This window comes from Ammospiza nelsoni, chromosome 2 (assembly GCF_027579445.1).
Source record: "Ammospiza nelsoni isolate bAmmNel1 chromosome 2, bAmmNel1.pri, whole genome shotgun sequence".
Lineage (NCBI taxonomy): Eukaryota > Metazoa > Chordata > Aves > Passeriformes > Passerellidae > Ammospiza > Ammospiza nelsoni.
The window spans coordinates 10,480,694-10,552,782 of NC_080634.1; positions in this window are offsets into that span (position 1 = coordinate 10,480,694).

Genomic DNA, 72,089 nt, shown 5'->3' on the forward strand with positions numbered 1-72,089 from the left:
AGGAAGAGCATCCTTCAAGTGTCTCCCAAACTAAGACTCTGCAGCTGAACACAGAGCAAAATGTTTACATTGGGAATGCTAGGAAGCACCCTGTGGATTACAGAATTGATGACTGAGCACCTCAAGACCTGTCATTCACTAAGCTGAGTAAGAGAAGAGTTTGGATTTGCTTTTTGTTTCCTCCAACCCACTGCATCTCTTGGTTTCTGGTCTCCCTGACTCTACAGTGCTCAGAAGAAAGTCGAGAAACCACAAAGGTGGAAGCCCTGTGTCACAACAGCTCTACAAGTTCCATCAACTTCCTCACTTCTTCCCTGTAGCAAAGACAAAATGAAGTACAATTGCTTTTCAATCTTTGAACAGAGTTGTTTAGTGTAGGATGAAAGAAAAATAAATGGTAAGCCAGACACTAGCCCAGTTAAGCTTTGCAAGAAGCAAGTATAAAACTAACTGAAATCACTGGGCTATAGATATTTTAAGTCAGTGGAGAAGAAAATGTAATACATAAACCACAGGGTTTGTAATTTATTAGAGAGAGCTCACCACTTCCAAGTGAGGTCTATATATAGAAATTTTTATTGGCCACAGTACATTTTACTTGCAGTCAACATTTTAATTGTTATGATGTTTAATATTTAGCCTGATGCAATAAGCTCAGTTTGGGGGATTTTTTTGAAAGCTTCTTTACAGATTTTAGCTGGAATACATTTTATGGATGCAATTGTAAGTAAAAGACTAATATTTTTCAGGGTGAGTCCATTTTTAATGCAATTTTATCTACTGCCTTGCACACACACACACTGACAAAGCTTTATGTATAAATGATGTGATCCTTCATCACCACCATTACAGTGAGTGACTGATGCAGTTTTAGCTGGGCAGAGATGTGGGAGGTTTGATGTAGAGCTATTGTTTCGTGCTCCTTCTTGTCTCTACCTCCACACTCCTGGCCAAGCTATTCTGGTTTCTCCTACAAAAGGAGAAATAGGTTTAGTGGAAGGATCACTGTCACAGACATCTTTTATGAAAAATCCTTTCCTTAGGATTTTTCCTCCTGAGAAGCCGAGAGGCCTCAGATACGAAATGTAAACATTGATTATCTGCTGCTGTGGAATGCAACAGGGGGATCTGTGATTGGTCTCATGTGGATGTTTCTAATTAATGGCCAATCACAGCTGGCTCGGACAGAGAGTTCAAGCCACAAGCCTTTGTTATCATTCCTTCTTTTTCTTTTCTTAGCTGGTCTTCTGAGAAAATCCTTTCTTCTATTCTTTTAATATATTTTTAATATGATATGTACCATAAAATAATAAATCAAGCCTTTTGAAACATGGAGTCAGATCCTCATCTCTTCCCTCATCCTAAGACCCCTGTGATCATGGGCACAGATCACAGACAAGGAAGGATCTATCTACATCTAAGGGAGAGAAGAGGGCCTGATGCAGAGCTGTGGAACAAGATATTGCCCTATGCAACATGGAAAAGCTATTGCCAGCACAGCCATCTGGCAGGCTCGAAAAAAATTCATACTCTGCCTCTTCCAAGTCCTCCCCAGTTGCAAATGGAGGTGCCTATGACTACCAGAGGCATAATGCAAGGACCAAAGCTCTGTGCATATCACCACTGAGAAATTAATTTATCTGTACCTCCTCAGGCTACCAGGATGCCCACTGGGAGGTTGTACATTTTCACTTCTTATGGAAAAGGTAACTGTAGTTCCGGGACTTTGACCTCAAAGTGATTTCTGTAGGTAATTCTTCTGCCCTCAGGTTTTCTTTAGAGACAGAGATTCATCTATGTAAAAGTTGAATTATAGGATAAAATCTATTTTCCAAAAAAAAAAAAAAAAAAAAAGAGAAAGAAGAAGAAAAGAGTAGAAAATTACCATTTTCTTCCAGATGATCTAAAGGCACTAATTTAAAAACCAACGTTCTCCCACCAGAAAATCTCTTCTGAAAAGGCACCGAGTCAAACTGCAAATGGCAGTTCTGAGCTGCTGAGGCCCTGACACATCTGCTACAGAGATCTCCCCACACAAACCCAGATCTCCACAGAATTTGCTGAAGCACATATTCAAATCTAGCTCAGCACTGCAGGCAGCTGAGCTTATTTGGGAACCCAGTTTGGGAGAGGCTGGCTGCTCATTCTGCAGCTCCTGCAGGGATGAACCAGTGTGTCTGCTCGTTTGCAGGGGGCAGCAAAGCAGGGGGATGAGATAACCAGAGATAACCAGGGCTGCTGCCCAGCCAGAATCCTCCCAAACACAGCTTTGGGGTCCTGTTCAAACACAAGTGGAAGGAAGAATACTAAAATGCTCAACACTTTTGTAAAGCCACATTTCACTTCACTTTCTCAACTTATAGTCAACATTTTCCAAAGACCTCTGAACAGAGCTGGATTCAAATTTCTATAATTAGGCATTGAATAACTCCCATGTACAATATAACCAACAGACCAAACTATCCCAACATACCAAAATTGAAGGTTTTTACTGGGTCCTCCCAATTGTGTGGAGATTTCCAATATACCATCAAAATAATCTAATTACTTCATTTTCTATAGCCACAATTTTTTTAAAGAAAACCTCTTTAAATTTGAATTGTACAGGTGTGATCAGTAAAAAGAACAGAAACTTCAAGATCCAATTTCCCATTGCTGTTTGAGGATAATACTTTTTCCTACCTAGTGGCATTCCATCTGCTCATCTAAATGTGCATTTCCACAATTAGTAAAACACAACAAAGTCTATGACACGCAACCAAAACATGCATCAGACTTCAAAACTGTCCCCCCCTCCATTTCTAATCAGGATGGTGAAGTAATTATGTGTATTTGTCAGCATTTCCTTATTAATGTATTAATTTCTGGCCTTCCTGAGTTAACACCCTCTCCACATGAAAGACAAAGGGAAGTTCTGAGTGCTGATTGTGACCCCAGTAAAATCCGTTCAAGGACATTAAAACAGACTTGGTCCAAATTCAAGCCTTCAAAAGCTGTGTCTTTCCACAGTGTCTGAAGAGAAGTTGGGGCATAATTTTATTTAGAAGAGTTTAGTCTTCCAGTCACATCATTTCTGTCACTATTAGATCCCCGACTATAACAGCATTAAATAGCTTGTTACCATGTTGTTTCCTTTCAATGCTTTGAAAAAATAAAGTCTGTCACCACGTATTCCTTCACTCCAAAAATCTATAGCATTAAAAGTAAAAACAAAAGCCTGATAAACACAGCACAGTAAAACAGAATCTTAAGATCATGAATAGTAAGTGACATTAGTAGTTCTACCTTAAAAAAAATGGCAATTTTATTGCTGAGAAATACTGTGCAGTCTTCTAAACTCGTCACTTTTAAGTTTTGAAACATTACAAAGGAATTAAACTGGATTAAGTTAAATCAATATTCTCCTAATAAGAATTCTTTGTAGTTCTAAATTTCTAAGCTTTACATATTTCAGTTAAATGTTAAATGGATATTTGACATTTTGCCAGAGAAAGTTTCATTAAATCACTAGTAGGAAAATCTTGATTATCTCATATTACCTCAGTGCAATGATATAATGTGTCTGGTGCTTTTAAAGATGAGACAGACAAATGGCAGAAAAATTTTCATCACATCAAAAATAAACTGCAGATATTTACAACTCCTTTAAAATGAAATTTCTCAAACACAGCTTACTTGTTTCTACTTTATTTTGCTTCATCAGCAAATCATTACCATATTTTTTCTTTTTGTTTTGCATTGAATTTTTGACCCAGCTCAGTATTGCTCTAATCATATTGCCAGTGAACTTTGAAGGGCAGCATAAAGACCTCTTTCCAAAAGCCCAATTTAAATTATTGTGGACACCTCATTCTGTCACCTGAAGCTTCTCCTCCTTTTTGCTGTAAGAAATACAGGACACAGCACTGGAAACCATCCTGTGCTCTGAGCTCCAGCAGCTCCATGAACACAGAAGTGTTGCTACCAAGAAGACAAGGAACAAAATTCCTGCCTTGGCAATGCCAAGGGAAGCTGGAGCAGCTGAGGACAGCAAAGACTGAAGTGGGTACCCCTCCAGTATGACCACACGACAAACATTCTGCCTCCCTGTCCCAGCTCAAAAAAACATCACAACCACTGACAGCATGAAAGAGTTTTTGTGAGGAAAAATACAGTGAGGATGTACAAAAATTTAGATAAACCTCCTGCAGTTTCTCTGTGCATATATAAATATTAGTAGCTTCTCGTATACCACACTGCATGTTCCTTCTGAAAGGATAAAAAATGACTGCATTTTTCTGGATTTTTGTAATAGACAGATAACAGCTATGTATTCCTCTGGAGGAAGTTGAGAAATAAAGGCTGATAAAATATCAGAAAACATTTGATGACGGTCACTGCATGAAAATTAATATTACACAGATTTGTAGATATTAAAAGAAAAATAACTGCAAATTTTATAAATTGGTTTCCATGGAAAGAACATCATTCTTAGTTTCATTAACCTATGAGCAGGACATAATGAATATCCCACATTCCATTAGAAATTATCTATATTTTTAAATACAAATCTCAGTCAGGAATAATTGGGCTACAGAAATGTGCTACAACAGTTGTTTTTTTTTTTTTTTAATTGTGTTTGACAAGACATTTGGAATAATGATTGAGACAAAGAAAAAATCTTGGGTTTTTTTGGTTTGGGTTTATTTTTGGTTGGGTTTTTTGTTGGGTTTTGGGTTGGTTTTTGGGTTTTTGTGTTTTTTAAAAATTTTTTTCCTGTGGTTTGGTTGTCTTAAACATAAAACATAAAACTCTGGAGAGAACATCAAGTGAACTATGAAATCAACTGCTCAGGAGTAAGTCAATGGAGTTGGTACAAACATGGTCTGTGTGCTCTGACAGGAAACTCAACCAATTCAGGTTTGCTTTCATTCTGGTCTTTAGGGATCCTGTGTGGCATTTCCCGACAGAAAGCATTTTTCAAAATTAGTCAGAAATTCTTCAGCAAGCTGAAACGCCTTCACAAGCCAGAGAGGTCCATTTCCAGTCTGCAGCAAAACATTCCTGACTGTATACTCATGGCACCACTAACGGCCACTTTGCTAACCAAGAACTGTGTCAAATTCTGCTAATGGACATGGACTCTAATGATATCCCAAAAAGATATAATATTGCTGCTGTTTTCAAACATCTACATCACTTTATAGTGTCATATGCACTTAGGAATAATGAAAGCTGGAGAATACCTCAGCTTTTAAGAACAGGAGGATTGAAGGTTTACAGGCCCAGTGACTCAAAAACATAGATAAGCTTTATTTTCAAGAAATTTACCATTGAATTTTCACTATGAAGGACTTTTTAGACTATTAACTGAAGCACCATGATAATGTTGTGATAAACACCTCACAAAGAACCACTAATAATAACGTCAGAACACAGTTATTTTTGGTATTTCTAACATTTTTTATGCTTTTGAATCAAGAATGCTGTAAGAAAATTCAGAGTAAAAAATTCTAAAAATATCAGCAAGGTTTTAATGGTTCTTATGCTCAGTTAATTTATATGCAGGAATGTTTTTTATACTTTTAATGAGAAAAAGAGAGCGAGACTCAAATCAATGATTCAGATCATCAATGTATAATAGCTAAGAAATGTATTTTCAACCTTATTAATACACATAAACCAATCACTCTTCCAAACAATAAGATTTGTACAGGTGTCTAAACAGGGTTACTAATAAGCCAGTCAAGATTATTATTCACCCTTGCTGTGCAAAAAAAATGAGCTTGCAAGCACAGAGCTGCAGAAAAATTGACACAACACAAAACCTGAGATCCTCGGGAGACTGTTATCCAAATAATCTTACTCTGGAGAAAGCCTGTGCAATAATGTAGCTTGGAGGGGTAACATCAATTTTCTAACAAGTAATTAGGATTTGCATTATTAATGCAACCGATATTCTTGCAAATTATGTCTAAATACATGCAGATTTTAAAAAAAAAAAAAAAGGAAAACCCACAACATTTAATGACAAGTGCTGTCATTTTTAAGTTTTTCTAATAAAACTATAGATAACAGCAATGCTGAGCTCACCATCTTGGTAAATTTTAATCATTAGTAATTATAAATTGAATGCAGCTGCTGAAGGTTGTGTAGAACTGGGGCGATTAATTTCCACCCCGTGCTCAATACAATGTATTTCTCAGATGAAGCACAATCTAGTCCATTAAAAACCAAAGTGTGCTGAAATCACTTCTGGAACATCATCTGCCTCACCATGTTATCAGTCTAAACAAATTAGGAACGGTTCACGTCACTCCCAGTCAATAGTGGATGAAAGCAGAGTTTACCCACCTTCCACTCAGTCTGGCATTTCCCCACTCTGACCTACTTCAGCTAGGTACCAAATTGCTGAGTTAAAAAAAAAAAAATACAAGCTCTGAGATCTACCAGTAGTAGTGAAAGAGACCCAAACATGGGAAAATTTAACCTTGTTTTCGGTGAAATGAAAGCATGGTTGGAAAATTATGTTCCCCTCCCATCCCCCAGTTTATTGCATCTCTCACTAATTTTACAAAGGATGTGCATGGACACAAACATGGGGAGCAGTGGGGTTGGGGTTACCACCCATTGGAAATTGAAATGAAAGCAGCTTAAATCACTGGAATTTTAACAAAGTGTATCATATGCTCTGTCCCTCAAAACTGAGTGAAAGTGAGCAAAGAAAGGCAAGGTTGTAGATAATTATTCCAGCATGCAAGGGATTTTAAAATTTATCTAATCTTATTCAATTGATAGAATAAACTCCCTGGAATGCCTGCTCAGAGAACATAGAAATCATACAGCTTTTTGCTTGTCTAAAGACCAGTTTAACTGGTTGCTGAGCTTGAGAGAAGAATCCCAAGGCAAATGGCCTTGAATCTTCACATCTACACGGTGGCTGAGCATGCACAGATGTGTGTGGCTAATTAGCTTGTTTCTGTGGTAATCAGATGGAATATGGTGGTCCATCTTAGCCATTTTCTAGACCACTGACCATCCTCCCCCCAGACAGACAAGCTCTCCCCTGAGGTGCAAGGATCCTAAGTAAGCAGGTGGCCTTTCCAGGCTGCAGCCACTCTGTGCAATCAAGTATTTGCTATAAACTACAAGAAGTACCACAAAAACTCAAGTGTCACCAGGCATCCTTTAGACAAAGAACAATTTGAAGCATAGGGGACTATTTCTTTCAACCTTTAAACCCATGCAAAATGAGAGTAGATTTTACATCCTCTTTCTTAGTCTCCTGATACAGTCTAAGTACATCAATTTTAATACAAATATATGGGACAGAGATGAAAGAAGAGGAGATTAATGACCAGGCTTTCCTCTGAAAAAAATGCTCTAACATTTCTATTTGTACATGTCTTCAGAGCCTTCAAATCAGAAAGTGCCTTGACTTAAAAATAATTTATTACTTTGGTAAACAAGATTAATTTAAAGAAAAGGAAAGAGATATTGGGTTATATTTTATCTATAGTAATATAAAATGAAGAAGCAAAAGCCACTACACTGGATATAAGGCACAGATAGTATAAAACATCACATTAATAAAAAGTATCTTAATAAATGAGTAAGTGTTGCCTGTGATACAATCTTTCTGCAGTAACATTATTATCCATTTCTAAGCACAGGAATACTCCATTTTATCATTGTTGGAAGAAAATGTCATTGAAAGCTACACTATTTGATACATGCCCAGTTAATCGTTGTGTTTGCTAGTTGAATGAAACTTGGGAAAAAAGACAATGGAAATTACATGATTGAAAAAACAAACTTTTGATCCCCACCTCTTTATCTCAAACCTAGTAAGAATTCACATCTTTTATCATAGAAGTTTTATCAGGTCTCATTTTTGTTCCTTTCTACAGAGGACAGCAAAACTTCCTTCATGCTAACACAATCAAGTCCCTAAGGATCATGATCCCTAACGTGGAAATTCCAGCTTTGGCTATTGTCCAGCACTGAACAAAGTCATTGTGGCCACAAGCAAATTAATTATCCATAGTAACACCCAAGTGGAATTAACTGACTTCACTGCACCCATTTTGAAGGAGCAAAGACCCTCTCAGTTGGATAGTGACAAATGGTTTATACAAAGAAATTATGTTTTAGTATATGAAATGTCATTTTAGATGTGATGGAATAATATGCTTCATGTTACAATGGCAAAAAAAAAAAGGCTGAGAAGTTTTTGTGTTTGCATAGGCCTTTCTCTGATGAGAAATAAATGTAGCAAGTGAAGAAAAATTCTGACTGGCAATAAGTGGTTAGTAATCAGTTTGAGAGAGAAGCATCCTTAGCACTGTTATTAACTTCTATTTCTGCCATATCATGGGCACAGGTGTAGGTACCATGTTAGCCTGGCAATATATCAGCAATATCATGAGGTAAAACAGAGAAGAAACTCCATTCCAGGTCCTCTCAGTGTGGAGATACACAGACATCACACACTTTACATTCAAAACTTGGAATACATCTCTGGCTTCCCACAAAATTAACATCCACCATCCTTCACTAAATTCTCTTCGGAAAGGCACTGAATTTGTATAAACTAATCCCACATTCATCAGAAAAGTTGCACATTCTGAGCACCATTGTGCAACACATCTACATACAGCAACTTACTTCAAATACTTGTGTTTGTGTTACAGAACCTCATACACTACTGTTATTACTTTCAGAAGGAGTGTCAAGCATTTTTTTCAGTAGTCTGAAGACTTTTATCTAATGAGGGCACCACTGAAGGAATAGTTTCACCTTAGGCAGACTGAGTTCTGTCATGAACAAATGTAGTGCATTATAAAAAAGATGTTTTCCCTGGCCACATCACAATGACAGTCACATCACACCCATTAGAAACCTAAGCACAAAGTCATTACATAAATGCTGTCTCTCTGAAAAGATCACACAATTTTGAAAGCTCTCCAGCCCTCCAACAACCTCCCAAACTGCAGCAGACCATACCAGAGTAAGAAATAAAAAACCTGACTGTCCTCTTTTCATCTCTCTTATGGCTCCTTCCTTCTGTTCCCATCCCCACCAAGCTGAGCCTGAGAAACCCAAGAATACTGCAGAGGTTCCTTTCACTGCTGGGCTAAAAGAGCACCACTGAGGTCTTCAAATACTATTCTCCACCCTACAGGCAAAATTAAAAATAAACACACCCCACTCATCTTCATACGAGAACAAGGTAAAAATCCAAGGTGGATTTAGTTGGCTAAACACAGGGAAATAGAGAGCACGATTTGGAATCACACACTCATTTTATTCTCTGTATATTCTTTGTACAAGCACTCCCTCTTGGACCTTTCAGCTCTGGTCCCACAGAAAAGTTTGCAAAGCCATAACTCTGCCAGACACTGTGAATTCAAGAGGGTGCATTGCAATTTTTGTCACAACCTACTCTCAACAAATTCCAGAATACCTCAGGGAAAAACAATTACCCTTTTTTGTTGTTGTTGTTGTTGTGGTTTACTTGCTTTGCACGTATTCTGCAGCTAACAGTCTTCTCTGTTCTGCATCTTGCAACTTTCCTTTAAGATCTTCCAAGTGATTGATGCAATCTATTTATAATTGGAACAATTTTCCCCAGTCTTTTAGAAACTTGCTCATGTTACAAAGGTGAAAAAAACCCCTAGTCAGAAATCTGGTCAGCATGGGTTTTTTTTCAATATTTGTGAGATTTAAATAAATTTCTTGCTTTTAGGCAAAAATATAAAATTTATGCTTGGTGCCTTGGACTGAAGAATAAATATTGATCTGCTGAATGGAGTGCATGTATCTTTAATTCCAGTGTCTGCACACCCTCAACTACTTTATTATGATTGAACGAAACTCTTACATTTAGAGATTTCTTCTTCATCAATTATATATCACACACTTTATATTTGCTTGCCTTTTCAGAACTTTCAGTCTGGAAGCATGTTCTGCCATCATGATGCTCCCTGAGGATTTGCACATGTGGTTTTCCTTGGGCTGAGCAGGGTCTAACTCACTCCCTGTAAACCAGGGAGCAGATACCAATTTCCTGAGTAGCAAACAAAGTACTGTGCAGTGATCAGGTAGCTTTTTTCCAGAAAGCAAAACAAGAAGGCACCTGCTGAACTGGGGGTGGGGTGCTTTTTTTGCTCTTTTATGTTTTATTAACCTTATATGTTATTTTTCCTGACTTCAACAGTCTTGACTGGGAAAACAGAAAACATTTTCTACTTTGAATAAATTCCTCTTGAATGCATCTGAATGCATGCACTAAACAGAGAAAGCATGTATGTGGATTTATGAAAAATCCATTTTAACCACTTTAGGACAAATCAGTGGTGCTCTGTGTGTACTGGTACTCATCTGCCATTCAGCCTTGACTGGCTGATCACTCATTTGAATCTGCCCGGTCTACTGTGGTCAATACCACCATGAAATGTAAGTTTAAATCCCTCTCTCTTCTGGGAACAGCCCAAAGGAAAAAAAAATCCTTCAAGCTCTGAAAAATAATTTTCTCCATTCACAATTGATACAGACTACATGAAACATAGTTTAGTGATAAGTTATTTTCATTTATGACACCTCTGTTTTAGCAAAATTACTACACTGGAACATTGGTTTCTTGGTATTTTCTTTCTGGAATCATTAGTTTAGTAAATGTAGCTAACTCACATTATAACAAATGTACTCAGCTAATTCCTACACTTTCTTTCCTCCAACAATTTCAAACAATTTCCTCCTTAGATTTCAATCACTGTGAGTTTCCAGAGTCAACATACTGACAAATGACCAAAACATCATTAACTCAGCAAATGCCTGGACTCACAAACAAAAGAGTGAAAAAAAAAGTGAAAAATTTTTTTTTTTTTACATCAGAATTTCAATTTAAATACCAATTAGTAAACATGTAGTAGTAATTTACATGTAGTGATTTGTATTTTAAATTATATAGTTAGGGGGTGTGAGATTTCACAAAAGCAGAAAAAAACTATTATGCCATCAGTGTTTCTATATATGGTTTTCATAGAAGTGATGTCTAAACACAATAAATTGTAGAGCAGAATGGGGTGTGCACTACAGCACAGACAAACATGGCTTCACAGAGCAACTTTTCCATCACTAAAATATTTTCTTTGCCAAAAGTGAAGAAAGAAGTGGTGCCTGTCTACTAAACTAAATATCAAAAAGCTAAGAAAGTTTTCACAAAACATCAGCAATTAACCCAACATCAATAACCGATAATTGGTTGGTGTGTTTAAAATTAAAGGTGAATGACCAAGACGAAAAGGCCTTGAATAAAAGTGATCCTCAAAATTATCTTTTCAATATTTCTTACATTAGGCATTGAAGCTTAGTCTACTTCAAGAGCAAAATTCTAATTTTTTCTGTGTTCTGATAAGGGAAAAGAATTTTCTGTTTCAATGAGGATTAGATAAGTTTATACATAGGTTTGGTGCAGGATTCAGCACTCTGTTGCCTTTGACACGAACTCTATTTTTCTCCCAGTAGGAAAGATGTGGCAGTTCCCATTGCATGGCCCCAACAGCAGGTCCAAAAAAGCTTGGACTTGGCCATGGGCATGAACTATCTGAAATTTGTTGTGTCCACTGGCCACCTCTTGTTCTCTGGGGTTTAATAAAATGCAGGGAACAGCCCTTCAGTACCTGCATCAGAGGCTCCTCCAGTGCAAGGGAGTGTCCAGGGCTACTTAAAACAGCCCTGCTCAGGTCAATAAAACAACTTAGTTATTAAAAGTAATGGTCTTCAAGGGTGTGGCACGCTTTCTGCTGTGGCTGTGCACACAAAGGAGGGGTAGACTCAAGGGAATTACTTGTGGTGATTAATCCAAGCTGAACCCACGTTTCAGAGGTTGGATGTTGAGGAGGAGGGGGCAGTTCTCGTTTCTTTATTGCATTAGTGAGAGAAAGAAAATGGATCCAGCATGGATCTGGGAGACTGCACAGAGAATTCCCACATAGCTTTGGCCAAATCACCTAAGGGCTAATTACAGAATTAAGTAATCTTTTCTATTGTTGGCAGAAGAGAGTCCTGTCAAAATTGGATCTTCAGTGCTGTGTCCCTTAAATCCTCACCTATAAAACCGCATTTAGTGTACATCTGTATCAATAAATTGTGTATATTAGGAGAAGTGTGTTGACAGATGAACATCATTCATGTTAAGACTTCTATGTACACGCATTTGGGGGGTTTTTACCCAGAGTAACTCTAATCTCCTAGAAGTCTCGAAAAGATCACCTGCGCAATTTCAGCTACCTAAATTTAGGTGGGTTTTTGTATTTTTCACCATGAGAAGTGAGCTGGCACTTCAGACTGAAAAATCACTTTCAAATGCAGTAAATAGGTGCAAGTCCTCAGGTGCTCAGGAATGTAATCAACTCACATATCCCTGAACAAGGATTTAAGTGCTTAACTTCAAGCACGCCAAAATCTAAAATGCTCACCTAAAACTTGAAAGGAAATAAAATCAAAATAACACAGGGCTTGATAAAGACATACATATGTAGAAACCACTCATATCTCACCTAGAAGACTCATTTACTGATCAAAGCAGAGCTCCAAACAGAAACACTGGTTGAGCACAGGTATTTTAAGGTCGCACCTGATCTGTTCTGCGCTAGTGCTTTGCTTTAACTTCCCTGGGTACAGAACAGCCAAATAACTGATAGGAGGAAATCAGCCAGATGATAAGCCTCTAAAATTTAAATCAGTAGTAGACTTTTCTCCTGGGAACAGTAGTTTGAACTGAGGTAAAAGATAATATCTTGTAGTTTAAAAGCTAAAAAGAAAATAAACTGAGATTTCAAGTTATATGATGCTGTACTACACTGATAAGCCTTCAGGAATTAGCACAAATCAAATACATGCAGAAATGTTATTCAACTCCCCATGGAGCTATTAATGTAGGATTACTGGAGATAGACAGGAACACTTCTTATCCATCTTTCATGCAAAATGCCAAAATAAATATGACTAAACTTCTTACACAAACAGAGTTTTTTTCCATGTGATTCTTCAGAGAGTAATAATGACCAAGCCTCCCCAAGAACTTTTCCCAGTTGAAACAACCAATAAGTCTTTTAAGGAGCATTAAGCAATAATCTGCACTACGGAAAGAATCAATGAATATGGACTAAGGTAGAATAATTTAGGTTGAGAACTTTTGATGTAATGCATACATTACAGATTTATAAATAGTCATATCTTTGTCCCCTAAAATCTTCCACATTCATGGCTAAGAAAGAATGAACATCTCTGCTGGTTTTGAAAGTAATGATGAGATTTTTTATTTTTTTGTGAAAAATCAGGATTTTCCCCCAAATCCTAATTTCATTGAATCATAAATCTTGGGGAACATTTTCATATTTATATCACTTTCCATTAAAAATTTAGCTTTTTAAAATAAAACCGGAGCTCTTTAAATTGTTATAGATGAACAAAACATTAAAGAAACAAAACCTTTATATAATTATTTTTCTTATGCATCTTTTCTGCTATAAACATTTTGAGTTATCCTTTTCTTTTTTTTGAGTGATTTTTACTGTAGGTTTCATTGGATATAACTCTCATCAGCATTAGATACTACTGACTTCAAGACCCAAGTCTACTTCTATATTTTTAAATTATCAGCAGAACTGAAATTAGCTTTTTATCTGGAATGGAATATTAAAGCAAAACTATTCCTGAAGCATTAAAAATTAAAATACAGTAATTACAAGATAGTTTAATTTTCACATTCAGTTTTCTGTTGTAAATGCAAATGTTGGTCAAAGATTTTTTTGTTTTGTTTGGAACAGTCATAAATTCCACGTGCCTAATGTGTACTGTCACATCTAACATTTCATTCATTTGATTTTATTACCAAATAAATGCCTTCTTTTTGAAATTTTCACAAGTTTGCAGTAGAAAGCCTTCTGATACTCCAGGAACTTTTAATATGTAACTCATTTGCAAAACGCAGCCCTGAAAGACCAAAGAGAAGGATGCTTATCCTAAGGTGCACCAAGGACCATTGTCTAGAACAAACATTGCAGCCCACTGCTCACAAAGGGCCAAACAATGGTGGCTGTGTGAATCCCAAAAATCAGCTCTGTGCTATTCCCAAGCATGGGGACTCAACTACCTTGAACTGAAGCTTCTATGACAGTTTGCATGAAAAATTAAGAAAAATTCCTCAACAGAGTAAACCAATACTTTTTTTATAGTTGGGACTCTCAATTCCTTTAAATAAATAAAGCAGGCATATTCAACTATCCATAGGAGAAATTTACTTTATATCTCTCTCTGCTATATGTTCTTTCCATCTTCCATGAATGATCTTGGTTCTTTTGCTCATTCGTGTGATATCACTTATGCCAGGCTCATTGTTCTACCTCTGCTGCATGTCTAGCTGTAATATAAATAAAAGCAAAAGCAGCTTTGAAATAAAATCTACTCAATTCAGAGGTGGAGGCTTGCAGAAACTCATCAGCTGGCAGATCCTTAAACATGCATGGTCAACTAAAAATACCAGGGGTGAATCAGTACATTTTGACATCTCCAGGAAGGTGTGCACATACAAATTCTCACTTGAAGATGATATATGAGTAAATTACAGACACGCTGAGTTGCATAATTTAAATTTGGACAGATGTTTGTGCATCCTAGTGGGATTCTTTGCTAACAATAAACATAGATCCTAACCTAAATCCCTCTAACGTAATAGAAACATTTCACTTTGCTGATCTGTTCCTTGCTGCAGTCAATGGGAACAAAATTCAGTGTAAAAATAAAAAAGAACTTCAAAAAATTATTTCAAGAAAAGCAAGAGAATGAGAAGAGAGGGGATTACAAAAACAAAATTAACTTCTTCTCTGACAAATTATTTCCTTTAGTTCATTATCCCTCTTAGGCTGTGCCAAATTTCCCCAGATAGCGTTCAATAGTCATTTGATACATTTGATGCTTAATGTTCTCCTCATGTCTTCAGCACTCCAGCTTTGAAAGCCATACTTGTCAGAAATAAACTTAATTGTTACAGCACCAGTATTAATAGTAAGAGGGAAAAATGCTTCAAGGAAGGAAACTTCTGCACTTGAAACCACTCGTGAGGCTGTTTGATTAACAGGAAGTTCCTGAGGATTGCTGTGAAGATTCCCTGATTCCCTTCCCCACAGTTCTTACCCATTTCAAGGATAAATGCATAGCAACGTGCCTTAAAGATTTTTGTCCTTTATAAACAAGCATTTTTGAGAATGTTTTATGATAACTATTTGTTTGCTGACTTGCCAGAAATGGAAAGAGCAACCTGGCATTCCGAACTGCATGGTTTACATAACGTCCAAAACTCCATTTCAGATTGCTCTGCCCACTGAGTTATCCATTCTGTGCCATACAATGCACATGTGCTACACCAAAGGAACCTCTGGAAATCCCCCTGGACAGCTCACAAAAAACTTCTGCAGTAAACTCCCAATCTGAAAACTTATGCAGACATAAAAAGCACTCCAAATGCCCCTATAATACTTTTTATTCAAGAGTGAATTTCTTTATTTGAAGTGCTGCACCAATAAGAATTTTAGGAAATACAACTGCTCTGATGGCAGAGGTAGTAGAGTTGCATTTAAAGTAAATTTAAATTACTGCACAAACAGTTCTATTTCTCCTCTTCTTTTTTTCCAGATAATACATTATTTCCAATCATCCAAATATGAAAACATTGTTCTTGAGATAATTTAAATCTCATCGCCTAAACTTCCTTTTTTTTTTTGTAGTCTTGCCTGCATTGAGGATTTATGTACTCACAGAGATAACCGATCACCTTTCTTATTGTTGCATGCATTTAGATGCTAGACTAAAACATCCAAAAGAAAGATAAAGAAAAGGAAAAAAAATAGAAAGAACAAATTCAAATCTGATAGGATTTGGAACAGCTTATGCTACTATAATTTTCAGAACAGTCATAAAATGTTCTATTTCCAAACTGCAAAAAACACTTCCAAAGTTAGAACAAGATTTTGCCTGGAGTCACACAGTCTTTTCCATAGAGCTGAGGTCCTGCAAGGTCTCCAACACAAAATAATAAATAAATAGAATTCAGAACTGGAAATGAGATTCCCAGGTGAGGGCTGGTCCATACCTGAGGGAGGGTGAAGCTGGGACAGCTGCACCCTCCTCTGCTGCCCTGTCCCTACCACAGTCCCACAGCACTTATAAAAGTGTCCTCAGTGCTCACACTTTCTCTGAGCCAGCCTACACCAGCACTGGCAGCTTTTCAGTAAAATAAGCCCACACAAAGTAAGCAGATAGAAAACCAGTTTTAGGATTAGCTTTTAGCATCAGATAATGCTTGGGATGGCTTCACCTGCCGCTGTCCTGAAATAATACCTGCACTGTATGTCAGCAGTTTCATCTAAGGATAGCAGGAAAAACAAATGGTGTTCACAAACTGTGAAATGAACAAAGATGAACAAACCTGTCAGAGCACAGCTACTATGTACCCATCATACTCAACACGTTAAAGAATAATAAAGTGCACTGATAAGAAAGAGTATACAGAATATTTCAAAATCCAAGCTCATAAGTTTCCTTCTTTTATATATTTCCTTTATCATGACTTATTTTCTAAGTCCTTTTATTTAACCTCCTTTATCAGGACAGTTTCTAAGTCTATATTGTGGATTTCTTTAATGTTACCACCTTAGATTCCTCCAGAAATTTAATTCTAAATTTTGAATTCGAAATGCAAAGGTAAGGGTTGGATGTTTCAATTTATCCCAATTCCAGAAATTAAGGAACACACCATTTGATAGTTTTCCAAGAGAAATACAATTTTTCAATACAATACAATGAGAGAAATCTCACTTTTTTTTAAGCTATAAATTTTATCAAATTTGTCTGTCTCACTCCATATTTTACAAATGTCTACATGCATCTGTATTGCTGCAGTTAATATAAATACACCTCTAATCAAATACATGGTGCTCTTATGGCACACAGCTCAACAAAACTGCAAATAAAAAGAGAACTTCTAATATTCCAGGGGAAAAAATCCACAATGTTTCCAAGGAGCAGAAAGGCCTGCAATTTACCAGTGATTGCCTCCTACATAAATGCTGAAATGTATAGGGTTGGGAGGTAGTATTTGGCACCACTATAACACTCAAGGAAGATTAGACACAGATGAATCCCAAAAGATGAAGAATCAAAACGTGAATGTCAGAAACTTGCAGACTTCCCATATGTATTTCACAACTTTTTTAACAGATGGAAACCAGCTATAAACGGTTACGGCAGAAGGGGGAGGCATTTTGCATTTCCATGCAGAAAAATGAAATGGAAATATATCAAACCACATGATTTCATTTTGCTGCTGCCATACTTTGCATATTTCCCATTTTCATAAACAAGACACTGCAAACATGTATTTGTTTTTGATGTTTGGAAAGGGATAGGATAGAATTTTCAATTTTGGAGTGAATTGTTTTTTAAATAGTTGTACACTCATTCTTTTCTTGTAGAAGAAAATAAGTCTGGTCTGTTACTGCTGAACTGCACAAGATTATTTTCAGTATCACAGAGTTGTACATTACCCAAAGTCACAAAAATCTAATTAGAAAAAGAACTGAGGAAAAAGATCACTGTCATGAAATAATATTTGTACGTAAAATAACAGGGGATTAACAACTGCTTTTCTTTCAAATTTTAACCAAATGTTTCGGTGAGAAATTTGACATTTTGGGAGGCAAGATTCAAATATTAGATTTTGCTACTGTTTATGTAGTATAGTTTTTTTAATTTATATCACCAGCGTATCACAGGCAGAGATTCAGTATAAATATTTTATTTAAATACTCTTCCTAGAATAGTAAGCATAATAGTTTATGGGCTAATGAATAGCCCATAGGCTCCATTAAAATAAAAAGAAAAATATGAGAAGTTATAATCAACATTTAAACCACTTAATTTAAGCCAATTAATTTTATTGCTTAAGACGAAAAAAATAAACATTAAAAAGCTACTCCAAAGCTACACTCTTGGGGACTACCTAGAAGGCTGATGCATGTGGTACATTGTCACAGACATCTTTTTATGAAAATCCTTTTCTTGGGACCTTTTCTTCCTGAGAAGCTGTGAGGCCTCAGGGACAAAATGTAAACAATGGTTATCTGCTGGTGAGGAATGCAACAGGTGCATCTGGGATTGGTCTCCTGTGGATGTTTGGAATTAATGGCCAATCACAGCCCAGCTGGCGCTCTCTGTCCCAGCCACAAACCTTTGTTATTCATTCCTTTCTATTCTTAGCTTAGCTAACCTTCTGATGAAACCTTTTCTTCTATTCTTTTACTATAGTTTTAATGTAATATATCATAAAATAATCAATCAAGCCTTCTGAAATATGGAGTCAAATCTTCGTCTCTTCCCTCATCTAAGAACCCCTGTGAACACCGTCACAGTACATGGCTTGGGGAGGCTTCTTCCTCCTCCTCAGCCTCTCCCTCATCACTGTCTCAGCACAAGGAGCAGATGTCACAAGGATATTTCCCCTCGGAGGAGTACAGACAACGTACTCTTCTCAGTAATCTTATTTTTCTTCTTGTCTTGTGAGGACCTGAGCAGAGAGGAGAGGCAGTGCTGCTCCCCTGCTGCATGGTGTGGTGCCTCACAAAGGCAGAGGTCCTTGTGAGTTCCCACCTGATACACGTGTCATGCAAAGCCAAAAAAACAGTGAGAACTCCAGAGGAACCATGGATGTGATACAATTAGTGCTGCCTGTAGAGATTTAATTTGTTTACCTCAGTATCACCTCACCTCACAGGCCTGCAGCAGGAACCCCCAGTTTCCTGGCTATTCCAGTGCTTTGCTCTTCTCATAATCTGTCATTCATTAGCTGAACCATTCCCTGCAGAGGATGCTCTTGGGTACAGAGTGATGGGTCTCACTGGAGCTTGTATCACAGCATGTCAGCAAAAGGGAGTGCCAGATTCTCCAGAAAACTCTGCTTGGTGCTTGGCAAACATGCATCCTAGAAATCCTGACACTCCTCTAATAAAATCTTTTCCTTTTATATATGATAATGTCAAAGTCATTGTCAATGGAGGCAAGTGATCACAGAAGGCTCTGCTTTCTAACCATGTTCGTAATAATATTTTTCTGAACAGAAGAGGGAGGAAGAAAGGATGATCTCTGTGCCTTGGGTTTGTGAGCAGACCTCACACTGCAAATGCAACCAAAGCCATGCACAGTGTAGGAAAATAGAGCTTTTTATTATTATATATGTACAACACTGAATTTCAACTCAGTTCCTGAATGTTTTGTTTTGAAATTTAAATGTAGTTCAGAAACTAGTGTTCTTTTGCTTGCTATTCCCATGATTCTCCCCAACATTCCAATTAATGTTTGTGTACCTTTATGTGCACCCATATCCAGATGTACACCTAGATATGAAGGAAAAAAGGGAACAATAGTGTGTGGGGCTGCCCATCAGACAAATCAATAAGGCAGGAGGTTTTAAAAATAGTTCCCACAAAGGAAACGAGAAGTAAAAGAGAAATTTATTGTTCTTGAGCTTGGGCTGGTGGCTACACATACATGAAGATAACTTCTCATTGAGGGGACTCCAGGAGATGCCCTGCAGTAGGGAGATAACCTGAGGTTGGTGGCTGGACCTGAACTAGGGGATGGAGGTATCCAAGTTGACTGGGGCTGATGGAGACCAAGGATGAGAAGTAGAACAAAGAGGAAATTTTGTTTGCAAAACTAAAGTAATAACTCAGACTTTGTCAAAACCCAGAAGTAAATTTTGCAATTTGTTATTATGCAGGTTATTTTTCTTAAGTTTTAAAATTAAGCTTTCGTGATCAGCAGGTACTAAAAAAACCTGCCAGCATTAAAAAAGGACATTATTAGGCACTCACAACCAAAGCACTTGAAATAAATCTATACACTGTAATAACCCATTTTAAAGTATAACAACTTAATCTTTTGTTTGTAGCTTCATACAATCTAAAAGTGGACAGAAGTTGAAAGCAAACAGACTATGAGAACAGAAAAAACCCTGACCCAGTAATTACATCTACAATAAATAGCAAATAAGGGCAGACAGAAACACTTTTGAAAGAATGGAATCAGGAAGAAGACAACTTTTTATCTATTGTCATGAATAATGATTGCAGTCTCCATGCCTCCATAAAAATAATTTATTAGTGTCAGATGGCTGTATCTCATTTCATTCCTGATTTACAAACAGACTGGTATCTGTGTGCAGATCGGAGAGGAAGAAGAGGATCAAGTCATAGTTTCTTTGGCTTTTAGAGAAAACCAAAAGAAAGAAAAGTTCTGAGAGGCTTGATCTTGTCAGTGAGTCTATAATTAACACTTCCCCAAATATGAGATCAGCATGCATTTTCATCTCTTTGCAGAACATGTAAACCACTTTATACAAAGCAGATTGGGTGATTCCATTATTTTCATCATGTCCTTAAAATAACACCTTTGCTTTTCAGTGCATTTCCCCTCTCTTCATCTTACAGCAGCTGTGTACAGCCAATAATGCATGACACAGTTGAAAAGCTGGGGGTGGATTGTTGAGTTTTTTTGAACATCTAAATTCTTGTTTTTCTGACAAGCCTGCTAATCCCAAGTGCTGTTTTTAGATACCAAAATTATATGTTAAAGAACAGATTCAGGATTTCCTTTTCAAACCCCCGTAAAGAGAAGATTGCACACAAAAAGAGAAAGAAAGAGGGGGGAAAAAGAAGGTAATTTTCATACTGCTTAGTGTTACTTTGTGCATCCATGCATTTTAAGTATGAGAGAAATTTTCAGGGTTTCTGGCAATAACACCATGTGCTGGTTTTTCTCCTGTCACCTGCACCTTGAACACAGTGGCAGGCAGGGTTAGCCAGTGGCCACGGAAAGCCACCAGCCTGGTCAGTGCAAAACACCACCAGGCTCAGAGAACTTCAGCCATTCTGGGACCAGAAAAATTGTCACCTAGATGAAGGGAGGTGTGTGTTATCTGCATCCTCCTACACACAAAATTCCATCAACATCAAGAGAATCTCTCTGTTATCAGTGCTGGAATCTTCACACAAAAAGTCAGGATGACAGCGGATTAGGAAGTATGAGCAGGTGCAATAAAGAATTACAAGGCACTATGCCAATTTATCTTTCCACTCATGATTTTCCTCTATTCCAAACTTTTATGCAAGCAGCAACACAAGGAAAATAAAACGGATTGTTTTCACCTGAAATAAAAGGTAATAAGAGTAAAGGAAGTAAGAGTATTAAAAAGTTTTTAAAAATCCATGCTAGAAATCCTTATTACATTGTTTTTGGGCACAATGAACTCCTGACTGAATATGTGAATAAGCAAACTGACAGCCACAAAATACTGCAGAAACAAAACTTTAAATGAGATTTATCCTGTCTTTTCCTTTCTGAGAATGCTGTGATTTTGCTCTTGAGCTTCCTCAAATTCCATGTCCAAACCTGCCAATTCTCACCCTGAGCCTCATGCTCAACTGGAATATTCGGATGGATTTCAAATAACTTAATTATCTGCCCATACTAATAAGCATAGTTTTTTTTTTTTATAATTGCAGTAGAGCTTTATTTCACCTAGGCTTAGATATCAGAGGTAGACAGGCATTTTGGGTTGCTGTTCATCTACCTGTTTTGTCAAATGTGTTAAAAATGCCTACTGCTTCCTACTGACTGGAAAAGGGACTCCAGGGTAAAGAGTTTAGGGTGTTGACATCTATGCTGGAGGTACTCAAGGTAGGAAGGCTAAATCTGACCTTACATGGCAAAAGTTTGGTTTGTAAATTTGTGTTAACAAATAAAGAGGATGGATTGCAGTATGAAACAGGTTAGGTGATGAGCCTTTAACTAAGAGCAAAAGTGTTTTTCTCCATTAGAGAAGAAAGAATGAGATGATTCATTTTATTAACATTTCTAGATTGCATTCAGAAACTGTAATCTTTTGAATAAATATGAACTCAAACCTATTCTTTTATTTCACCAGGATATTTACCTAAGGTATTTGACACTACGCATATCAGAAAACAGTGCAGCTGAAAAACATCAGGTATTCATGTCCTGAGCAACTATCATGAAACGTAGGAGCAAGCACAAGAATTCATAAGTTTGTGATCAATAAGATTCTCCAGATCTTGGTGTATCATTTCTTTGTAGATAAAACTGATTTTCTTCAACTTTTTACCCTCAGACTGTGCTATACCATCTCTACTGAAAGATATTTTAACAACCTGTATTAGAACTAAAAAATACTAAGCAGTTATGTGGAAGATTAAACTGAAAAGGAACAATCACCATAAATTATATCTATAAATACATTACTAAATTTAATAAAAGGAGGAAAAGTGCAGTGAGAAAAAATGTAAGAAGTTAGTTAATTGTTAGCAAAGAATGAACTCCAAAGAGTTCATCTTCTCAGAAGACAAAGCAAGATCAAAAAGGCAGGAAAAGACAGAAATATAAGTTGATAGGAAGAGAGATGAAGTTACAAAAAACTTGAAAATATGCATTCAACTTTGTGTTCTTTTTTTCACATGAGACTATCTGGCATTATTCTTCATGGAAGAGGCTTCTAAAGATTCTAAATCCATAAACAAAATGCTTATTATTTACAATGAAACATACTTCTAAAGTTGCTTTATGCTTTTTCCAGTATGTAAGGCTTTCTTCTGGCCAGTTTTGATCAAAAACCAATAGCACCGATTACCAAAACTGCACTACAGAGCTTTGTAAATTAGCCAGTAAATACTGCCGAGCACAACTCAGCACGGTGCTAAAAATATTGGGGTTGCAGTATCAAGTTAAAACCTTTTTACTTGTGAGGATAGGATTCCATTACCTCACTTTATATTGACTAGCACCTTAATGAAGGAAATACTCCAAATAACCCCAGAAGGATTCATAGCTGTGTTTCGTGTGAAGGGATTTAGAACTTGATCCAGTGACAAATACAACATTAAGAAACCTGCATCCTAAAGACAGCACAGAAATTTCTGAGCACTCAGATCACATGTGTCCAGCTAAAGCATAACAGAAGTACAGTCTTTATAACAATAAAAATGCACCTAAATCATTTAACCAGAACTCAATTATAATTTTATCATATATTTTATCTTTCCGTTTCCTACAGAGCTTATCAATGTTAACAAGATACCACTAACTTTTGTCCAGCTAAAGTTTTTGTCATTGAAAAGGACCAAGGCAAGATGGCAAGGGCTGAGACCGAACACTTCCTTAAGCCTAAATCAAGCCCTGATATTGCTGTCTCTAAGGCAGATGGAATTGAGGTGCTGTTTGCTGCCCCAAGCACGTTCAGAGGGACACAGCTGCAGGGCTGGCCATGGCTCTGGGTGCCCAGGAGGCTGAGCCAAGGCTCCAAGCCCTGCTCTCAGCTCAGTGGGCTGTGCGTGGGCTGAGCTCCATCACAGAACCACTCTCGCTCTGCTGGCAGAAACCCTCGGAGTTTTACACAGATAATTACACCACATAATCCCTCCTTTCGATTTTCTGCACTGTCACAGCTTCATCTACATGCTATTTGTGCAGTTTGCTTTGCAGCAACGTGCAGTTGGGCTCCAGATGAGCCAGCTGAATGAAAAAGCAGCAGAAGCTCACCCACTTGAAAACGCAGGCTTGCTCCACAGAAACCACCTCAGCAAAAGCAGTAACAGCCAAATGAGGTCACATAAACAACTTTCTGAAATCTACAGAAAGGTGCTCTAAGATTAACTTTTTCATATTTTTAAAATTTGTTTTCATCCATACAAACACTAGCCCAAGAAATTTGAAACACTACTGTTTATGTAAGAAGTTACAATTAATTTTTAAAGAATGAACAGATATTTTCAACTAGCACTAGTTATTCTCTCACTACCTAAAATCACTCTATGGGACTTTTAAGTTGTGTGTATATACAAATCTATTCAGTCTTGTACATAAAACAATTTTGTAAAAATAAATCACCATAAATAAAAATATAAACTCTCTTTTTGCAATAATTACTACCAATATTTCTAGAAGACATTATTTTCATTCAATCAATTATTTTTATAAAAAGTAGTAAAGTGGTGGACCCCTAAAAAGAATTTTTTAAAAGACTTTACATTGCATGCAGCTGAATTTTTCAGAACAGAAAAAATCCACTTTGTTCTTTAACTTATAACTGATATTGCATGTTGAAGGAGTTAATCTTATTTCACACAAGCCACAGGCTTATTAATGGAACCAGAAATTTAGAGCACATCATCATCATTAATCATGAAGCACTCGATCTATTAAATCATTTTTGTATACATGAGTGAGACTAAACAGGCAACAGTTTGTTTCATAATTTCATTTTGTTCAGAAAAAAAAAATTGATTGCCATATTACAGAGACAGGTCCTTCACACAAGCTAAAGGATGCAAACCATGCCCTGACCATCCTCTGGTGAATGTACCAGTGACGCATTTTTTTGGGTCCCTCAAGGAGTCTGAGTCCATCCAGCTCCTTGAGGACTTAGCCCACAGGGCAGAGACTTGCTCTACTGTCAAGCAAGACACATCTAAGTTCCAGCTGCAAAAATATAACAAGAAATCCATCCTTTTTGGAAAACTGAAGGAATGATGGGTGGGGAAATAGGAAGGTGCTCAAGCAAAGGTCCTGGGGCAATGCCACAAGAAAATCCAGAATGGAAGACCCAAAGGCAGTCCCCAGAAAGCTCCTTGCAAAGTACATTTTCTTTTTTTGCTGTCACTCAGTATTTCAGAAAAGGGACTGCTGCAGATTTAATTATTATTTAGTTACAAGTAGCAGGCACAGACCACAAAGGTTTTAAGGATGTTGATATTTTAACCTTTCACTAGAGGATCTTCCATCCCAAACCAAACTTACTTCTGATACAAATCATGTGAAACTCATCACAATGTGCAGAAAGGAGAAAAATTCTCTTTCCAACCTGCATCCAGGAAGAAAATTGTTGTCTCTGTCCCATACACATGAGCACTGAAAGGCAGACCATCACAAGGACCCTCATGTACAGCAATCACCTGCTCCTATGACCAAGGGAAGGCTGCATTCCACATGTCCAGGGAAGCAGTGGCTCTAATTCCAGCCCCTGGAGCTTCAGAAGAAAAACTGTTTGTGCACCATGCCACTGATATCTCATTCTTTTTACATCTAATTCTCATGCCTTACAAATAGAAACTTTAAAAGGGCCGGTAACAAGGGGAACTGCAACCTTTTCTTACTTCATTTTATATCAGGTTAAAATTTTTAATTCCTATCGAGTTTCACATTATTTCCAGCCACACCATTTTTCATCGATATCATAGTTCCCATTACTATTGTGCTTTGCAAAACTGAACTGAAAACCAATAAATGGAGCTTTCAGTTCATCTTCTTTGATGCCAGCTTTCTAATCTTACAGTAGCAAGACAGGACACAATAAGCCGAGCTGTAGAATAACTGCATCGATCTACTAGTAAAAAAAATCCTGCTGATGTGGACTAAGTCAATCTCTCTGCAGGAAAAACTTACACAGATCCCAAGAGATCATAAATTTACAGCCTAGCTTAAATTATGGAATTTATAATACACTTGCCATTTATTTAGTGAGAGGATTTTTAAGGAAACTGCTCAGCTGGATTGCTTTTCCATTACTGAAACACAACCATCAGCTGGGAAAACAAATACACCCTGTATTAACTACCATAATACACAGATTGAAAATAATCAGGCAGATCACAAATTGCACACTAGGCTATTAATATGAAAAGGTATCCAAGATTTCTGTACTTACTCAGATTGGTAGGTGCTCTTTTAAAGCTTAGAGTGATGGAGAGTTCTGGAAAGTTTCCTATTGATTGCCTCCTAATTTAAGGAAGCAAGATTATATATGGAGCAAAACTGAAAAAATCTTGTTATTTTAGGGATGTAAATCCTTTGGGGCTTGTTCCAGATCTGGATAATGTCCTTGACTGTAGTATGTAGTATGTGTGGTGGAACCAAATAAGGTATAAAATATATATATATTTCATGAAGAAATATGTTATCCCATAGTAAAACAATGCAAAAGCAATACTACTTAAAGAAAACAAGTCAATCTCTGGCTGATTGATTAACTTGAGGTTGGTTTCTTGCTCTGAAAACCTATGCTGAAGTTGACATACTTTTCTGGATCAATGATGTGTATGTAGAACAGTAAAAAAGTCAGGCTGTCACTTCCTTTTAGAGCACTAAATATGGGGCAACGAAGATTTTTGCTTGAAGTATAACACCAGTACACAATGGGTATTTTTATATTACACATTCTAATACTATTAAAACATCAGTTGAAAATTATCATTACCAGACTCATCAACTGTTTTTAACTATCCTGAGAAAAGTTTCAAAACCCAAGGCTATTGGATTCAATTCTGTAAGATCACAGCATTTCAAAATGGCCTGGGTTGGAAACGACCTTAAAGATCACCTCATTCCAATGCCCCTGTTGTGGGCAGGGACACTTCCCTGCCAAACAACAACAACAACAAAAATCAAGTTGCTCAAAGCCCCATCTAATGTGGCCTTGAACACTTCCAGGGATGGAGCATCCACAAACAGCACGTGGGAGGTTCTGGACCACCAGAACCCCCAAGTTCTTCTCCCAGGGCTGCTCTGGATCTGTCCATCCCCAGCATTGCCCTGACCCACATGCAGCACCTTGGACTTGCCTTGTGCAACTGATAATTTGGACTGATAAGCCTTAGCATGAGAAGTTAGGTAAATTGGACCACTTCCCAATAATACATGCAATATATTGTATTTTTATTCTCTTACTAACTACCCTGACGAGTGCTGCTGCACTTTTAAAAGTTAAGAAATGGCACAAGCTTTCAATAACCTAGAGGAAATATCCACATATAAATTAATCTAGTCGCAGAAGTATTAAGTATATAAAATAGTATATAAAAATAAAAACTATACAAAAATATTTAATAATTTGCTTAGAAAATTCTTTCTTGTCTATAAATGTGAAGTACCTGGAATATCACAAAAAATCCCACTGAAACAACAATGACAACAAATGTGTAAATATTTGCAAAGAATTGCGCTGGAATACTGGTGTTCTTTACCACTTAATTTTTTCCCCCTAAAGTAACAAAAGAAATACAGATCTGATAGTTCAATTTGCTTTCAGGCAGGAAATGTTTTGCTTAAGTGAACACAGAAGTCTTGTACTTCAGTATAAGGTCACCGACTCTTCCAGAAAAGTACACTCCTGTTTCTTCTTTCATTAGAAACATTTTCAGTTTATCCTACCACTTGAATTTGCAATAACTGTGCGTTCTTCCTTGCTGAAAGGGGTAACTGCTGTGTACAGACCTTCCTTTATAGTGTAAAAGTATACTGAGCCATGTTAACTCTTCAGGAATCAGGCCAAAATATGAACCTCTGGATTCTAGAAATTTGGATGCTATGTTAGAATAGTTTAAAGCATTGCACAGTGATTTCCACTAAAAATACCAAAACCTGTGGGTTAAGGCATTTATGCCAAGGGAAGATGTGAAAAGGGATCTAAAACTCACAGTGGGTCTAATTTGTCCAATTAGCAAACACACAACTGAATGCCCTTATAGGCCACTGGCATCCCAGTTCACAATAAATATTTCAAATTAAATATTTGGCCTAACTGCAAGGCTCACTTCTGAATACATCTGGTTCTCCCCACCATGAGAAAAAAGGCCAGAGGGAATCTCACCTTGCAAGGACCTTGGGGCTCCATCCTACTCCACCTCTTCTCTGGAGGAAAGCCTGCTCTCCATACCTATTCCTACTCTTCTTCTCTCTCACACAAGTCTTCAAGAAGGATAGAAAACCCTCTGGATCTGGGGCTACATCAGCGACAAACAGGACAAGCTCACTAGAAGTGAGGATTGAAAATCTCAGTTCCTCTGTTGTCTGACAAAATCTGCCCAACAGCAGCTTTGCTCTCTTGTTTCCTCCCTCCACCCCTCAGCCTTACTGCTCCTTCTCCCCCCCTCCAAAATGCAACCAAGCTGAACTCCCAACCCATATCACCTTCCTGCACTCAGAAATTTTGGTAATACAGTCCTGATTTAGCCCATCCAAGATGATCCAATACCTAAGCCTGCAGTCCAGCAGGCAGCACCTTTGAGATCGAGTTTGATGCTTCCCAGCTGGAGGAGGAGGAGCAGAAATGAAGCAAGACAGTGCCTGGAGGCCACTCCTGCCTTCTCCAGCTTCCACAGCCTGTAAATCAATTTGCTGTTTCACTTGCAGTCAAACTACACCAGGAAATTTATCATCTCAACGCCCCCCAAAGAAAAATATCTCTTAGGAAAGCACTTATTTAGTAACTAATTCTGCCCTCTTATATGATTGTAATTTTATAGGTTACAAGATTTAAGTTTTTTTTTTTTTTTTTCAACCAAGACTAAAGATATTTGTTACAAATGATAGATGGGACAATCCTCAGTCCACTTATTTATCTTCAATTCTTTTGAAAGGCTATGAAATATATATTTCTTATTCTTTAACTACACAAATTAAGACTTCAGTGTTGTACATTGTCACGAAAACCTTTTGAGCATCTGGCATCTTTTATCTCTGTTATTCAATGAATAGATCTTTTAAAAATAAAAAATTATGCAAAGCTACTAAAGGAGCACTCTATAGCCCTTTTTATTTATCTAAGAATCAAATACTTTTTGACTATCCAAAGTACTTTCCCTATTGTTTGGTATCAATCCCTAGCACAGCTGATACTCGAGGCAGAGATTTTCAAAATGCTGCCTAAGGGATTTAAATGAGGATTATTTTTCTAAGTCTTCATTTTCTTCTTTCAATGAGCACCCTCAGCCTCTACCCCCATCTATTTTCCATTCCACATTAACAGATTAGACTTCAAATTCCCTCTGGACAAAAAGATACTGCATCTCAATTCAGGCTGTCAAAGTTTTAGAGCCACAGAAGTTAGGAGGAAGCAATGCAGCTGCTAATTAGCAATTACACCCAACCTTTGCCATGTTTGGATCAGAAGGATTTTTTCTGATCGGAAGGATTTCTTCTCCCAGACAAACAGCAAGAAGACTAGAGGAAATAGTACCAAGATGTCCCTGCAACCAGGGGAGGTTCAGGCTGGACACCAGGAAGAATTTCTTCACTGAAAGGGTTGTCAAGCCTTGCAAAGGGCTGCCCAGGGAGGTGGTGGAGTTGCCATCCCTGGGTTTGTTCAAAAAAACCCAATTGGATGTGGCACTCAGTGCCATGGTCTGTTTGACAAGGTTGTGATCAATCAAAGGTTGGTCTCAATAATCTTGGAGGTGTGATCCAACCTAAATGATTCTGTGATCCTCCCATCCTTCAGTTTTCTGTGTTGAGGAAAGCACACAACCATGTGCTTATTTCAAGCATGAACTCTCAGCTGAGCAACTAAGCAAAGATGGTTCCTTGATTTGGTGCCCAAAGAAAATGTTTGCAATATGCAGATGAAGGCAAAGTGGGATTTTGTAGGGGAGCCTGGTCATTTCTCTGTGATTCAGATCAATTAGAATTATTCATCTATACACTTCTGAAAATTATACCCATTTGCCACTTTGGGCATTTAAATAACTTAAGGGAAATGGACGCTTTCCAGTAATTTCAGTCATTGAAAGTACTCAGCGTTAAAAGGCATCCTTTGGCTGTTATAATTCTTCCAAATGCTCTGCTAATGGTTTTGGTTATGACTGTGGTCCTTGTCCAGGGAAGAACTGGAGAGGCTGCAGCTCAGTTACCTTAGGAAGGTGATTTCTGATCCAACTTTACTTGCCAATTTAAAACAGCCATAAAGAAAGTCTTTATTTACTTCATAGCTCTAATGTAGCAGATTATTTTCTACAAATTCCAAATTACTCCAGCACTTCTCTATGCCAACCTCACAACACAAACTTACTTTAGGGCAGGGACTGCCTCTGTGGCAGGTGAGTGTGAGGCACTGATGAGCATAGAGAAAACTCCATATCTGAAGCACTGCCCTAAAATACCCAAAATACTCACACATCCCAAGGATAAGAAGAAAAGTTCTGGTACAGGAATGAGAAGATCCCTGCTAGAATCAATCTGTGCCTGTTTCAATTGGTGTTTTCAGTGCAATATCAGGGATGATATTGCTTTTCTTTCAGATGCAGCTTGAGAGGAAATCACTTTGCTAATCAGCTTGGGTTTATATTTGTAATCACTGAAGCAAGCTGCTTTTTTTTTACTTTTGCCACTGCTTACTAAATATCTAAATATGATTTACAGTCTGCTATACTGGTGGCTGTACAACATATATAGTTTTATTTTTCAGTTTGCAGAAAAAACATGGTGAATCTTGTTCTGCTATGGGTAAACCATATTAAGGAATTATATAAAAACAATGTCATTTCAAACCAGGGGTTTATTTTGGTTTTGCATGTGTCTGTTTCACAGCTCTTTTACTGCAAAAGGTTGTAGATTAATTATAGAAGCTATTAATTTAATGAATGAGGTGAAAATTAAAAAAGAAAAAAAAAAAAGGAAATGGGCCAGAGATTTGAGAAAGGGCTGTCTTCCATGGTCAGGGAACCTTGGAAGAAAAAGAGAAAAAAGGTGACCCATAGGAGAAAAAAAATCACAGTAGGTTGTAATGTATACTCTTATTAGTATGACATTTACTGGCATTTCAGTCATATTTGAATTTTTCACAACTTGCCCTTGCCTTCTCCCCTAAGAATGACTGCCAGTCCTACTATTACAATTTACTATCTCTGCAATGTGCAATTATATTTTGACACACACCTCTGATCCTTTTAATGATTATTATTTTTTCTAATTGGATGAATTTCTAATATAACCTAAAACTAATGGTTTACAACCATGCATAGTTTGTAGCTGATTGGACAGCATAAGTGATCAAAAATTTTAATAATCTTGGCTAGATTTGCATGCCACTGTTTTATACAATTAAATATAAAATGAAAGAAATGAAACCCACAAATCTCAGTCAATTACTGAAGTAGATTATCTATTTTCAAAGAGAATGGGCCAGATGCTCAGCTAATTTAAATCAGCTCAGCTCACTGATATTTACATCAAGAATCTGCCTCAGTATTTTAAATCCCTTTATCTCCAGGATGTAAAATACATAGAGAGCTATTTGGGACAAAAAATGTTCTCATGTGATTGGTAATTACACTAAAGGTTGTAGTGTACAGCAAGATATTCAACACTACAGCAGGAAAGAAAACTTGCTTTCATAATTTTATAATTTATGAAATAAATTAACTATACATTACCAACACTCATCTTAAGACTATTTACCATTGGGATGCAAATTACAAGTTTATCATAAATTAATAAATTTTCAAACATAATTTCTGAAATGTACATTTGTGTAAGACAAAGTGTTAAAGAAAATACTAAAACCTTCATGGGAATGTTTAAGACTTCTCCTTAAAAGCCTAATTGCTCCCTTTGGAGACATTATAATCTATTGAGTAAATACTTATTTATAGACTTTTTAATTGGTGGATTACATTAACAGATATCAGGATATATTTTGAAGGCAAGTATATTGACCTTGTGGAGTCCAATGCCTCCTTATATATAGCACATTTACTGGCAGAAAATTCTATAATTCTAATTATTAGTGAAATTGATTTTTACAGCTTCTGCAAGATTGAGTTCACATATATTTAAAGGAGATATTGGCAAACTGTGTCTTTTCCCTAATAAACCATTAGGAACAGTAGCATTTCAGCAGTCCCTAAGCAGTCAGAAACCCAGCTCTTTACTTCATCCCTAATCTCTGAATTCAATCACAATAAAAATAATAATAAAAATCTGATTAGCATTCAAATTCAGCCTTTGGAGTAAGCTCAGGAGGGAGACATGTAATTTTAAAAGGGGACAGTGCGAGCCTGGAGCTACCACTGCAAACGCACTGCAAAACATTCAGACAACTCATTCACCATTTTAAACCTGCTCAGAAATGAAGAACAGATAATGACAGAAGTCAAAGCATTAAGACAGGGACAAGTAAAGGAGAGGGGGCTCACAGGACCCAACAATCCAAACACCACAAACTTCAGAATGTAAATGAGAGGAACAAAGGGCATAGCCTGAGATGGAAATACATTCCCCCCCCCACACACACAATATGTTTCCATGGGGTTGTGCTCTACTGCTTTTTCTCAGATGCTCCATCAACAATTTTCTGTATGGGAAGCCCCTTTACTAATTAATTGTACTTTGGTGAAGAACAACTAGGGAATTGGCAATAAAGAGCCATTATAGGAAAGATCTTTATATTATTGTGCTGTAAGAGACAGAGGCAGCACAATCTGGCACATCACCTAACCTCTGCATTTCTCAGATCTCTATGTAGTTACTAGATAAAACTCTCCCCAGGCAAGAGAACTGTGAGGTTAAATTTACTTTTGCAGAGGAAGGGAATAAAAAAAATTATATTGGTAGCTGCTTGGAAGGGCAGATCCCCCTGTAAGTAGGACAAGCAAAAAATATCAGAGACAAGTCTGGACAGTAGGTTCCATCAAAGCTGGTAGAAAAGTTTGCAGACTGGTGGGTTTTTTTCTGCCTTTCAACAAAGCTAGGCTTATAAACGGCATGGTCAAACAGATTCCACCAGCAGGTGGTAGTCAAAAATTAAAGCCCTGATTCCCAGCTTAGTCCTTCCTCTGTAGCAGCAAACACAGGCAGGAGAGGTTATTGAACAGGATAAAAAGACAAATGTGTTGCTTCCTCCCAGACACAGTGAGTATTATGCATCACTGTCAAAAAGCCTGAATAAAAGACCTTGTCTTGGTGTATAAATCCCCTGGTACCACTCTCATGAAATTCTTGAGTGCAAAACTGGTGTGAAAAGTTACTACATAAAAGAAAAAATGGTTGGTTACACAGCAATACCTGCTATTGGCAGCTACCTTGAAAATCAGCTTGCCAATAGGGGCATCAGCTGTACTTCAAAACACTGCAACTGAGAAACAGAGAAAAGAGCAGGTGAGGAAGAAGCAGGATGAGAAGGTGCATGAACTAAGCCACTGCTCACTCCTGCAGCCACAGTTCAAAGCAAGAGTCTTGAGATTGCTCCTGATTTGAGTGGCTGTGTGCTCACAGATAAACCACGGTGATTTCCAAGGTCTCCTTTTTCCTTCTCTTCTCATTCCAAGCACAAGGTACAGAGTATATCAAAAAAGCACCAAGACAACCTTGGGGTTTCCACCTTCCCTTCCTCTTGGCCCTTAACTACTCTCAGAAATGAAAAAGGCAGAAATGGAAGCCAGATATTACAGCTGCTGGCCAGGAGCCAGAACAGCAGCTAATGTTGCTAAAATCTGAGCCATGGTGTGATTAGATGGTAGAAACACCTCTCCCCATTTTTTCTTCCCCTTGAGGTGAGCATAAGTCACTTTTTGAATTGCAAGACTTACAAAATTATTTAGAACCTCAGATATTGTGTACACATCATTTATATAGCACACACACACATATATATCTGCCGTATATGTCACACCTAAGCATATTTGATCTTTCCACAAACCAAAGTGAGAAATAAGCAAGCAATCTGTAAAAACCATTTTCTACCCATGGATGGGCATAGCTTCTGTGAACTGATGGGATAATCAGTCTTACAGACAAACATTCCCAAAGCAGCCACTTCTTCCACCAAGCCCATATAAGAGACTTTATAGAATGCAACAACTGTTTGCTTATGACGTGATAAAGAAAAAGACATCCACAGAGCAAAAAGAAATGTGAATATGCAGAGGCAAGGATTTCCAATTAAAATGGCAAGAGAGGGGTTAGAGGTAGATAAGACGGATCTTAAAGCGCAGATTTCATTTCCACCTACTGCCACATATCTGTTCATTAACTTTAGAAAGCAGCAAGTGCTGAACTATTCTGTATTATGAGTTGCTGATGCCACAAATTTCTCTTATGTTTCCTGAGTTTCATCTTGTTTTTTTTCCTCTGGGTGTAGTTACATAACTTTTCAGGTTGTGATAAACACTCCTGAATGTGCTGCTTAGAAGATGCTATTAACATGCTAAGAACTTCTGGAAAGAGAACATTAACAGAAAAAGAGAAAGGGGATCAATCCATAGCTACACAGGCTATATGCTAAAAAAACCCCACAATAATTTAGCACAGGTATGGATACACACCTCTGGGGGAATGAAGTTACTAACTTATGCCATGCAGATGCTCTTCACTGTTTGATGTTGCTGCAGCTGTACAGCCTCAACCCATCATTACAGCACCTTTAACTCTGTAATAGGGTGCCTTCCTTTCTTTCTTTCTGAAAATGATGAGAAAAGACACCCACATGCTTCTTTCCTAACTCCAGCACATAATTTGTGTGTTTTATACTGTCTTGCATGCAAAATTCAAAAAAAAAAAGACAATAAGGAATAGGACAGTTTTTACATCAAGTCTGGACTGCTTGGGCAAGTCTTTGTACTGTTTTCCTTTTCCATTCTTTGCCAAATTTGTTTCTGTTTTACAAACTGTTTGATGCAACAGTCTGCTTCTTTTTATGTTATAAGGGACCAAGGACTCTTGTTTAGAGATTCACATATTTGTTATGATTTAGCTGTTTCTTCCACTAGCCAAAATAATTTTTAAAAGTCTCATCACATTTTCTTGATCTACATTTTGATCTACATGGCTATGTTATCTGAAAACAAGTGCCTTTAAAGAGTAGTCAAAATACAACAGCATTCAAATTCTAAATTAATAGGTACACAATTTTTCGTAAAGAATTTAAGATTACTTCAACCACCTCTGTGTTGCTCTGGAGTGCTGTGTCCAGTTCTGGACCAGGCTCTGCTCAGTGCCCAGCAATGGGACAAGGGGCAGGAATTGATGCACAGGAAGTTCCACCTGAACATGAGGAAGAAATTCTTCACTGTGCAGTGACCAAACACTAGAACAGATCACCCAGAGAGGCTGTGGAGTGTCCCTCACTGGAGATATTCCAGAGCCATCTGGACACAATCTTGTGCCATGTGCTCTGAAATGACTCTGCTTGAGCAGGGAGGTGGGACCAGATGACCCACTGTGACTCATTGTGGAATTCTGTGATTTTTCTATACTTCCTAGTGGCTATTGAAAGAGGAAAAACCTAAATCTCTTCAAATGTTACATATAAATGAAAATCAATGTTTTTACAATAAAAATTTATGTAGTATTTCTACACTGATCATCTTGGAATGATAGTCCTTAGGTTTTCTCCACCGTCACTTGAATTTTGGAGGAAGGACGCAGACAAAGCCCATGGGGGAAAAGAAATCCTTCTTCTACCAATCAAGAGGGAACAAAGTACACTGTTTGCTTAAGAATGATGCATTCTGCACTTTGCAGAAAGACGAAATCCCCTGTGAGTAGTGCATACATTTTTTACCATTTTCTGATGAATGAGTATGCTATAAAACATCAGCAAAAATCTCTCCCACTGATGTGCTTCCTCTGGCAAGTCCAGTTGTTACACCAATGTTTCCTCCTCAACCCTCAGTGCTTATTTCTGATATTTTCTGATATTATGTTTGTGAAACAAAAAAAACCCAAAAAAACGAAGTAAATAGGAATACTAGGTTAGAAAAGGCAACAAACTTTTAAATGTAGCACTTAACATAACATTGCTTCAAATTTAACTTTGTGCTGTTTCCAGCAGGCACTGCTGAAAGGGTCTGAGCACTCAGGCATGCAACTGGCCCCATCACAGGTGATAGAGCTGCTTCAACATGATAAATTCTTCTGAAGGCAAGTATAAAAAAGCTTTGATTCATATACACTGAAACTTGTTATAAGTAATGAATGATTTAGATGGAACACATTTAGCACTGTCTCAGAACGAACATTTATTACAAACATACCACAACATCTAAAGCAGTGGCAGATAGCACACCATCAATCAGAACAGACCACCAAAACAAATTGTGCCTCATAAACTACTTTAATATGTCACACAGCTTCCAAATATACATCGCTGATCCATTTGTTACAAAGCCCAGGCTACTTTTTCACTGACAAGTCAGTGACATTTGGTATTTTCATTTATGTGTGATATCACAATGAATCTAAGGACTCCATTCACTCAAAATTAGGTTCCTGTGAGCACTGGCCTTTAACACTCCTCAGGCTGGCACAGTTCTGCATACATGGGTCTTGGTAATGATGCCTGTCTACAAAAACCCATTTGCCAGTGTACTTTGTATACTTTAGCAGCAAGCATCTTGCTAACTATTTCAAGTCCTCAAGCTGCAGTTCTCTCTATATCCATGCAAAATTTATGGCCCATACTGATAAGAGCAGGCAGCAGCACAGTAGCAGTTTTAAAGGGCATGTGTTACATGCTGAAGAACAGATTTTTCAACTCATTTTGAAGAAGTGATTGAGGAAGGTGTGTCTACTTTTCTCTTTTAATATCAGCAGAAATGCCTAGAAAAAAATTCTACCACAGAACAGCAAAAAATTAACTCGTTACATATTTGGACTGACAGCCTGCACAGGTTTAAAGCTCCTGCATTTATATCTAAGGTCTGTGCTAAAGCATAGCTAATATGAAAAAAAAAGTTTCTTTTCCAGTGTGAGAATCAATCAAACAGTGTAAACCACCAAAAATGAGCACTTCATCCTCCATCTCAATGCCTTCCTAGAAGTGTAAGTGACAAGCCACGCTTCAGAAAAATGCCCAAATGCTGAAAATGCAAATTTAAGAACATGGATTTCAGCCAATTTTTAAGAAACCTATGTCAGAACAAATTGTGCTGAGTGGAGGATTAAGTAGTTAAGAGTCTTGTTGTTTATTAGACTTCCAAAATCTGTAGCGCATTTCCTAGTCAAGCATCTCTTCCTGTCTCTCAAACAGGACTGGAAAGCATGCAGTTCACATAAAGTTTGGTCTAAACTGTCTTAAGGGATTTCCAGCTGCATCCCATAAACTCAGATCACTGGGATAATGAGCTACATGGTCTGATTTCTCACCAGTGTATGCTAAATTCTCTTTTGCTACTCTGCAAACTGCTGCTGTGTCAGCCAGAGAACACATCTGAGGGAAACTGGGCAGGACATGCAGCACCAGCACAGGCTGCCCAGGGCTGTGAGCAAACAAGCAAAGCTCTGCCAGGTGAGTACCAGGGCTGTGGTGCAACCTGCTGCACACGATTTTCAACTAACATATTGCCCAGCAAATCCTCAATTTTACATTTGAAATACATTTCTTCACGCATTCTTTACCTGATGCTTCTCCCAAACCGAGCATTCTAACTGTCTGAAGTTGTAAGAAAGTTTACATTCTTATCAGATATTTTTTTGTCCTGCTTGAAAGTCAGTGATACCCCTGTCTCATTTAAGTATCAAATGTTACTATTTAAGCTCTATAATGTGTCATTGATCTGCACATTAAACATCCACTGAAATCAATAGCCTGTTCAATGTAAAAAAATCAATGATATGGTATAATCCTAAATAAGTATTCTACACACAAAACTCTGTGATGCCCCCTTGATTTCAGTCTTTCATGTATGGCTACTCAAGCCAAATATTTATTAATGTTATACTTGCACAAAGAAGGCAAGAAAACTGATAAAATAAGATCAATGGCAATTGCACTGGCTCTAGTGGTGTGGGTAGTGTAATTAATCAAAACACTTCTAACACTTTCAGATGATATTATAGGAATAAATAAGAAAAGACAAGCCATTATGATTTTCCTAAGTATGCGATAATAATTCTGTACATCCTAGATTTATTCCAAAGCCAACACAAAGTAGTAACTAGCTGATACTTATTATGAAGGCTGAATAATTCTGTATCTTGTTGAGATCCGAAAAAAACCACTCATCTGCAATATGTCAAGCCACCATGAAAATTTGGGTTTGTAAAGCCTGAAAGAACCATAAAAGGACAGAGAGACAAAGAATGTATCTGCTTAGGTTGTGTTTCACTGTCACTGCCAGCTTTGTGGAATGAAAACATCCCCAGTGGGTATCCCCAGCAATTCAGCTTTCACAAAGGGGTTTCATGAGCAGCTCTGCAAACCTTTCAGCAGACAGAGGGAGTACACACAGCCCTGGTTCAAAAAGAACATAATATGTCATGACTTAATAGTGTTTGATTTCTCCCCAGTGGTTTTTAAGGCTAGAGAGTTGACCTCCATCCTCCCTTGGTGCTTGACTGTTGACATCGCCATGTTCTTTCTTGATTAACCAAACCTCATCCTCCACTTTATTCCTTAAGCCTGGTTTTTCAAAGAGTGCTATTACTGCTTAAGAAAAGGAAGAAAAAAGAATTGGACAAGGCAGTTACATAGAACACTTAGTGAGACAGGGGGCTAAAATCCCACACCAGGCTTGGCAGCTGTGATAATGATGTATAATTTAATTGAAGCTATACTGTGAGCCTCAAAAGGACTTCAGACCTTTTCCCATGTTTATATATTATTCAGGCTAATGGCAACCCTGAAATAGAAAAAGCTTCTTATCTCTTAAAACTTTTATTGCAGCGAGCTCAAAATGCACAAAGCTGAGTGCTGGTCTGTCTGCTTTAATGCAAAGTGAAAGGAGGCTGCTTCCAGTGCTCCTTTGCATCTCTGTCTTGGCAAAAAGACAGATGGGATTGGATGCCTTAGAAACCAGGGATGCCATGGCATGCACGAGAAATTGAAAGGTTTGAGTTACTTCTATACTTAAAATATGTTATCTATGTCTGGCCACTATTTGTTTTCACTTTTTTTTAAAACACAAGTTCATAGAAAAAATATAAATCCCATTAGACAAGACAAAAATCTATAGCAATCAATACAAATGGCACCTCCTTTGCATTTTGTGCAAGTTAAATGGCAGAAATTGCTGCACATTTAATGCTGTTACAAAAGCCTGTGTCTAGGGGAGTTTTGAAAACTAACAGGATAATTTACAGAAGGATGACAAGTGGCTTATTAGCAGTTGTGTTGTCTGGTGTGTATTCATCCTGTAGACCAAGCAGCAAAAAAAGGATCACTCTTCAAGCTGGTTTTCCATCTATGCTCAACTTACACAGGAATAGAGGAATAAATCAGGAATCTTCATAGGAAGGTTTTTGCTTCCAGCCATTGTTTATACCATAATGCAAAACTGGAACTCAATATAATGTGATACAAGTGCACATGCCCACATAAAAAATAATACACCTATAATTAAATAACCTAACCCCAAATCACATCTGTGGAAGACAGAGGTCACAGAAAGCCAGAAAGAAATTCTTCAAATTATTTTCCTTTCAGAATGCATAGCAAATTCCCCCTGTGGTGACTGTCCATAGGTGCTGTGGTGATCGATGAATCACAGAGCTCATCCCGTGATCTCTCCCAATGTGCAAAGACAACGTGAGAGCCACTAAACAAATCAGTCACTGCTGAATTTCTGCTGGGGAGATTATGAACAGATAGATTCAGAGCTAGCGACTGCCCTTGCCATGAATCAAAAATGTGTGCTGCTAAACTGATTTAGGGCCTCAAACTACATTATCTGTAAAATGAAATTACCATGTTCTTTGTTTGGAAAGGGAATTGAAAAGACCAATATAGATCAAGCAAATTTACATGCATAATACATTACATTATCCCGTGTTCTCAACACATCTCACTTTCTCTACATGAGGTGCACTTTTTGAGAGCACATGCAAGCTTTTGTAACATAGATTTTGTTTAAACTAGGCTTTAAGCAAGTTTTTGAAGCAGCTATAAATGTCGTAGAATTCATAAAAGACAATGCATTCTTCTGCAATCTGAATGGTACAGAAACTCTTACCAATTACTGTGTTCTTTTCAGTTTAAAGAGCAATAATATGCCATCAAAGGGCACCAGAAATGAAATCAGTAAAGAGCCATATTTTCCCAAGAATATAAATTAAGCAAAAGCAAATTATCAGGAACAAAACCATATCTACATGTTCCTCATGATCTGTTATATTGTCTCTAAATCTCTCCCTATAGGAATAATTCAAGGTAACATTTCTTATTAGTAGTTTTTCTATGTAAATACAGTGAAAAATCTATTAAAACTGATTGAAAGAAATTAACTCTCTGATAAATAACCTCTGTAGATAGCCATGTGTAAAAGGTCTTCTAAAAATTAGAAAACATTTGACACACAGAAAAAAGTGTGTACTGAACGTGAAAATCAAAGGAGTTGAAAAACAACTTAACCAACATACATATACTGGTGCCCAGGAGCTGTAATGCAAAATGAGCTCTTAAGACAGCTCAAAGAGTGATGTTCCATAAATGTTGGATTTTAAAATATGCCCTATGCTGTACAAAGAGTGAAGTGAGACCATATTAAATAGAAAATTTATTCTCCTCACGGTAACAGACTCAATGCATTAATAAGTCAACTAGGAAAAAAAAAAAGAAAAAAGGAAGTGGAAATAGTAGATGTTCCTCCTAAAAGACTGAGAGATTGAAATTCAGTTTTTAGTCACTCTTATCCATGAGGATTCTTTCTCAGAGTACCAAAAATTCTGTCCTTTCCATGGTACATGGTAGAGTATGTCTGTCTCTACCCCAGGAGGATCCACCTCCAACTTTAGAAAAGTTCCTTCACAACACTACTGCAATTCCATTCTTAGACTCCCACAGTCCTGGTCTTTAAAATATATATTTTTCCTTCAAAACAATATTCAACAGCATGAAGGACTTGATTAAAAAAAGCTATTTCTTCAGCTCTCCTCCTATTTCCCTTCTGCTATCTTCAACGCTCAAAAGCAGAAGATTGCAACTTCAAAAATAAAAATAGAAATTAAAATTCAGCAAAGCATAGAGTCATTCTTCTTTTTTTTCCACAGTGACTACAAACAGCTAGAACATTACCCAGATTTTAAGACTGTCACTTTTTAAAGCAGAAGCCAAAAAGTCTAGCAGTGGGGGAAAAAAATACCAAAATTGCAAAGTCGAAAACCAACTTTTGTCCAGATTTTTAATGAACATTTTATTCTTCACCATGCTCTGTAACCTTAAGCTATTTTAAGTATATATTTTTTCTTTTTGTTATTAAACATGTTTTATTAATCTAAGTTGTATTGAAATTTATACATAAATTGAAAGGTATTGAATTAAGAGATTCTTGACATCAAAACAACAGTAATTCATTAAAACACATTCCCTCTTACTGCACAAACCTATCTCAAGTCCATGGATAATCAGGAAGATAATAAATAGCTCAGCCAGACCCCTTGCAGAATGATGGATGGCAAATACAGACTGTAGAAAAATTCTCAAGCTTTACCACAATCACCAGCAGCATGGAATCATCCTAACTAGTGGGAACTGCATCAGTGTCACAATTTTTCTTCTGTCCTCATCATCCTGAGGACTTTTCCATGCTCTTATCTGCAGATCAGTTCTTCCCCAACTGATTTGATCTGTTTATAGATAAGGACTACTCAGCAAGAACTGCCAGGATGGATTATCAAATGGATGATACCCAGCTGAGATTCAAAAAGGCAGATTTTCCTCTCATTTGAAGTGGCATAATTCTAGAAATTTCAGTGAAATTCCTCCTGGCCATAAGAAAGATGTTGAGCACATTCCAGATGTCCCAGACACACCCTGATACACAGAACAACACTACAGTTCTTCTCAAGCTAGTAAAGGAAAAAAGACACAATCTTACATTTGCAGAAGATTCTTAACCAGGGGCATATCTTCTGTGTAATATGCTAATATTTTAAGCCAGAAGTAGCAGATTTGGTATCTCAACTGCTTTCCAGAGAAATGCTGAACATAGCGAGTGAAAAACAGGCTCTCCCTGCCTCTTTTCTGGAGATAAAAGAAATTAAAAACACGATGTGTGGTTTCTTAAAGTAAGCACTAATGATACTAAAATGATGATAATGGAATTCAAAATTTCAATATGTCAGTAAAACTTAAAAATGTAAGTAAAGAATGCTTTTTGAAATACACAACATAAGGTTTGATATTGTTTTTATTAGGGAGTATCTGCCACTGGTTTTGAGTTATCCAGTCCTGCAACAGATTTCTCTAAAATTTCTAAGGAACCTTAACCTTCATGGGAGAAGAAAGCTAGTGACATGTTCAAATAGCATGAAAGTTGTCTCTGAAATTTTCTATAAGTAAAGAGAGTAAAATCCTTCAATATCTCTCAAAATCACTTTCTCTAACTTTCAGAAAATGTTTGTGGGGTTTTTTTCCTCATTTCTGTTTTCCTATACCAAACTTGACATAGATTTCCATTTCTTCTCCCAATAAGTTTCTAACCAGTGGATAAACCATTTGCTCCTTTACTCCTATTTACACAGCTAAGGATCATTTTTTTCTGTTTTTCCACTGTCAGTCCAATGGACCTACAAACTGGGTTAAACTTTCAAGCCAGAGGCACTAATCTCAAGCAGTGTGGTAAATCTGTGACTTTTCTCCCTCTAAACTTTCCAAAATCCCCCATTGCACTTTTAATGAACACACAAAGTCCAGCAGGTAGAAAGTTAATTATTAACTCAAGCAATTAGTGGTGTTTAGGAGAACACTTATCCAGCCTCCTCCATAGGAAAGAAGTGAAGACTTTTCTTCTCATTTGCACAACCACAGACCTGTCCATGCCTGGAGCCACAGAAGAAATTTCCCTGGTGATGCCTCCTCACAAATTATGTGAGTGTGGAAACCACAGGGTTTTGGAAACCTAAAGCTGAAATTAAACAGGATAAAGAGGAGGGCTGCACTTAGGCATGTCAAAACTGATTTTTGTGAGGGCTGAGAGTCCTTGTCACGGGGAGCTTCTGCTGAGTGATCAGCATCTCTGGAAACAAAGCTGGATTTTTGTCTCTCTCTTGTTTTTTCCATTATTTTAAGTTTTCTCATGCAAGGAAACACAGTAATGGAAAACCACTGATTTTGACAGAAAACCTTAGAAAAAAATTATTTTTTTTTTTACTTCACTTCTCTGTGCCATATAGTTCTGCAACAATGAAGCTGTTTTACTATTTAGCTAGTGAGGCTGATGCAGTTTCAAACACAGTAGGATGAAATCAGTGCTAGGATGAGAGTTAAAATGACACAATTCAGCTAAGAACAAGACTTCAGGATTCAAATATAAATGACTGAAAAAATAATTTCATTTGAAGATACTTTCACTATTAACAGAAGCTCCAAAGCAAGAGCATTACTTTATTGGTGGTTCAAGCAACATTTACCAAAACTAACTGATCTGTAAAAGCATCACACACCCCTGCCCCCCCACTTTTGAATGTACTAAGAAAAGAAGATTTCCTGAGATTATTTAGTAATGGCTCTTGAGTCTTCCTTAGATCATGCTTTGAAGTAAAAAATCAATAGTGTTTAACTGATGAACAATATTTTCTTTGAAAATTTGTAGAAAGGAAAGCCAAAATAACATTTCTTCAGCCATTCTGGTATGTGTTTAAGCTTATTCATCAGTTTGAAAGTGCACATCTGATCTGTGCTCTTTCAACACCTAAAGGCAATGAACACGCCTTCATTTTATTTGTGGACAAAAGTAAAGAGAGTATGCTCGTGCTTGCTGGTTTTCTGATGTCAGTGATGCTTTATGGTTGTTCCAAAATCTCTTCAACACAGAAAAAAAAAATTTGCAAATAACCAAAGGAGAGGAACCTGTATGCGTGGTGGGTGAAGTGTTATTTAAATATTCCTTCTGGTTTATAACTGTTTGATCAACATACTTTTTAATATGATAGCAAACACTTCAAGCAATACTCCAAGCGCAGGATGTGGACATAGGATTCAAAGGAAGGTGTCACCTTATTATTTTTTTTTTCCCCTGGATAGTCTGGAGCTGCAGGGTGAAGCTATGTGTCAACTTGAACTCCCCTAAATCCAACCATGATCACATTCTCTTCTCTTTCCTTATGGCCATAGCTCCTTTCTGTACCGAGCTCCCCTGTGACCCTGAGAGGTCCAAACAAAGGGATCATCAGCTAAAGGAATGCCATCAGCTAAAGGAATGCCATCCTCTCTTCTCTGGCCAGTTCCCACCTGGATGGGCTCCCTGAGCATCCAGCAGATGTGCAGAAGCACTGGCACCAGTGGAAGAGCCAGAGGGAGATCCTGCAGACAGGACTCTTGGAAGTTGAAGGAGACTGAGAACCTGTCTCAGGCTGACTCCATTGGCAACCCCTTCTCAATGTCGTCTGGAAACACTCTCCCAGCCTACGTTTTATTGGCTGCTGTTTAGTTTTGTGACAGCACTGCTCTGCTCTTAAGTAGATGTTGCACTTCCCCCACATTGTTCCCCTTGTGACTGCAAAAGCCGCATCATTTTCCCTCCCTTACAGCTGAGAAGAAAACTCTCACAAGCTCAGTTTTCCACTGGTCCCATCTCCATTGCCTCTGCCGTGTGAGACTAAATACAGGTTGCCAAACTTCTATCAAGTACTTCAAATGTCTTCAAAGAGATGGAAAAACAGATAATATATATTCCTTTTATTTCAACAAAATATGTGCAGGAAGCTTCAAGCATCCCCAGAGACCTTCTGAATTCAGATTTTACTCTGAATAAAGTGGTGTAAAAGAAAGTGCAAAAAATGTGTTTGTTTCATGGCATAAGGACCAAATCCAGACTTAAGAGAAAATAGAAGACTAAATAAAACCCAGTTTATTTTTCACAGTCACTCTGCATCCAAATAAATACTCTTTCCCCTTTTAGGAATTTTGAAAGCAAAACTATTAGAACATCATTTGGTACATCAAATGACATACTGTGTGTAGTCATATGCTTTATATACTTGCAGTCAAACTGAAACTGCAGATCCACACTTACAGTACTCAGTTTCTAAAATTAGACCTTTAGATCCTTAGCTATGCACAAGCCACCTCCTCAAATATATCGAGCTTCCTCTGAAGTGAAAAAAATTGTGAATTTCTTACTACTCAAAATCAGGTTGCTTCTGTGAAACACAGGGTAATACTTTTAGGGCCCTGAGTCTGAAACTTTTGGTCAGCATTTCATAAGCTTTTCCAATGTATAAGAGCACAGCAGCATATTTAATCTCTCAATATTTAAGAAATAATGTTAGTCATACATCATGGTAAGATATTAAAAAATAATTCATGCAGTTTATCCTTGAAATTACATAAAATAAATTACTTAAATTAGATAAATGGCAAACTATATAAAGTGTTATGCTTAAAATCACATAAAGTAAACAGTGAATCATCCCAGCACAGCTGCCTGTGCTCTACAAGTGCTGCAACTCAACCACCACATCAAAAGCTCCACACCCAACCAGACCCCCTCATGCCTCACAATTACACTGAAATCCAGGCTACCTGGCTCCATGTCGATGCCTCCTATCTACTTTCATTTATTTAACATTTAAACTAGTGTTGGTGTTCTACAGGCACCCTAAATAATGCATGTGCTGATCAATCTGTAGGGAGACTGAATCTGAGGCACACAGCTTTGCATCACCCCCACCAGCAATGCCTTGCCAGAGACACTTAAGATTTCTAACACTGGTACCTTTTGCTATAAAAATGATTAAAGTGCCGTAGAGCTGAAATTGGAACTGAAATATAAGGCTGGATCACTTGCATAATAAACTTTGATTTAGTCATTAAAGACATTATTGCTTCACTTCCCCATAGACAGTAAGGACAGGCACTACCGTCATATAGTTCTGCAGGGTGATGCCCTGTGGTTGCATTTTATTTTTACTTCTACAATTTTATCCTAAGTAAATCAAGTCACTGTGAGTTCTAAAAATGGAAATTCTTTCAGTGAAGCACAAAGATGATGTGAATAAGTGAGGCTTTGGGAAAAAGGCATTCTTTAACCTGGATTTCCCAGCCCTAGGTCTGGTCCTTTCCCTCTGAAGTCCTTTCATCTCCAACTCCTCTCCCCAGCCCTGAAGGTCTTCTCTTCACTTGGGAGGTGTTGCCAGCCCTGTTGACAGATTATTTTTGTGCCAGGTGTGTGCACAGATTCTCTCTGTGCCCCTGCTGAGGATCAGCTCACGCCAAGGACCATCCCAGAGTGGCTCAGGCTGCCACCCCTCTGCTGGGGTGGCCAAAGGACCAGAGCCTCTTACAGAGACCACCATGCACAGAGTCAGGCTCCTCAAAGCTGCCCAGCAGCCTGGATGGGCACAGCTTCCCCCCACGGGGAATGCCTGAGCTGTTTCCAAGATGAGTGAGGGGTTTATGTCCTCCAGGAGTGGTGGCTGTCCTAATGGTGTCACCCTCTCTCTCTCTCTCTCTGAACAGTTCTATCACACAGCTTTTCACACAGAAATCAAATGGGCAGCTTACTTCCCAGTCTAAAAATTCTCCCAGAGGCCACTGGACAGACACAAAGCATATCCACACTCAAACCTTCCCCCCTTATATATAACCAAGATATATGGCAAAGGGAAGAAATTGAAGAAATTCAGCTGAAGAATTCAGAAGGGGGTAAGGCATTAGCAACACCTCAAATCTGCTTTCTGATTCAATATAAACTCAAAACAATACTTATTCTTCTTTTCCTTTTCCTAGTTTTTTGGTCTCCCTATTATAAATCCTTCTCAAACTTGAACCATGGGGTGTTATTTCAGCTTAAAGGGAAAAAAGAAATTCCAGTTGATTTGTACTTCCAGGTTTTGCTTTTAGACTCCAGTTTATCTTGATCATTAGTTTATAAATCCCAGTTTAAAGCACATTTAGAGACTGCATTCCAATGAATCATTCTGAAAGGTTTTCTGGCATGCAGACTTAAAAACAGCTAGAAAAGAAAACGGTATCTTTATGTTTCTCTGGACCCACATGCAGGATTCATTTCACACCCTGACACCTAACCTTGCAACTAAATCAGGAGCAGTTTTCTACCCATAATTCCATTCTTTTACTTGTATGTGGGTGACCATTTTTCTAGGTTTTAGTGAATTCCAAGGAGAAAAACACAGGTGAAAATAGATGGTTTTGTCATAAATACAGAATTATACAGAAGGGCCATAGAAAATGTCTTCTCAGAACTTGTAACTTCAGGACTGAAGTTTCTATTAATTGTACCAGAAAATTTTCCAGATTCATTAACTGATCATGAGCAGGACCTACACAGACACAAATCCCACACAGATACCAACACTTTCCAAAGATGTCCACACTTTGCAGCACTTTTGAAACAAAATATGGTATAGAAGAACTAGAGGATGGTCTGAATCAGCTGTTTCTACCCATCACACAGCTCACTTCAGCATAGGGAATCCAATGAGAGTATATACAATGTGGGCCATCCAATGCATTTCCAGCAACAGAGCTGGAAGTTGGTATGCAGATCTCTGGCTGTCTGGAATCTCAGAAAAATAAGAATATAAGAAACCTCTGTTGCCATTTTGGGATGGGCTTCCCAGTGAGCTGCACTGGAGAAGTCTGCATGCTGAGCTCTCACCAAGCAACACCCTGAATTCCATGTGCACACCAACAAAAACAACCCCCACCACTGAGATAGGAGCAAAAGCTGATCCTTAATGGTTAATGGGAAGGGGAGGTGCACACATCCTGTTTTGGAGGTCAGAAACACTCAGACTACATGACATGACATTACAACTGTGTTCTGACAGATCCTGAACTTGGAGCTCTCCTCAGAAAGCAGACATTCTCTCCAAGCCACACAGCACTCACAGTAATATCACACATGAAACAAACCACTGGGCAGCAGGGATGCTGAGGTTTTTGCTGATTCAGAGCTCCAAGCAAACAAGACAAATTGCTTCTTAGCCTCCTTGAAACAGGTATCTTCCTTATGTTTTGTTTCAGCTGCAAAAAAACACTTCTCAGAACAGCAAAAGCCCATATTAAGATATTTTCTGCAGTCAGGTTCACAGGTTATTTTCTACCCCTGATAAAAATTCAGCTCTTTGCCTCTGCCTGAGAGTAGGTAAGAGACCAAAGCAATCCAGCCCTCATTTAACAGATTTAATTGAAAATGGGAGAAAGAGAAAAAGAAGTGAACAGCATTTCTTAAATCCCAGGAACTTGACAGTGACATATATTCCTAAGTCACATACCTCTGAGGAGAGGTCATGCTGCCCAGAGTAAATAACAGCTTGTAATTTGCAACGAGGATACCCAGCAGCAGCACTGTATGATACATGTGATAATGTGATTTACAGGACCAGGAAATAATTTTCAGATATATGTGCTGCATTAACAATCCAGGTTAAGCATGTGCTGCAACTTTTCCCTTGAAGGTGCAGTGGGTGGAAGATTAAATGCAACAAAAGGAAATGTCGAGGGGGGGAGGGAGGAGTCTCCTGCTGAGATGTTGTGATAAATTATTAAAACTTCTTTTTAATGTTGATGCTACTCTTTAACCTCAGATCACAATACTGACAGCAGAGAAAAGCTGGAAGTGCTATTAAAGCTGTGATAAACACACCATGCTGTGGCAACACTTGTAAGGGGAGGAAAAAAAACAAGTAAAAAAATCCTGGGGGTGCCTCCAATCAGCAATACCAAGAAACAACCAGGGAGAAAATATCAAACTATCTACAATCCACAGTCCCTCAGTCCAAATATTTATGAGATACCATTTATGCTCAGTGAGTTATATTAGATTAGGAGACCTCAATAACCTGTGTTTTCCATAAACAAATGTCATGCAAGGAAGCAAAACAAAGTGAACTTTATGAAAAGGCACATTTAGGGAACTGCTCACAGCACACACAGGGTAAATCTTCCCAGCACTTTTCAACAGAAGAGGAAAATGGATTGCTGCCTTCAAAAATCATAAGTGTTTTCTCAACATAGCATTTTTTTTCGATAAAGTTAATGCAATTTATCTTTATTAACACATCAACACTGACATAGCCAGTCAGCCAATTAGTGCTGCTGGCAGTGCATTTCACAACATCCATGTATTCTAAAAAAAAAATGTCTGTCTAGTCATTTTTACCACATATACTAAAAATTCTGCACTCAAAATAGGCTTTCTTTCTCTCTTCTTCTCCAACACTGTAGCCCCCTGTGACAGGGGTAACATCACTTCCAATAAAGCCACAAGAGTCCCAGAGGCTCCATAATTAAAAGAACAATCTGAATTCTCACAATCCAAAAAATCACTACATTTTTAAATGGCATGCATTTATTTGTATCAAGGTCCCAAACATTATTCTGCTAATGGTACAAAGCAAAGCAAAATTCCTGCAAGGAATACATACCTTACACACAGCCAGCCAGGCAAACTAACAAGAAAACAAATTAAACTCCATGCTCTCTTTTTAGCATCCTACTGCAAGCCCACACAGCAACCTGAAATCTGAGTCACTCAAAATAGCACAGGTATTCTCCTCAGATTACTTTTAATGCAGCTTTTCAGTACCGTACCCAAACATCCATCACAAAACTTTTCCTTTCCACTTACCCCCCTTCCAGTGTTTGCCTTTGGTCCTGCTAAGCTTGCTCAGGGTTGGTCCAGAGAAGAGCAACATCAAAATGAAAAGAAGTTCAAGCATAGTGATTTTCCCCTTTTTCAATGACAACAACATTTCCACAAGTTATTTTAAAAAAATACAAAAAAAAAAAAATTTAAAAAAATCTCACATCTTCTCCCCCACTTTGTATTTACTTAGGGAAGAGTGATTAATCATTGAAAAATTAGAGCAAGGAGTAGCTTTGCTCCTCTCAGACGTTGAAGTAATTTTTCAATGATGTAGCCCTGAGGAAAGCCACATTTCTCACTGATCCGATTTCTCCCACACAACATGCAGCCAGCACCGCTGCTACTACAGCAGCTATAAAATAATTTCTGCTCCTCACTTGGGTTTCTGTGGGAATATATTCCTCAGCTTGCAGCGTGAGCTTGATTGAAAATGATAAATACAGTAATGCTTGTGTCCAGCAGAAAAGAGAAAAGATGTCAGGATTGTGAAAAAAGATGAGAAGCAGTTGTACTGACAGCTTTAAGCCTGACTGTCTGATCCTAATAGCTGTGCAACCAACCAAATTGCTCTTTTAAGAGTAATAAGGCTTCAGTGAAAGCTGGTGTCACTGCCACTTGGGTAGGTAGTGCAGGGCTTGAAAATCACCAAGGAACCTGCTGGAGATAACGACTGCCACGGTCCCAGCTCCGAGCGCAGAGGGCTGAGCAGAATACACTATGCACAGGGAGCATTTAATCTCTATTGTGTGCAGGAGATTTCCTGCTCTGCACTGTGCCACTGCTCAGGACTTTGCACTGCATTTTCTTAAAGCTTTACTTCACGTTCTAAACTAAAATGCAAGCTCCAACACCCTAACTGCTTGCAGCGTTGCTGAATTATTGCATGGGAAGAGCCCTGTGTGATTTTTCAATTTTTTTTTTCTTAAAGTAGCAAACAGGAAGAACAAATCTTTAGGAGTAGCAGCAAGCTTTTCACTGCACAGAGCAGCTATGCATTTTATATTTTCACACTGCCTATCCTTAGGATCTCCAAAATCCAGGGGGCGGGAGCACAGGGTGGAGAGGGAAGGAAAGAGAAAGGGGACATTCAGCAGTGCACACATTCTCAAAATAATAGATTGCAGTCAATTTTCCCTTTAATAGGTGTTGCTGGCACAGAAATAACAGAGCTACTACCTACTTCTCCAAATATTTGTATTTAAGATACAAACTGACTCTGCTGATACTGGATCAGCAAACACAGGACTTTCTGTGAAAAATTTTGGATTTTCATGCAAGGTACTCTGAGAAAGATTCCTGACATTCAGACTGCTCAAACAGTTTTGAGATGCCCAGTGCTGGCTTAAGTGTGCCCAAAAGCTTGAATTCATCTAGTCTGGCATTTTGTTGTTTCTATATAAGCATGCAGTACTCAAACCAATGAGCCACAAAGCTTGTGCTGTATATTAATATAAATAAAAAAATCAATGCCTTTAGAATGACAAAGCAACGATGGTCACAAATTCCCTGAAGTTATCACATTTTCAACCACAGACATGATGCCCTTTTCAGTGCAACATTAAAAAGATGGTATTAATAAATCTAAAGCCTTGCTTATTCATCTGAATAAAGAATGATATTTTGACTGGTGGAGACAATCACGAACATCTGATATATGTTCAGAGATATTTTTTTTTTAAACAAACAGCATCTAATATCACAAACAAGGAAACACTGGGATTTCACCATGACCATATCAATGATAAAGGATCTTTTATTTTTAAGTTCTACAATATATTTATGGGCTTGTGAGAGGATGTAACATTTGCATTTAGACAGAAAACAAACACATGCTGATGTACAGTTCTTTATCCTTCTGTGCATTAATTTTTAAAAGTTATAAGACAGCCTACCAGATGCTGAGTCTGATACATCAAGGATGATGTTTATGGCTCTTAGTTGCCAAAAAATTAGGTCAGTATCTGTCACATAGAGTCACTAAGCTGTGGCTTCTGTTAAATTCCTCCATCAAGCCATTCTTAATCACTAGTCTCATTGCTAATAATTAAAACACAATTTCTTGTATTTCTGTCCCAACTGTTACTGAAATGAGACAGGCAAACACTCATGTTTGTTTTGATTGCTAGCACCATGTGATGTGTTGAAGAACCAAAAAAAACTTAGGAGCTCACAGAGGCTTGACGATTTTTACATCCAAACAATAAGAACACCTTAAACTAAACAACCCACAGCCCCACCCTCCTCAGGTACCATAAAATTCACTAACTTAAAAGTTTTGGTTCAGAAAGCAAACACTTCCAATGTCCAAAATGTGTGACAATATCAGTCACACCTCAAAACTTTTTACAGATTGTCTTGGCCCTCTCTGTAGCCTCATGTCACTTTTACCTCCCATGTACTTTCTTCAGTCTCTGTCTTGATTTAAATCTTATAATCCCCTGAAAGTTTATCACACTATCCTGTTTCTACCTCTACCCATGACTAAGTCAGCTGCTATGGGGAAAACTGTTCCCAATGGTGGCAAGCATCCTTAAAAATACCCTTTTGATCCCTATACTGCAAAAAAATTCAACCCAGCCTGAATACCTTCTGTTCTCAGCATTGATGAAACCAGTGGCTTTTGGAAGGTAGGATGAGTTGCTGTCAGCCTTCTGGCAGCTCTGACAGGAGCCTCCAGCAGCTCAGCAGCATCAGGTACTGCCTGAGTAGCAGCTCAGGTGATACAGCAGGAGAAGGGCAGGACCACCACTGCTGCTGGCCACGGCTGTGCTTGGTTCAGTCTAATGCCTGAAGTGCCCAGACTTCCACTCTGATGATGGTTTTCGGCATTATTTTATAAAGGTAAGTTTTGAATCCTTAGCATTATATTAGGAGTGAACAGGCAAGCCTTCAAGGAAACACAGAAAAAGTGTTCTTATGAAGTCTTCTTATGAAATTTAGTGGGCTTTTTAATGCCAGGTTCATTAGAATTTCTATTTTCCAGAATTGAAATGCCTCCAGAGCAAAGATATGGTTTTAAGAAAGATTATACAAACTTTGAGAGGGATGTAACATCAGAAAGACAAAAAAACAAACCCAACATTTATTTTTCTTTCAACTATCATGATTTTTAAGTCAATATCCTGTTTTAGAGATGTAAAATGACTGATTTGGAATTCTATTTCATGCTTACAGTGTGCACTAGTGGAAACAGAATCAAAAGTAACCAGTCTATATATATTAAAAAGCAACCACTTAAAAAGCAATCTGTTACTATTACAGCAAACACTTCTCCAAGAGCTACAAGAGGCAAAACAATCCCATGTCAGATAAATGTCCCTGATGACTGTTTAGTTGCTTTTTTGATTCATTTATGCTTTTCTCCACACCCCTAGGTCCTAGCAATGAGTCCAATGCATTTAATTACTTCCTCTTATTTCTTTGAAAAGTATATTTGACAAATTTATTGAGATAATGTAGTGTTTCATCAATAAAAATATCCTCTTCACCTTTCCTCATATTATGGTTTTCTAAATACCCTTCATACAACTTACTCCAGTAAAAAAAGTAATTTCTCAGACCAAAGATTCCTACACTCACAGCTGTCCTTGCTGCCTCACCTTAAGTATATCCAGTTCTAATTTAGTGTTTATAAGATGAAGTCAAGAGAAAAGCCTGCAGCATTCAGGATGAATTAGCAGTTGTATATCCTCTCCCTCATTCTGCTCATGAAGCCAAAGGGCAGCAGGTACAATTAAGCTGAAGTTATGCTTATAAATGTCTACATCATTAATGAATACAGAGGCTCTTTTTAATTAACAGAATTGTAGGATGTTTACTCAGAGGCAGTGTACACCAACAACCTAAATAACAAACCACTAGTGAGACACTCAGGAAAAAATATGTCCAAGTTAGTTTAATCTGTAGTTGGTATAACCAGCTATCTGGTCACTCTTCCTTTCCATATTTTCCCTCTTTTTACTAATCTGTATCAGGCACAAAAGGCTGCTAGTATGAGCACTTGGTTAAAACCCTCAGGCTTGAATAAATAGCAACAACAATTTCACAGAAGCTTGAATATCAGAGCCCTGAGCAACATGGTCTTGCAAAGGTTATATTTTGGAGAGCTCTGCTGCTTGAGACTGTAGGAGGCACAGACAGAAGCCTTGGCTGCTTGCTTCCTGACAGGTTCTTGGACCCTTTTATTTGGCATCCAGATTCCATTTCACTACAGGGAAGGTTATGGACTTCCTCAAGATCCTTCATGAAATAACACTTCCATCCAACCCAACATTCAGGCTTTTCTCACTGCATATCCTGGCACTTTTTAATTATAGAATTGTCCTAACATTCAGAAAAGCTCAGAAAGATTCACAGCCTTCATTCTTCCAATTTCAGAACACTGGACTATCAAAAAAAAATTCAGACATTTCAGAAATAGATAGAAATGACGGTTTAGATAGTCACGACTAAGATGAGAAGGAACGGAGACAGAAGTTGAAATGTCCATCCCTCCTCCTTAGAAGTTACCAAGATTTCATTTTTTCCTACCTCTCTCCTTCTCCATCATCCCAAAGATCCCAAGCAGCCAGCATCTGGCAGCATGAAAATACCCATGACTAAATGAACTTTGCAAAAGGAATATAATCAACACCAAACACAAGATGGAAATATCACATCCTTCATTGAAGGCATTAAGAATATTTTTCTGCTGTCTCCCTCACCACAAACAGAGGTCCAAGTTGCTGTGGGCCATAATTAATTCAGTTCTTTGTAGGCATGAAAATTGTTTTGATTTTAAATACTTTCAGCTTAGGGCATTCTAAATATCTGTGGAAAGCTCCTGGGGATTTCTGTTAGCCACGGACGCCAATGGAAGAAACATTTTAGGATACTTGTAACACATTACCATGCCAAATAAATACAGAGCCTTCTTAAATCAAAAACATATTTGAAATTCCTTCCAATTCACGTGATTTTCAGGGATTAAGACACCAGTGCCTTCCTAGAGCACAGTCTGCACTATCATTGCAGGTATTGTGAAAAAACCATTTCTATTCCCCCTTCCAAATGGAGGGAATAGAACTTGGTTATGAATATAACCAAATAAGATGTTCTGACTATCACTACATGCCAGTCCCCAAATACTATGTTCATTTTGGTTTTTGCTGATAATAAAGACCCACAAAATGGTGTCTCTCTGGTTCATAACTTACCAGTAGCTTTGCTTGTTGAATAAGACAGCATGCAGGTTCGATGCATAGCAATACTCTATAATAATTGCTGTAGTGCAGTAAAAGAAACACATCAATAAAAAAAGGAAAATAAGTCCAAGATTCACATTCTATTCTGAGGGTTATTTCTTGTTTATGCTTAGAGGTCTAAGGCCTTTCTGATACTCCACAAATTATATTATGTAGAATGAAAAAGTACATGAAATTTATTTCATAATATTCTGCCCTCATCAATCAGGATTCATAGGAGGTTTATATTTAAGTATATACAGAGTTATAATAATTCACTTTGAATATACCACTTACTTCAGTCTTAATCACGCAGAGTTTCAGTTCAAAAAGTAGAAATTTGCTGATGGAGCTTGTAGGCAACCAAAAACTGCTTTGATACTTGGTAAACAATGGGGAAAAGCCAACTTCTAGCTTTATAAATATTTTTAATAAAAAATATTAACTCAGAAAAATCTTATTCACTATGTCCAACACAAAAATTCTAAATGCTTTCAAGTGCATTAGTGTTACTTTGAAATGTAATTGCTAAAGATGACCTATCAAAAAATGTTGTGTATGTTTATAAAACTTTACAAACAATTTAATTGTAATATACTAATATATATAAAATTATATTTAACAATATGTAATAAATATTATTTATTTTAAAAGAACACAAATTGTTAAGCAATATACACATGCTGTTTCCCAAGGAGCTGCTTTGGTAAGAAAAATACCATATGAAGTCATAAATCACAACAGGAGGTAAAAGCACTAATGAGACACTTTACTGTGTTTTGTGCTGCAGAGTGAAAATACATTTCTGGTTTTGACAAAGGGGAAATGGAAAAAGCAAATAATTCTGGTCTGATTTACTTCTTTTCTAGTATTGGAAAACCCTATTATATGTTATCTTATTGTGTTCTAGTTTCCTCTATTTCCTGCTGAGAAATAGAGCATTAATCCAAAATAAACACAACTATGAAATTAGTGGCACATGATACCTGTCCAACAGGAGCGGGGAAAAGAGATTAATTGAGGGCAAAGAAACTTGCAGCTTGAAAAGATGCCAAAATTTATTTTCACAAACTGTAAGTAAAGCAATGGTTATACTTTGAGAATATCTCATCAAGTACTTTCAACTGGCACACCAATTTGTTAAAAATTCTTTTGGCAGGCCTATTTCTGACAGCCATGGTGAAGGGAGAGCAAAGCAGAAAGGCTGGTGGTACCAGTTCATACATACAGGGATCATAACCCACCTTCCATGGCATTTAAAGGCTCTGATTTGTCAATAAACAAATTCAGGTTATCGTTCATAGAAAATATACACCCAGCTCACATTTCATTTATAAAACAGGTTTTAATATTTGAGAGCTTTAAATATTTTTGTGTGTTTTCCAGCTTATTGACGTCTTTGGGAGTATTTTAGACATATTTACTTTAAATTTCACTATGCACAGCTTTGAAGCCACAAAGAACTAATATCTGGACCTCTGCTCCTGCTTCCAATGAATTTTTGAAGTGCTTTGGCACTGGAATGCCCAGTAGCCCCATTAGGAAGAATCGACTAACACCAGTCAATCAAACGTCTCCGGATGTAATCGACAGAAATTAAACATGGAGAAGACAAGCTAAGTAATGGAATGTTGGTATCTCCATTTAATAAAGATGTGGGAAGAAGACAAGTGCTGCTGGAAAATGGAATTACATAGGAACTGAAAGTTCAGATCAGAAAGAAAGGAGGACCAAGATGCTACAGAGATCATCCAGAAATACTGCCAGTGACAAGAGATACATCTGCTTTCTCCAAACATATTGATCCAGCTGAGTATGCCTCCAGTGCTGCTTAGGTGTCACATTTCAGGTGACTTGAAACAATGAAACTCTGACTAATTGCAGTTATTAAAGACATTAGCTTGCTTTTCCTTTTATGGTGTATTGAAGTTTCCCTGAGGACACATTCAAGACAAAAGGTGCAGCAGCGACTCCACAGCTCTACCTATGACTCAAGCGAAGAAACTCATTAGTCAGCTGGGATTCCACATTAAAAAAATCAAAAATACCAATCCTTTCCAGACAAGGGTGCAATGTGTCAGTGTGAAAGCCATGCCAAAATGCCACAGTGCTCAAAAACCTGCAGCTTTAAACCCTGGGATTATTTTCTGTGGAGCCCCAGATTTGCAATCTATTTGCAAAAGAAGGCAGAAGGCTTGGCAGTTTTGGCTGGGTTGTTTGTACACCACATTCAAGTTAAGAATAAATGTGTACATGGCAAAAGATAGCAACTGTGACACACCTGCTTCCATAGTGGAATCCTAGAATATCCTGATTTGGAAGGAACCCACAAGGATCATCCAAGTCCAGCTCCTGGTCCTGCACAGGACAATCCCAAGAATCACAGTGCAAATGTTTGGAACTTTTGAGAGTATTTAAAAAAGAGATTATTTTTTCTAGTGCTTATTAAAATATAGCTATTATTTGCTAAATTTTCTGGTTATAAAGGAAAAACTAGAGAATTTCTCTAACTCTAAGGCTCTGTGTTTTTGAGAGACAGCAAGTATTGTATAATCAGCATTTGTCTGAAATACTGAAATAAACACTATACAGATGCCTGCTACGCAGGTATCTGCTGTTGCTTTTAAAATATTTGCACAATTGCAATTTATGTATTCAAAATATTTCTGTTTATAGCAATGCAAAACCAATTGCTGATTGAGGCTATGTTCTAGTGCCATGTTCATTATTTCTTTCCCCATTTTTATTGCAGGTGCAGATATTGAGAAACATATCTTTATCTATTCTGTAAAATGAGACAAAACCCCTGTTTTACAGTGTTCTGGTGGTAAAGGATATTCGCACTTCAGTAATTATGGGCTACATCTGCCCAGCTGTGTTACAGTAGGAGGAAAATCCAAACCATGTGACAATCCAGCTACCTGCATATGTTGGGTCCAGTCTTGGTTTGTTTTTTTTTTTTTGGAAGACAGCCTATCAGGAAGGGAGCTTGTGCACCAGGCAGCAGGAAAAGGTCAAATGCTCACAGATGAAACTCAGACACAGCTACTGCAAGACACTTCATCTGCCACAATCCTGAATTCACTCATTCATTCACTGATTTTATTTTTTACTTCTATTAGCACTACAGAGCTCACACTAGAGAAACAAACTGGACTGTACATCAGATACTGCTTGATAATTACATTTCAATGCCAGGGCCAACCCCACTGGCCTATAACCAAGGGCAGAGGGTGCACACACTGGAGTTGGGTACAAATGAAGGCATCATCTGGCATACAGAAATCTTTATCAGCAGTGCTGATTCACATGGCAAAAAAACTTAGCAAGGCTATAATCCTAGCCTCAGTCTGTTCAGCCTGATGTTAGCAAATACAACTTATTATTCATGAATTGAGAAAAATTTATATGTAAGTCCTCTTCTGAGATAAGCTTATCACCAACCCCACCCTGCCAAGCCATTGTCAGAGTATCCCACGTTGGTCTGAGGCCACACTCCAAGCATGGTTTTGTAATAAAAGCATAATCTCTTCCAATGATGGCTTTTGTCATCAGAGTTAACTGCCTTCCACTCTCATTCAGCACATAAGAATGAATTTCCCTTCAAACAATTAGCATTACTAAACAACTACATAAACCTTTGACTGAAAGTGGCTTTCAGAGGAGTTGTACAAAACCAGTGCCTGGTTAAACAAAAACAAACAAACAAATATCAAACAAAGAGGCAAAGAACTTTTGTTGCTATCAGAGGATCAAATATGTGGAGCAAAATTAGAGTTGGGCTATTCCTCTCTACGTGGATATCCTGTGCTGCAGGCTCAGCAGAGGTAGCATTATAAGCATGACTGAATAAAACAATTTATAACGAGGGTTTTGCCTACAGCATCCTGGGGATGTGTTATAGCAGCACAGTAGGAAGAAATGTGATCTTTCATTGGTTTCACTTGGCTGACCAGGGGCCAGATGACAGCAGATAATCAGCAAGGGCTGTAATTTATCATGGCACTGTAAGACAGAGCAGCTTCCAAAGACAAGCCAGCACAGCAGCAGACCACCACCACCCAGGAAGGCAGAAGAAGTTCTCCTCCAAGGCCCAGGTGTTCAAACAAGTGTGCATGCATTTGCACACACAGACAGCAGTGTGCATCAAATCTCTGCTCTCCACACCTTGCTCAGGTTGAGTGAAGCAACTGGGAATTTGCATACATATACATATTTCATTGAGGCACCTAAATTATATGACTAAGGCAGTGCACTTCAGTAGCTTTTCCTGGTACACCGATTTTAATAAGGTCATTGCCTATATGTTTAACTGCTAATAATTCTGCTCTCTCCCTCAGCACAGAAAATTCTGCCCAGTGCAGAGCCAGTTCCTCTGGCTTCAAACAGCTCACTACAGATACACCTAACAGGAGAAAACCACCGTCAGGTCAGGGGTGCAGGGTCTCAACAGGGGCAGCATAAATGGCTAAAAGCATCATTCTTGTACCTGAGAAGTGTGTTTTCACTACAAGCTTTCTCCTGAGTACCAGAGGCCTCTCCAGCACAGTGCCAAGGCTAAAGTCAAAGCCTGTGCCCTGACAGGCACCAGAGGAAGCCAGGGCAAACACAGGGGGCTGACATGAGCAGACCTTTCACTGCACATGCCTCGAGGTGAACTGGAGGGATTTTGGGCTGTGAACTGAATCCTGACATCTGTACGAGCTCAGCTTTGGGCAGTGGGATGCAAAGGATTCTCTAAATCAGCACTGGACACTGCAATACTGTGCCAACTCACTTCTCCCTTTTAAACTGGATTTTGAATAATGGCAAGAAGTCACAAATGCTGAGTTGTGATTCTTTCAGTTTCTGATCAGTCAAAATCATCAGGTCCTACCTGCATGAGCATTTAATGGGAGCAGTCACGCATGCAATTGATCTGGTCTCAGATTTAGGCTGAAGCAAGCCCTGCTCCTCCTCTGAGAGGCTGGGCAATTTTTCACCTCTTTATTCTGTTTCATCAACCTTCCCCCTTTTACTAAGAGCCCCAGTCATTGTCCTGGCTGACAGCCTTGAAAACCACATGAAATCTGTGAAAGCAAGTGGCATACAATTACTAACTTCTCTGGAATTTAGATCAATATTACAGTCTTCAGCTTAAAACTCAGAGTGTCATTTTCACTGCTAATTGTTCAATTCAAAGCCCATCTTTCTGGGCTCATATTGAGAAGGTTTTTCCTGTCCAGGTAGAGTTAGCCTTATCAGACACAGCCCCCATAAAGCTTCCTTTTATCCCTGAAATCAATCGTCACACACTTACTCCCAGCTTTGCCCACATCTACCTTTAGCAATTTAAGTCTCATTCCCTCTGTGAAACAGGCAATAAATCACATCCACTGTATTGAGTGAAGAATAAATCATAAACTTTGAAGAAACAAACAGAAGTTTGTAGAAGACTTTGAAGACGTGCTTGTGGTTTGCAAAGCAAGGGGAAATCAGGTATTGGGAAGGAGCTGGAGTCTTTGGATGCCACCAAAAGGCTCCTTAAATAGGTTCCTCTGAGGTTCTTGTTCTTAATTGCATGTACAGATGTTTCCTGAGGAAACAAAATCTGTCCTTACCTATCTTCAGATTTTAAACATAGCCTCTGTCTTGTCTGACTTTTCTCCTTCTTCTCTCTAAATGAAAATTAAAATTATTTCTTACTCCTTAATATACACATGCCAGTTTTCAAGTGATTTTAGCTGCCTGTGAATTCTTTGACTTTTAAAGCTCTAAGGAAACTCCAATAGTTGTAATTAATCCCCAAACAGAATATATCTGTAGAGCAGTAATTTCTTTCAAGCTTAAGTATAGCTGGGCCATGCACCGCCTGTATCAAAACCCCTAAAATAATACTCCATGTTCTTGTTTCTCATGACCATGAGAAACACATATCTAAACATGCACAGAACAATTCTTTTTCCATTGTTTCGACATTTTTAAACAACATTCATAAATAAAAAAGGCAGTGAGACTGTTGGATTTTCATGTTATTGCTGTGTTGCTACAGAACATTTTTAAAGTTTGAGAAGGGACATAATATTCTTAAGCTTCATGAAGTGCACAGACTGTTGCCATAGATTTCTTCTAATTATGTTATCTTCTCATCTATCCCTCCTACAGCTTAAGATATTTCAACATAAAAATAAGTAATTTGGAAATTAATCTACTTCTACAAAATATCAAAAGACATATTTCAAAGAATTCCATATTTTACTGAAACTGGTAATTCAAGAAGATAGTTTGAAGTCAAGAATTAAACAGCAGAACATTCTCCAAAAACCACTTTTCTTTCTAATCCTCAGATCCTCTGTTTCAAAAAAATAAACATTAGAAGAAAACACATGGTCTGTGTCTAAAATCTGTTTTTACAATAAGTAGTTTTGAGTTTAAGCATAGTCTTCCAAAAAAAAAAATTTTGCAACTGTTATTCTGATGTAGCCACCTTTTTTAGATTGCATTCATAATGGTAAAGATAGAAGTGACAATTATTCTAAGATTATTAAAAAATTAAAAATCCAGTAGAGTACTAGGTTTATAAATTCTATTTGCATTTCATCTGTCACTGAATTTGCCCTAATTGTCCACTATTGTGATAATGTCTGAGTTGAACACTGTATGTCTATATGTATGTTAGCACCCAGCAATTAGCTCAGCAATAATTATATACTATTTCTGACCTCTTTGTGCAGCTGGCAGAGGGTGGGGCTTTTTAAATACATCTTCTGCAACTTTAAGTAATTTTAAAAAGCATAAAAATAGAGTTTAAGAATGATAGGAAACAATTACTAGATTTGCCATAATTCCTTATACGCTTGGAGAATTTGCATATACATTATGATTGCATGCAGTAATTCTGAATTCTAACAGATATTCCTCAATAGCCTGTGTTCCTTTTATAGCTCATTGATTAATTCTTTGGTTTCATAATTGATCCTATGCTATCCCCATGTCCCCATGGGGGACATTTATTTTTATCTTCTTAAAGCAGCTATTTATTAAATGCATTTATATAGAGTAGACAGAGTACTTTTTTTTTTTTTAATCTTACAGTGTGTTTCTTCACTAAAATACCTTTCTTCACCATAATGACATCAAATGACAGATACCCAGTGCCATGTACCTCAAACAGTTGGCACAGGACTAAGAAAATACGGGTAACATTTATCAATGTTGAATTGGTTCAGTTGCCTACTTTTTCCTCTGATATTTTATCAGTTTCTCAAATGAGAGATGCTACATGATTGGAGATATTTATAAATTAAGAGATGTAATTTCCCCCAAAGGTATACATATGCGAGATTCGTACAAGTTAAATGTCAAAAAGAATTAAAGATAAGAATCTTATTCTAGCAAAATTGTAAAAACCTCTAGTTCTGCATTTTTCTCTATGCAAGCCATGTGTGGTTCATTAACATTATGTTAGCAAGGTTGTAGGTCAGTTTAGAAATCCAATTGCAAATCAAGGGAAACTGCTTCCAAATGGCATCTGACTTGGCCTTCAAGCCCTAATAATCTAGAGCAAATCAGATCAGTAAATTACAAGCCAAAATTAAGTCTATGATTAATACAGTTCATGAAATGAACTGCAATAGATAACTGGACTTCATCTGGTCCATGGGCTGCTCATGAGTAGATCACAAGTCCACGGAGTTTCTTGATGCAGTGCTCTTAGCATCCTGTTAAGCTCCCTCATTGATGGATCCTCACTGAAAACCTGTAGTCCAAAATTAAGTTCAGGTGTTGGTCTCACACCAAGGACATGAACATGTTCCTCAGCCCAGCTGTCAGACCCAGGGCTCGGCACAGATCCTCACAAACCCATGGGTGGCACCTCTGAAGTACCTATTTGAGCAGCCAGACCAATGTAGATGGTCTAGTACTGTAGAGGAGATTTCAGTCTCTGTTCTACTGCTCCTCATGAAGCATAAAAACCCCTTAAAACTCATTTTTTCTGTGAGGAAGAGCATTTTTCTGTTGAAATAGGCAACAGGCAATCCTAGGTAAATCCCTAGGTTTCCTCTTCCTGAAGTAAGCACAAGTAAAGTAAGCAGAAACTTTGGATCAATATCCCTGTCAAGCACAATTTATAGTTACAATATGGCATTCTGCTAGTTTTTCAGCATTAGCAGTAATTCTTTACAAGAGATTATTATCATATATCAGAGTATGGACAGCATTGGAAAATAACATGGCTGAATTTTCAAAATAAGAATACCACTTTCCATGGGGGAAGAAAAACACCCCAAACACAACAAACCCACACCTATTGTAGAGCAGACTGCACACAAGCCAGAGATAATGATAAAAAACTCTTACGCTGTACGTATAAGACTTCCAGATGCAAAGACTGAAGATAGGTAAGGACAGATATTGCTTCCTCAGGACACATCTGTACATGCAATTAGGAACAAGAACCTTAGAGGAACCTGCTTTAGAAGGCCTTTGATGGCATCCAAAGACTCCAGCTCCTTCCCAACACCTGATTTCCCCTTGCTTTGCAAAGTCTGCTTAACATAACTGTAAATAAAATAACAGTACCATGTGGCCGCTTCAGAAAACAGAGAATTATGTAAGATGAATAAAAATGCAAAATTGTAAGCAGATGTTTCCTGTAAGCTTGCAATAAGGTAATGGTAGAAATTCTTTAATAAGCACAAAAACCTTGTCAGATTTTGGCTCTTAACTCCTATCACTGTCGGAGCAGATGCCATTTTCCTCCATATGTTAATCTATCTACATATTTATGTAGCTTTTATTATCAAAGTACCTGCACAACTTTTAGTTCCTTAAGGCTCCACTCTCACCACACGTGAAAGAAGACTGGACAGTTTACAAAGAAGCAGCTGAGATGCAAACTGAGCTAAAGACTTGGGCAGTTTGTAGCTGAAGCCATGATTTAGAGGAGGGCTTTGAGAAACCAATCCCTGCCATTAGCTGCAAAGCATTTCACCCAAAGCCATGCACAGTTTTCATTTAAGGACCCAGATTAACAAGTGCATGATAAAGGCAAATCAGCCTGTCAGCTTTGTAATGAACAATTTAGGAGTTAGTTTATATTCACTGTTGGAGGTGACCTGTTTTAGGATATGTGCTTCACTTCAGCCCAGAGCCTGAGATAAAATGATGTTGCCACCTTATCCTACACAGCAGAGTGCCCTAATTTCAGGCAGACTTACAGCAGACTGCAGTGTTCAAACAATGCAAAACCTTTTAAAATGGTTAATCTAAGTCTTTGGTATCTTCACACTACAGTACATATTATCAGCATTTTTTAAGTATGCAAATTGCTGCAGCAATCCTAAAGGCTTAGAAGGGCCCATGTGCTGATTATTCCAATGAATAGATTTTAAGGCAAGAAGGGACTTTTAGAATCATCCCTCACAGCACTTGTAGTTAATTGTGAGGAGATGTTCTTGTTTGAAATACCAGCCACATGACAAAGACTGTAACTGGTACAGTTTCCAAGAAAATGACATTAAAATACTGGTTTTAGTGGTAGTTAAGAGATTTTTCAATTTTAGGGTTTGCTTTAGTATAAATTAAAAAAATTAAGATATTAATACAGAAGGAGCCAGTTTTACCATTAAAAAAAATAGGAAGAAATTATTTCCTGTGAGGCTGGTGAGGCCATGGCACAGGCTGTCCAGAGAAACTGTGGATGCTCCACCTCTGGAATTGTTCAAGGCAGGCAGGATGAGGCTCTGTAGAAAGCCATATTGTTGGTACGACACTTGTTTGTCACCCATGATCTTAACTTTAACAACCAGATGCTCATGCATACAGCTCCATTTTATTGTCTTAAATGGGATTTGATGGCACTTTGCAGTCAGAAGGAAATTATGAGCATGGCAGAGCAATCCCATCACGAGTCACCTGTAGATACTATGCACCTGTGGGTTTCCCTATGTCTCCTTTCCCTAATAAATGTGTGTTTTCCATCACCTTTTCCAAAACTGGTGGGTAGAAGAGAACATGACTGCTGATGTGCCCCTAGGAAACCAAAGAGGGAAATGACAACACAGTGTTCAGACTCTTTCATCTCCCTAGGAGACCTTTAAATAATACTCCACAACTAAAATACCACAAGATGTATTTTGGAGCAGACACATATATGATCTATCAGATAAACTATAATCATGTGCCAACTGCTCTAACCAACTAAGAGGGGTTTTTTTGCATTTAAAGGAATTTTAAAACATCGTTAAAGTTTAATTAGAACAAATACTACACTGTGCATTTATTATAGAATCATATACATATATAGACATTTATATATAAAGACTTTTGGAGGGAATACCAGAGAATTTTTGTGGTATTAAAAATTTCCACGTATCAAAGACTAAATTTATTTTTTTATAAATAGCAAAATTTCACACACTGTAATCCCATATATTTTTGCCTAGACCTTGTACACTCATTTTATTTTCTGTCTTTTTCTGAGCAGAGATGAATTGAATTCTTGTAGAGTAAAAACATTTGAAACACTCTAAAATGCAACATAGTGCACTTAGGTATAGCGGCACAGGATATTTGACTTCATTTTAGGTCTGCAAAATGAATGTATACTTAAGTGAATATTCCTTGAAAGCCCACAAGAATGCCAGGCCTTGATGCTAAATTTGCGCATTAAAAGGCAAGTGAATAAAGTGGGTTTGTGCTCTCCAAGGTTCAGGGGGATGCTGTGACACCATGAAGGTAACAGCTGTCCCTCCCCATCCCTTCCTTGCCTCCCAGCTGAGCAGCACTGAGGGCAATGAGCCGTACCAGGCTCAGCTCTGCCCCTGCCTGACCCCACCAGGGCTCTGCTCAGGGCAGCAGCAGCAGAGAACAACCAAATGTGACAGCACAGGGGCCACCAGAGGAGGTGCTGAGGGCAAGGTCTGGCTGCTGATCTGAGCACTCGCTCGTGGCAAGAATCCCAGGCAAAAATGCAAGCAGGGAATTCAAGCAAGTCAAAGCAAGAGAAGGTTTTCACCAGGTGAGACCTGGAAAGCCTTAATTCCTCTGGAGTTAGGTATCACTTGGTGACTTCACCACACCATCTGTCCCAGGAGGTCCCCACTCACAATCAAATCTGAAAATACCAGTAGCAATAAATACAGCCAATAATTAACACACCCAAGACCTAAAGGCAGTGCATTTATTAAGCACTGATAACCAGTATTAAACTGAAAATATGTAATAAAGGAAAGCTAAAATATCCCACAAGTGTCCCAGATATCTTGCTTCCGCAGTAATCGAAAACTTGCTGAGTTACAGCATAATTTATTTTAAACAGGGATTAATTTATTTTTTAATATATTTTCTATTCCTATGCATGATATTACTTTATGGTGCACATTTTCCTATCAATGAAAAACTGAAGCCCTTAGATTGTTTGCAATATATCTTAAATTACAGCAGGAACCATTATTATTATTTATACTTAGAACAGTAATCAAAGTTTAGAAACCCAGACTGGTGCTGTATTGCACAAAGATTGAACAAAACCAGAAATAGCAAGACTCCATCCCAAACCCCTGGCAGATATCAACATTTGCATGAGAGGTCTAAATTAGGACCCTCCTAGCCCAAACCTCCTTTTGTAATCAATGCTGAGAGGAGGACCCTGCTGGGGCACTACTCAGATCTCCAGCAGCCTGAACTTCTCAGTCTCTTTGTGATCATGGGGCTGCAGCTCCTGTACTATTTTTTAGCTAAACAACATATTTTTCATCTTCTCTATACTCATACCAATTCCTTCTGTCTCCAAACTGCCACGAGCCTTATAGCAATGATTTTTGACCAAAAAACCTCTTGCTCATCATTATCTTTTCCATGCAAGATCAACACCAGGCTGTCTTGCCCATCCATAAAAATTTGCAGCTATTTTCTTCCATTTATTCTTTCTCAACCCTGCTAATCAGACAGTGGCCTAGTTTGGAATGGACCTTCAGGATCATCTTTGTTGGAACAAGACATCTTCCACTATCCCAGGTTGCTCAGATCCCCATCCAACCTGGCTTTGAACACTTCCAGGGATGGGGCAGCCGCAGCTTCTTTGGGCAACCTGTGCCAGGGCCTCACCACCCTCACTGGGAATAATTTCTTCCTGATATCCAGCCTAAACCTACTCTCAATTTGAAGCCACTCCCATCCCTGGGAGTCCCATCACTCCATGCCCTTGTAAAGAGTCTCTCTCCATCTTTCCTGTGGGCTCCCTTCAGGTAGTGGAAAGCCACAATTAGGTCACCCCAGAGCCTGCTCTCTTCCAGGTTGAACAATCCCCAGTTCTCACAGCCTTTGCTCCCAGCAGAGCTGCTCCATCCCTCTGATCATCTTGATGGTCTCTCTGGACTGGCTCCAAAAGTCCATGTCCTTCCTGTGCTGGGGACTCCAAAGCTGGACACAACACTCCAGGTGGGATCTCACCATATTGGAGCAGAGGTGCAGAATCTGCTGACAGTTTTACCCACAAAGGGCTGTAACTGCATTTCTCACTGTTGTTTCCCCCAAACTCATTTCCCCCAGGCACAAAAATGCACTCCCTCCAAGAGCATCCCCTCCACATCCCCCTCCAGACACCTGGACAGGGCAGAACACTGGGAAGCCCTACAGAAGCATGGGCATTGTTCAGAGGACTGAGCACACAACACGAGCATATGGCTCTAATGCTAATTAATTATGCTGTGGGTTAAGGGGGACGCTGAAATAATAATGCTAAATGAGATTGGAAAGATACTTCCTGTGTGTTTAATTAGGGTGGTATCTCTCTGATTTCAGAGAGCATAACGCAGCTCCAGAGGACCCTTCCTGCCCTCACAAAGGCCAAATGCCACAATTTAATCTGCCATAGCAAAATAATTAATCCAAACATCAATGGCCAACTTCTCAACAATGGTCGAGGCACAAATTCAGCTTTATGAATAGTAGCAAAAAAAAAAAATCAGTTCACACAGCTGAGTTTTTATTTTGCAAAAATTTGACTTGCCTACACTGATTCTACACAGACATTGACTTCCAGTTTTGCTTCCAGGTGGGTTGGATTATCAACTGCTCCTTTTTCTTTTTTTACAGAGAATATTTTTATTCAACAGAATAAAAAGGTGCAGTTATTCACAAATTGTCCTAACTTGCAGACATATAACTTTAAAATCAAACTACAAGAGGTTTTTTCACGTTTCATTAAACAGATTAAAAAATAGAGTGTTCTAACCTTGGCCCTTGACTTGTTATTTATGAACTTTTTCTTATCCTTTACTTTTCTTTGAACACATTGCCTTTAAATCCCTACCAGTGTGAGTATTTGGGGATAACCACACCCTCCTATAGTGTCATTAAAAGTATGATGAGGCAAGATTTTGTTCCAGGGAAGTAATGTTAGGATTCTTTGAAAAGAAAGAGCAGTTCCCTTTTAAAGACTAATAGCTCTTGTAGTGAAAAGTTGTTCCCATTTATTAAATGGTCACTGTCAGCCAGAAAAATCACATTAAGTTCAAGAACAATCATAATTAGCATTTTCAATCAAAATGGTACAATAATAAGCACATTAACACAATAACATGTTGATGTATGAAGAAGGGAAAGTCTTGCTGCCTCAGGTAATGTTTTAGTCTGAAAAGAATAATTGCCAACTACTTCAAAGTGCTATCATGAATTAGGCTTGTTTATGGCATAATTAGAGAGTAAAAATGAAGATATGTACATGTCAGATTTGAAATTGGCTATTTTCTACCTGCAGTGCTCAGAATTTCCAAATGCCTTCTGCAATGTATTGTATCTTGCTATTTTCAGGCACTATATCAAGTTGCATCATGTCACATCCTATTCTATTAAACGATGTAATAATTCTATTGGGTTCACCCCTAGGTATTCACTATGCTAGAAATGTAAAAGAAATAAAAATATACCCAGTGGAAGAGTTAATGAAATGAAACTTGAAAAAAAATAGAAAGCTTTCAGTAAACCAGTTTTCAAAGTGCAGGTTACACAATCAATTTAGTTTCTTGGTTGTTATTTGATCTCATTCTCCTGTTCTTTGCATAGCATAGGAATGATGCACAGAGACCCAACAGAAGAGAGACACTCCATAAAGAAAAGCCAACAGGAAGTGAAGGATTAACTCCAACATAGTTTTTGAAAATCTAAGAGTTCACCACTAACTAATATTGTCAAGAGTCTTTTTCAAAAAAAATAAGATTTCTTTGAAAAATGAGACTCCTGGATTATTATAGGGAGAATTGCTGAAATCTGTTCCCAAGTCTTAGAACATCTTTCAAAAGTTTCTTTTTATTTTCCTTCTATAGAAACTTTGAAGCAACTTTTTAGGCAGAAGAGACCCATATATCTATCATCTACAACACATCCAAAGAGAGTTAATTATTTAAAGCTACTACTTTACATTAAGCACAAATGTGATATTTCCATTAGCTTTAATTGTGAGGAGACATTAAAGAACTGCATCTGTCTCCACTAGCAAAACATTTCAAAAACAACTTAAAAAAAAAAAAAAAAAGTCTGACAGATGGAAAAAAAAATCTCTTAAAGTGCTTATTTGAAAGTAAATGTTAGGTCAATATAATTAAGAGATTCAGCAGCAAATGCATCCTTACCAGTTTTTTTTTTAAATCAAATATCATCATTATCGGAAGAACATGCTGTTCATACATAAATAAGGAACCAGAATCACTGCTTTTAATGCAATGAGAAACACAATCTTTACCATGACAATATAACTGGTGTGTCCTACCATGTCATAATATAGAAGTCTGGTTTGTTTTCAAGTTTTAGAATAGTTTGGTTTTGGAGACCTTGCACTCAATGGAGTCTAAGATACACCTGGATGCCCACCCCAAACCAATTTTTTTTAACCATATTATTTAGAATAAATCAATATTAAATGGGAGTGTTGAAATATATGTGTATGTGTGTGAAGATATATATAAAAACACACACGTTTTAAAAAGTATGAAATACCTTTTCAGAGGGGCTGGGAGACTCAGGGCTGAAAGTGAAGAAAGTTAGCATGAAAATGAGTACCTGATTACTGAAACGCTGCCATAGTCAGCAGCAGGCAAAAAGGAAGCTGTAGTGAAGGTTCAGCAGTTCTCCAGAGCACACCCACAGCCACATTAATTTTGGAATCTTTTGAAATGCTATTCCACATTCCCATGCAATCTAGCAGCAGTTGTGAAAACATCTTTCAATCATTTCTAATAGCTTTAAAATTATATAGCACCTTTCATCTAAATGGATCTTAAAACAGGCTTCTAGCTTTATTCACTAATTTTAGAATTTATTGTGCTTAAAACAAAGAACTCCATTAGCTAACTTATAAATAGGCTAATTATCATAATGTGACCTAACTACTGTAAGTTGCCTAGACAGCAAAATATACAACTTTAAAGCTGCAAATCACCTGATTCTTTCCTTTATAAGAATCTGAGTTTATACACTTGCAGAAACATTAGGAAAAAGGAACAACATACAGTGAATTTTCAAATAAGGGCTCATTATAGCCAATCCAATGCTCTCTATTAAAAGGAATTTTTCTTCTGATTCATCAGAACTGCAGGTTGGAAGAAGACACGCCCTGTCAGGCAGCAGCAGAAAACCAGAAGGGACTCAGCTCCTTCCTGCTTTCACAGCCCACCACACCACCTTCCTACCAACTTCAGGGAGTGGAAGCTCCATCAACATTTTCATTTTCAACTAATCAATGGCTGTGTGATTTTTCAGTGCCTTTCTGGGTATTTTTGTGTTTTCCAGCATAAGAAGGTGAGGATTGCTGGGTAATACCATCAGTACACTGGTTTCAAAGGTGATAGGAGACAAGGAAAAACAACTTAGGAGTTAGTGTAAAAGTAAAACAGCAATTAACCATCAAGAAACCAAAACCCTTGTGTTTCATGTATGATTTCAAAAAAATGTTTCTAGGCCTTAGGAAATGTAATTTGCCAATAGATTGTAGTGCAACAACTAAGGGGAAGTGATTGTAATTGCAAATTACCTGTGCCACATGGAAGGCACTAATACACTTAAAATATAATTGTGCCTACATCTATGATTGGTAATGCCCCACCTTCAATCTGCCCTCATGAGACATGGGGGAGACAAGGCTTGCTTTGCCAAGGCACAGGAGGACAGGATTGTCCCAGGGCTGGAGGGCAGGCTCACTGCCACCCCTGGCGGGGAGATGTCCTTTCCCGGGACATCTCATTGCTGTCCTTTAAATGACTACTGAAGCCAACATTCCAAAAGGATTTTTAGTTTTAGGAACCTAGTCTTCTGTGCTCCTTACATCATTCTGGCAGTCATTATTCTTCACTTTTACTGTATCTTTACCACAGCCAGTCTCACTCCTCCTTCTGTTTTGTTTGTCTTCTCAGCAGAAAGCAAAACTGAAGCAGAAACTTCAGAGCTGATTTTATCACCTGTGTTCACCAATCCTTTCACATGTGACATTTCCATCACTAATAAACCACGTGTTTAAACAAAACCTCTTCAACAAGGCTTCTTCCTTCTCTGACAGCATCCTTAGGATCAGAGAAATGAGTTGACAAAGGATATTATCTGAGCAGGTCTTCACACCAGCATGGATTATGTGCATCTCCTTTTCACAACAAATACATTGTTTGTATGTGTTGCCAAAATGTAAAGTGCACTAACGTAAAAATGTAAAATGAAGTCAATGGCAATAGAATATTTATTTAGTTAGAAATAGTGAGGCCCAAGATAGGTATGCAGCTGAGCACAGAAACTATTATATTAACTGCTAGCAGAGACTGTACAAGCTTAAATGAGCCTATTACTATAAATGCAGAATGTGCAAATTAATTTGTGTCTGAGCCAAATTAAAACACAGCCTTGATTTTATGCAAGATAAAATATTTGGCTTAATGCAAAATGTTTTGAATAGTTATGCTAGTAAATAAAATTTGCTATCAAAGTAATGAGTGCCTTGACCAAAGCAAGGCCTGTTGAAGATTAAAAAAAAGAAAAAAATTAAAGATATTCAAGGTATGTGAAGGGATGAAAAGTAATAAGCTCTGAATGACTTAGTGATGGCTGTCATAAAAATCTGGCAGGGTATTCTATTTACAATATGTAATAAAACTGTCACACACAGAATTTATAAAAGCATTTGCCCTAGAAAGCTAAATCTTTTTGCCAAGGGCAAGTTAATAACCTCTACAGTTCATTTGAATATATGGGCAAGGAGATGTTTTGACTAATAGAGCATCACAAGGTGAGTGCTAGGCAATCCAATAGATATTGGGAGAATAGGATGATTCAAAGATGATGGCAACCTGTTAGAATATTGCTGGAAAATCTTGTGAACTTCACAGCAATTGTGCTCTGTCCTACTAAATGTGTGCTGGGCATGTGTGTGCAAATGTGTGAGTTTTACTGATTGCGGATTACACATGCAGCA